This window comes from Quercus lobata, chromosome 5, assembly GCF_001633185.2.
Source record: "Quercus lobata isolate SW786 chromosome 5, ValleyOak3.0 Primary Assembly, whole genome shotgun sequence".
Lineage (NCBI taxonomy): Eukaryota > Viridiplantae > Streptophyta > Magnoliopsida > Fagales > Fagaceae > Quercus > Quercus lobata.
In genome coordinates, this window is record NC_044908.1 from 65,356,714 (window position 1) to 65,428,802 (window position 72,089).

General features: G+C 35.2%; 2 protein-coding genes across 5 annotated transcripts; one reads left to right on the forward strand and one right to left on the reverse strand.

The window, feature by feature from the left end:
* Positions 1–2,315: 2,315 nt before the first annotated feature.
* LOC115989486 (vacuolar protein sorting-associated protein 54, chloroplastic-like) lies at positions 2,316–27,672 on the forward strand. Of its 4 annotated transcripts, none has more exons than XM_031113174.1 (18): positions 2,317–3,389; positions 3,490–3,552; positions 9,255–9,334; positions 10,202–10,319; positions 11,946–12,023; positions 13,834–13,987; positions 14,193–14,281; positions 14,906–15,159; positions 17,869–18,040; positions 18,191–18,274; positions 18,362–18,708; positions 19,043–19,196; positions 20,214–20,295; positions 22,095–22,336; positions 23,958–24,025; positions 24,972–25,052; positions 25,146–25,412; positions 27,337–27,672. In XM_031113174.1, the coding sequence occupies exons 1-17, from the start codon at positions 2,592–2,594 to the stop codon at positions 25,279–25,281; spliced, it is 3,000 nt and encodes a 999-aa protein (XP_030969034.1). In that variant the 5' UTR covers positions 2,317–2,591; the 3' UTR covers positions 25,282–25,412; positions 27,337–27,672. The 4 variants fall into 4 exon arrangements, with proteins under 4 accessions (XP_030969037.1, XP_030969034.1, XP_030969035.1 ...); XM_031113175.1 differs by having other exon boundaries at positions 25,146–25,404; XM_031113176.1 differs by having other exon boundaries at positions 11,949–12,023.
* A 19,236-nt stretch (positions 27,673–46,908) lies between these two features.
* LOC115991789 (alpha-glucosidase-like) lies at positions 46,909–55,626 on the reverse strand. The gene is made up of 5 exons (XM_031115708.1): positions 55,242–55,626; positions 51,725–52,419; positions 49,960–50,190; positions 49,227–49,873; positions 46,909–47,926 (listed from the first exon to the last, which is right to left on the reverse strand). Exons 1-5 carry the CDS (start codon positions 55,520–55,522, stop codon positions 47,048–47,050), a joined length of 2,733 nt encoding a protein of 910 aa, XP_030971568.1. The 5' UTR covers positions 55,523–55,626; the 3' UTR covers positions 46,909–47,047.
* Between the last annotated feature and the right edge of the window lie 16,463 nt (positions 55,627–72,089).

Genomic DNA, 72,089 nt, shown 5'->3' on the forward strand with positions numbered 1-72,089 from the left:
TTGACTCCTTTAAAAGATAAAGGTAGACGAGTTCACTCACCTTGATCATATCCCCGTTAGCGGCCAACCATATTTCCATATAGTTGATCACTATCTTCCATGAATTAGGCATAAGTTGCCCGGGAGCGATACCAAAATAACCTAAAAGCTCCATCACAAGTGGATAGACGGGAAGCCTAAGCCTACAAGTGAAAGCAGCCTCGTAGAAGCATACCTTACCAGGGAAGAAGTGGCAGGCCCGATCCTCATTATTAGGCCGACAAACACGAACCCGCTCAGGAAATTGAAATCTATCTTTGAACCTGGCCACAGTATCAGCGTCCAGCCCGCACGCCTCCTCGAGGGCGTAGAAAGCCCTAACTGAACGAGGGGCAGAGATGACTGTATCACCCTCCACTGGGCCATCGCTAGACGACAACCCAGTTTCAAGTTCACTAGATCTCACCTCTGACATCCTCTTCGTTTCACCCTCAAACCAAGCAAGTGATTGGCCTAATATTGGAGATAGCTCGCCTAAAATCACACTCAACCTACAACCTTAAAAAATAAAGTCCCTAACCAAAGGAAAAAAGTCACCGGAAACACCTAAAGCCGCCCCTAAGCGAGCGAAAAAGAAAGAGATCGAGGGGCAAGCTACCCTAACCTCAGAGGAACTGACCATGAAAAGAGAATAAAATCCTAAAAACCCAAAAATCAAACACAACCACAACAAAGAAAAGGGCAAAAAAAAAAAAATCAGGAATTCGTAATAGATTATGAAGGAAAGGGGAATAGAAGAAGAAGAAAAGAGGAACGTACCTTGAAGAATGAACGATTGAATCAAGAAAAATTCGAAGGATATCGCCGGAGCAGAGTCGGAGTGGTCGCAGGAATAAACAAAAAAAAAAAAAAAAAACTCAGAGCAAATGATTAAAGTGAAGGAGAGGAAAGTTTTGAAACCAAGGCCTAAGAAAACTGAAAAATAGCGGGAAACCCAAGGGTCATGCCATTAACTCCATTAATCAGCACATGCCACGTGGCCACATTGCGTGTAGTGCCGCCACTATGCATTAAATTCGGAGCAAAACCCCAAGAGTCATAGACAGCTCAGGAAAACTTTTCATCTTCTATGGTCCTGATGACACGTCATAAATGACCACAGAACCTGGGGGGGGCAACTGATGGGAATGATGAGATTATGTCTCCTAGACGAAGCCAACACTCATGACGAAGTCGTCTTGAATGACGAAGAAACTAGGTACCACTGACGAGGATAGGGAAATCATTCAATATAGTCAATCGATGACTTGGGCAGTTACAAAACCAGCCATGTAGACCGTTCGAAGCCTATTAAAAGTCCCATTATTAGGCAGGAGGCGTTACTAAGAAAGGCATTAATGGCCACAACGGCTAGCAACCAAAGCCACATATATAAAACCCTCACATTATCAACATAAGGTACAGACATTTTTCACTAAGAAATACCCCTTATTATTTTGCTAATCTGTTTCATTTCACAAAGGGCTTTCCTATTCTAACTTTGGCATCGGAGATGTTGTGGTAGACACCACACCGATGACTATCTTTGAGGATACATTCACACAGGCCAGAGGTTGGTTCCATCTGCCCATTTTGACTGACGAACTCACGCTTCATCAATATTAAATTATTATTTGTAACTTATTGATGATATAAATAGTCTATTTGTAGTAAGAATTTAAAGAATCTTGAAGAGGTAAACCATTTTACTATGATTTCACAATATATAGAAAAAAAAAAAAGTTAACTCGTGAGCAAGCTCAAACTTTTAGATGTGTTAAAAAAAAATTTGAACTTTTAGGGGCAGTCTAGATCCCACGTTTCTGCGTTACATTTTCTGGCCATGCGCGTTTTCCTTTTTTTTTTTTTTTGCTTCAGCCGCACCTTTTGACTAAAGTCAGCAGTGAATAGTGCACTTGTGCACGGTTCATGGATCCCACAAATTACATTTTTTATCAACTTTTTCACTAAAAATGGGTCCCACAATACTATTCATACATTTAAAAATTATTTTATTATAGTATTTTCAGTTTTCATTTTTCAGTTTCAACAAAATAAGTTCTATCCAAACAGACCTTTAATCCTCGGTTAATAGTAAGTATTGACTGGTTTTTTAGACTAGTATAGACTAGTTTAGCATGGGCCGAAAAGTAACTTTGTTTTCAACAAAGTGGATGCTTACTGAAGCCCGATTAGCAAACACGAGTACACGACCCATTACCCATTGGTCCCTCTCTCTCTCTCTCTCTCTCTCCCCTCGCTGTCTTTCGTCTTCATTATTTATTTCCTACCGTACTGTGCAAAATAAAATACCAGATGGATCCACCCATCATCCACTTCCGTCCCAAACGAAACGACCCCTGAAACAAATAAAATAAAAAATTCATCACAATTTCAATTAGATCCACATCTACTCAAACTCAAACTCAAACTCCTAATCCAGATGCTCATCACACACTAAAAAATCGATCGCATTCCTTTAAACAACTTCAAATCTCTCTCTCTCTTTACCTCTCACACTGTAAAATGCTCATTCTAACAAGATCTTGAAGAAGGAGAAGAAGAAGAAGATCATGGAGTCGCAGCCTTCCCGTCAATCGGGAAGGTACACATTCGAAGAAGCAATCTCCAGAGAATCTCCCACCGCGTTAACCAAATCAAATTCCGATGCTGCCGCAGCTGCCAGTAGCCAGAGCTTATCGTCGATCCTCAACAACCCGCACGTCGCCAAATCTGATTGGTGGTGGTATTCTTCTTCGTCCTCGTCTCTCGCTCCTCCCGAATTCGCGCCTCTAATCTCCAAGGCCTCTTCGGAGCTCACCCGATCCGATTTCTCCACCTACTTCAGCTCAATCTCCGATACCTACAACCGGTTCGAGGACATTCGGAACCACTCCACCAAGGATTTGGAGTCCTCGGCTTCGGACTCTCAAGGCCACGGCGGCGAAGCGCTCGTCGCGTGCTTGCGCGAGGTTCCGGCGCTTTACTTCAAGGAGGATTTCGCGTTGGAGGACGGCGCGACGTTCCGGGCGGCGTGTCCGTTCTCGACGGCGGCCGAAAACCTGGTCCTGCAGGAGAAGCTTACGCAGTATTTGGACGTGGTGGAGTTGCACTTGGTGAAGGAGATTTCCTTGCGGTCCAACTCGTTCTTCGAGGCGCAGAGGCAGCTGCAAGACTTGAATGTCGAGATCGTTGAAGGATGCTCGAGGATCCGGGAGTTGAAGGAGACGATTCGGCTTTTGGATGTGGATCTGGTCGATTCGGCTCGACAAGTTCAGCACTTGAATGCTACTAGGACTAACTTGTTGGCTCTTCACCATAAATTCAATCTCATTTTATACGTCAAACAGTCTCTCTCAGCTCTCAAATTGGTACTTAATCTGCCGTTTATGCTTAAGATTATGAATTTGAAGCTCATTTTGTTTGAATTATATGCTATAAGTGATAGATTTTTTTGTGTGTGTTACATAGCTTGTTGCATCTGGAGATTGTGCTGGAGCATTGGACATCACTGATGATTTGCAGAATCTGGTGGTCAGTGGATCCTTTATCTTTCTTTCTATTTTTGGCTAAATTATTATTTCCGTCCCTAAAGTTTGTTTGTATGAAGTTCGTTTTTCATTCCTACAGTTAAGTACGAACCTTTTTCAATAGTATATGGATGAAAAAAGATCTTAAAGATTGAGGAGAGAGTGTAATGTTGTCGCTAGTTTAGGGACGAAACAAAAAAGGACTTTTAGAGTTTAGGGATGAAAATTGAAATTCATGCAAACTTTAGAGACAAAAACAATATTTTAGCCTATTTTTTTTTTCCCTCTCATTTGTCAAAATTTACAATTCTTCTAGCAATGATCCAATGTCTACCTCTTTTTACTTTCTCATTCTCATTGCGAGTTCAATTGATTTTAATATTAGTCATGTTACTCAATAGAATTGTGACTCAGAAATGTAATCTTTTTTACCGTTGACTTTATTTGAGGTTTTTGGCTATTAGCTATATCAATTAATTCTCAAGGGCTTTCTAATGATCCTCATTGTTGAGGATGTAATGATTTTTCTTGTGAATGAGTCCATAAGGTTTTAGATGCTCCTGATATTGAGGCATGTTAGGGAGCAGACTGATTTGAGGGCTGAAAATTTATTATGAGGATGTGATCATTTAGTATAGTACGTCAATTGTTTAGCAGTAGCCTGTGTAGTAACTTTAGAAGCGTAGTCAGTGTATTTGCTAATTGCCAAGGGTTATGTTCCTCCCTGTTGAATTAGGATTATACGTGAATCATTGACAATATCTTTATTTCCTAAATCATGCGTTCTTCTTATTCTGGTTTCCGGATGTGGTAGTGATGGAGGATGGAATCCAAGTTATTTAGAGCTGTCTACTGCATGTCATGTAATGATAGAAATGGGCTATAGGAATTGTTTTGGCCTTAGTCCTTAGGGGTGGAAGAGTGAATTTGGCATTTGTGGTTCAAAAATAGGTGGAAAATCTCTATTTTCTTTGGGCAGCTATGTCACTGAAATTAAATATCTGTATCAAAGGAATATCTGGACTTTATTGGGGGTGATTGGAGTTGTTGAAGTGGGGTTTGAAGTTTGAAATGATTTCTTCACAAGGGCCAGGTGTAGTCTTCATAGGGAAACGACATTGCGGAAATCAATGTGAAAAAGAAGAGGAGTGAGGAAGGAAATAATCTTGGTCTCTTATATTCCTTTAGGCATTAGTCTATAGGGTGATGGTTACATCAGGAAATTGTCCATTGGTTCACTACAGAAAGCTCCATTAAATTGCAAGAGTGGTGGTGGACATCTCCTAAATGTGACTATAGAGAAACTTTGACCCTAAATGTCTTGGCTAATATTCTTCGGTGTAGAGTGGGCAGTTTGCCTATGAAATGTTTGGGGATGCCATTGGGAACTTCGTTTAAGACAACATCTATTTGGAACCCTATTTTGGTGAAGATGGAGAAGAAATTATTAGGGTGGAAGCGTCTCTATTAATCTAAGGGTGGTAGGCTCACATTACTGAAGAGTACTCTCTCAAGCCTCCCAACGTACTTTTTATCTCTGTTTACTATTCCTAAAGCTGTGGCTGCAAGATTGGAAAGTATCCAGATGAATTTTCTTTGGGGGTCTTCAAAGGGGTGTTTCAAATACCTTTTGGTGGCTTGGGAAAAGGTGTGTTCACCCATTGAGGTGGGTGGTTTGGGGATAAGAAATGTGGTGTCTTTTAATTAAGCCTTATTAGGGAAATGGCTGTGGAGGTATGGACATGAAGTTACCCATCTCTAGCGGAGAGTTATCTCCACTAAATATGGAGAGGGTCAAGGGGAGTGGAGTACTAAAGTTTGCAGGAGGGCTCATGGATGTGGCCTGTGGTGAAGTATTTTTAAAGGGTGGGAGAGCTTTTCTAAGCATCTATCTTTTGTAGTGGGTGATGTTACTTGTATCCGCTTTTGACATGATAGGTGGATTGGTGATAACACCCTTAAATTCCTCTATCTTGAGCTCTACGTGTGTTCAGCTAACAAGGTAGCTTGTATTTCTGAGGTTTTGTGGCTTCAGGATGGGGGAAATGTTAGAGTTTGGGATTTGAGATTTTATAGAGATTTTCAAGATTGGGAGCTAGCTGCATCTTATTCTCTTCTTGAGTTTATCCAATCTCATATTCCTCGAGATACAGGGAGTGATACTCTTTGTTGGTGTCTCAAAGGAAATGGTAGGTTTGACACCCAGTCTTTCTACCATGAGATTCAGGATGCTTAGAGTTATTTGTTCCCCTGGAAGCGTGTTTGGAAATATAAGGTTCCTAAGCGAGTGGCTTTCTTTTTGTGGACAGTTGCTCATGGTCAGATTCTTACTTTGGATAATCTTATGCTTATGGTTGTTCTTTGGCAAATCGGTGTTGTTTGTGTCGTTGTAAAGGGGAATCAGTGGACCCCTTATGGATTTTTATGCTTCAGGCCTTCGGCATTCATTGGGTCATGCCAGGCTTGGTGGCAGGATTGTCATTTTGCTGGCATCACTGGCTTGGGAATCATACTTCGAATATTTGAAATTTGATTCTAGGTTGTTTGATGTGGATTGTATGGTTGGAACGGACTTGCCGCTCTTTTGAGGACATTGAGAAGACGTTGGAAGAGTTAAATGTTCTTTGGTGGTGTCTCATCTCCTCTTTACGGATGACACTTTAATTTTTTTTTTTTTTTGATGCTAATCTAGATCAGATTTTGATTCTTCGTATGCAGAATTGGTTCCTGTTGGAGTGGTGCATAATTTTGAGTTATTGTTGAATGTCCTTGGCTGCAAGCAAGGCACCCTTCCAATGAAATATTTGGGTCTTCCTTTGGGTGCTAAGTTCAAGGATAAGACAATATGGAACCCGATATTGGAGAAGATGGAAAGGAGATTAGTGGGATGGAAACGTTTGTACTTATCTAAGGGAGGTAGAGTCACTTTAATTAAAAGCACTCTATCTAATTTACCTACTTATTATCTATCTTTATTCCCTATACCTGCTGTAGCTAATCGAATTGAGAAACTTTAGCGGAATTTCTTATGGGGTGGGCTAGGTGATGAACCTAAATTTCACCTGGTTTGAAGGGCTAATGTTTGTACTCCTTTCTCTTCGGGTGGCTTGGGGATAAGGAAGGTAAGACTTTTTAATGAAGCTTTGCTTGGGAAGTGGCTATGGAGATTTGGGATTGAAAAGGATGCCATTTGGAGGCAAGTTATAGGGGTGAAATATGGATGTGTATTGGGTGGCTGGTATACCAGATCTGTTTTTGGTCCATATGGTGTTGGTTTGTGGAAAAATATTAGTCGGGATGGCCTTCTTTTTCATGTTATATTCTTTATGATATTGGTGACGTGTTAAGGGTGAAGTTTTGGCATGACTGTTGGTGTGGGGAGACATCTCTTGAAGCCAGCTATCCTGAATTGTTTAGATTTTGCTGAGATGAGGAGGCAAGTGTAGCTGAGCTTATGAAGTTCACTAATGGGGTCATTTTTTGGGATGTAAGTTTCTTTAGGGGTTTTGATGCTTGGGAATTAGAGGCTGTGTCGGGCTTCATGGATATCGTATATGGCTCTTCAGTAAGGGGGTTTGGTGAGGATAAGATGTGTTGGAAGCCAAATAAAAATAAGGGGTTCATGGTTAACGATTATTATTTACTTCTGGTGAGCTCTAATGATAGTTGTTTTCCATGGAAAAGTATTTGGAAGTGAAAGACCCCTTCTTGAGTGACTTTCTTTGTTTGGGCTGTTGCTTTAGGGAAATGCTTGACGATTGACAATTTACGAAAAAGGAAGGTTTGGATATTGGATTGGTGTTAAATGTGCAAGTGTAATGGTGAATCAGTGGACCATCTCTTTCTTCACTGTCCAATTGCTATGGATTTGCGGTCTATGGTCTTGGGTTTATTTGGAGTAAGCTGGGTTATACTGCATTCTGTTGTGGGGCTCCTAGTCTGCTGGCAAGGCAGGCTTGGTCGTCATCGAAATGGTCATATATGGTTAATTGTCCCCCATTATTTAATGTGGTGTCTTTGGAGGGAAAATAATAGGTGTTTCGAAGATAATGAGAGATCTATACCAGACCTCAAGTTATTTTTCTTTAAAACTTTATTGGATTGGTTGGTTGCTTTGCAAAACCAATCATTCACCTCTTTCCTTGATTTTCTTGATTCTTGAAATTTTTGTACTTGATTTTTGACCCTTGTACACTCCCTGTGTACTAGGGTGTCCTTTTTTGATATTAATAAAACTTATAACTTATCAAAAAAATGTTCTTTGCCAGTGTAGTCTTTTTGATTGGTCTCATTGTTGGGGTTTTTACTAACTGTTCCTCTCTCTCTGAGTTATGATTTCCCTTAGAATAACTTCCTGATTTTTTTTTTTTGTTTTTGTTTTTGTTTTTGTTTTTTTTGTTTTTTGTTTTTTTTTTGTTTTTTGTTTTTTTTGTTTCCTGTTGTTCATCATGAACAACTTGTATTTTTCCTTACTTTTTTCATTAATAATATTTCTCTGATTACCTGTCAAAAAAAAAAAAAAAAAACATTGGGGGTTCAAAGGATATCCCAATAGTTCCATTACCTCTCGTGGTGCTTGGCACTGGGGTTCGAACCCCACTAGACTCCTTCATTTTCCTGCTACACACACCTTTTGGATTTTTATGCTTTAGGCCTTCGACATTCATTAGGTCATGCTAGGCTTGGTGGCGGGATTGTCATTTTTCTGGCATCAATGGCTTGGGAATCATACTTCGAATATTTGGAATTTGATTCCAGTTTGTTCGATGTGGACTGAGTGGTTGGAACGGACTTGCCGCTCTTTTGAGGGCACTGAGAAGACGTTGGAAGAGTTAAATGTTTTTTGCCGGCGTAGTCTTTTTGATTGGTCTCGTTGTTGGGGTTTTTATTGACTATTCCTCTCTCTCTGAGTTATGATTGGTCTCGTTGCTGGGTTTTTTTTTTTTTTTTCATCATCATGAACAACTTGTATTTTTCCTTACTTTTTTCATTAATAATATTTCTCTGATTACCTATTAAAAAAAAAAAAAACATTGGGGGTTCAAAGGATATCCCACTAGTTCCATTACCTCTTGTGGTGCTTGGCACTAGGGTTTGAACCCCACCAGTCTCCTTCCCCAATTTACCTAGCAAAAACTGCTAACCATGCATTGCATAAAGGGCTGCTAACGCAACTAATTCAAGATTTGTAAAGATACTCAATTATGCCAAATCATCAACATAGTAACATGAATAAAATTTAGACTTGAACATGGAGCCTCAGAATCAAACTTGAAGTATATTTCCAATTTTGTTAGGCCATGCTCTTTCTCAAGCCTTCTTTAATCCACATGAGGTTGAGGGTTAGTTGTGGTTAATATTTGATATTACGTGACTTCTTTCCTTTTATTTACTTTGTTGGCTTATGATGTGGTTGTTCTATATTGGAACATATGGGTATTCAACCAAATAGGATTTTCCCGTTCTTATAGAACCTATCACTAAAATACCGCTAGAGGGGATAGGGCTAAGCGGAGCGAAAAGGAAAAATAGTTCCATTTATCTTTTCACTTGTCCAAGCATTAGGGCTAGTCAATTTGTTGCAAGTATAACTTGCTTTTTAGCTTCTAAGTGTTATTTGCATCTTCACATATAAGCCTAGAAAGTAGGAAAAAATTATCAACTACCATTTTCATTTTTCTTACTGATTTTCTTTATGTTTGATAGGATGGGGATGAGCTTACAGGTTTACACTGTTTTCGTCACCTTCGAGATAATGTAGCAGCTTCAATTGAGTCCATTAACAGGTACATGCTTTTGGAAATGGTGAAATTGGTTGCTACAAGGAAGATGTGCCACTGTTTGCATTACCATGAAATTAAGGCATGTTTTGTGATTTTCAAAAAGAACCAAAAAAGTGTACTTGAGGCACTCTTCATTAATGAGCTTGGCTTTGGCCAAGTGAAGTTCTTAGACCATGGGGCTTTAAGTGCACCTAATTGACAGTTGTATGCTGGTTCATGCAATTATTTTTTTTCTAGAAACTGATATTTTGATTTGTTATTTGTATATCATGTTACCTAAATTCCACCGTTTTGTGCTTGCCATAATTTCATGAAATACATGTCTTTATATATTGCCTTTTACTGGACCTTTGTTGATAGTTTATAATTGTGGTTATGGCCCTTTTCCATTTCTCTATTTTGTGAAATTTTGATTCAACTGATAACATATATTGCTTATTTTCTACCAAAATAAATACTAATCATTTCATTACATAAAAATAAAATGAAGGCTAAACTAAAATTTTGGTCATTCTACATTTGCCACAGTTTCAATTTCGTCCCAACACATTTTATTGTGTTAATTTTGTCCTTCAACTTTTAAAATCAATGTCCCTCAACTATTAAATGTGTCAATTTTGTCCCTACTTTAAAAAAGTAGTCAGTTTTGTCCCGTGATTTTTAAAATCAAGTCAATTCTATCCTTTGAAGTTGACTTGATTGTTTATAAAATTGACTTGATTTTTAAAGTTGAGGATTGGAATTGACACAATTATGTATAAGGATGAAATTGAAATTGCCCCCATTGTTCGAGGACCAAAGGCGTTGTTTGTCCTTAAATGCAACATCGACTTGTAGATCAATAGTAACAAATTAATTTTATTCTTGTAGCATTCTTTCAGCAGAATTTATGCGTGCTGCAATACAAGATTCTGGAAATTCAGATGTAGTAATTTTGTCACAAGTGAAAGCAAGGGCTTCCATTCCAACTAATGGAAAAGATGATGATGTAAGTTTCGTGTGTCACTTTTCTTTCTGCTTTGGTCTGTACTAAATAAAGAAAACGTGTCTTTGTTATTGCATTACTGTAAAGGAATCTTCAGTGTTTAGTGATTAGTAGTGCCCTGGGAAGCATTTCTATTTGTGTGCCCTTTAGGGCACTACCATATCAATGAGCAGTATATCCCTTCTCTATTACTAATATGATTTGAAATGATTTTTTTCTTAAATTATAGTTTCATAAAAAAAAAAAAAAGTGTAATAGTTGCACAGCCATAGTACACAGGAAGTTACAAAGGAAAAGCTAAAAAAAGAAAAAGAAAAAAAATTACAAACAGCTATCTAAAATTCATGTTTATCCAAAAAATAACCAAGTTTGAGGTAGAGAATGAAGAAGCTGAAGTCCATTCATATAACATCTTCAAAAAAAGAACCATTGCACCTTTGAGGGGGAGTAACTTTCCATTGTGGAGCTGAAAAGACCTCTTTTGCCTACTTTGTATGAGTGGATGTCGAATTTGAGTGTGACCTGTCTTTCTCTTCAAATGTATAGTTTTTAGATGTGTGCACTTTCTGTTGACTCATTTTGCTTCTCTATAGTACACTTCCTGTGTACTTGGGATGTGGCTTGTATTTGTTTTTTTCCTTTCTTTTTTAATAAAGTCACTCATTAATGATGAAAAAAATAATATTTTCTAACAATGAACTATGCTAGGGAGTTAACTTAAAGAGTAAGATTCCATCCAAATTTTTCGTTGATTGCTAATCTTCATATGCAAAGACATACTTGGCTATTAATGTTCTATCTTGCTCTACCGGTAGCTGTGGAACTGTCAATCACCCGCATAGTGGTATTTTTTTTTTTGGGGTGAATTTTTAACATCTCCAACTTTACTTATGTTTCTAATGTTTTATGATTGATTCAGCATAACACCATAATTATTTTTAGCAGATCTACAGCTTAGAGCTTACCTTGATTTTTAATGCCCCCTATATGCATGTTTCTGTCTACCATTGCTCTTAATATGCATGCCATGTTTCATGTTAATTTAACTATTACTATTTGAGCCACAAACTCATGTTTTGTGTATAATTTTAAAGTAAAATAACATGAAAATTAAACATTTTATGATGAGATAGCTATCAATCTCTGGTCATCTTGATATTTTGCAAGCATGGTTGGTATAGGAAGATAATGTAATGTAACAGTTGATTTGTTAAAATACTCTTTAAATGAGAAGTTATGGAGTTGTGTAATATTACATATTGTTTTTGATAAGTATGTAATATTTTTATTGGAAAAGACTACTTCATATACATGGAAGCAGATGCAAAGGAGTCTAAGGAATTACAAAAGGATATGTATATAAAGACAGTGATCTAAACATCGGACAGTGTAACACTGCGTGTAACTTAAAACTCACCCTTTATTTATATAATACAAGATGATGTTACTGGTTTGGTTGAGCACCATGTTTTTTGTGTTCGTTTCCTAGTTTTTGTGTGTATCTCCCATGTTTTAGAACTTCCCATGTAATTTTTTTTTATAAGTAATTTTGCTTCGAATATTCATATGTGATTTTCAGGACTTATTTTGGATGCAATCTGTGAACTGATAACTGTGTTGACATATTAGCAGGTTAACTTGGATGAGGAAGAGACCACTAATTTTCGAGATTGCCTTCTTCCAATCATAATTGGATTGCTCAGAACTGTGAGTAATTTATGCAGTTGTCCATTGTGTTTAGACAAATGACTATATTACTAGGCATTTTTGTTGTGTTCTCCATATTATTGATCTGATAATAAATTAAGAGTGTTGAATCAGCTGTGAATGGGTAACATTGATACCTGACTCTCCTGAAGCATGCCTTTTGCTGTAATTAAGTTTTGATAATTCCACGACTCCTGTATCCATATCAATGCTTCCTATATGTTGATGCTGGCTGACTATTAAGGTTTTTATTATTGTTTTATATTCTTTTCTTTACAAGAAGTTTTGTTTTCATTCTTGGATTATAAAGATGCTGTATTAATAATAATTTGTCTCCTCAAAGCTTGTTTTCAAAGATGCTGTATTAATTACCACACACCATAGTCTTAAAGGATGTATATAACATTATTAAAATGTAATTTAGAAATTGATATTTTTTTTTTAAATTTTTTTGCTTTGATATTATTATGTACAGAAGATGGAGAATGTGGATAAGAAAGATTTTCGCAATGTCAAGTGTTTTGGTTAATTATATTTATCCATCCAAAACTAGAACATTTTCATTATGCATCTTAAATCACAAAATTTTGGCATTGCATAGTTTGGGAATCTTTTTCCAGGTACAATAAATTGGGTCGGTGACTGTAGTAGAGGGTATATTTTGGTTTGGTGTATGGTAGTTAGATAAAACTTTAGCATCTTAATGCCCGGAGCTATTCTAATGGTAAATAAACATGCTAAAGTTTCTGATTATAAGGAGGTTGTAAATGATGTAGTGTGATGGAGTCCAATCTTTGTGATGTCAACTCCAGATTAGGAGTTGGAGCCCAGTGCTTATTTTACCTGGATTCAGTAAGCGTAAGTGTTTTGTTTTTTTTTTTTTGGGGGGGGGGGGGTGGAAGGTTAGCCTGTGTAATTTAACTTTACTGTTGTAAAATATTTTCCATTAAAGTAAATATTTTTACTTATAAAAAAAAAATTCCGCTGATTGCAAATTAATCTCATGTTGAGTGTTGATTGTAAAATTTTGTAGTCTAGGGTGCATAATAGAAATGCCTCTAGAGTTGGTTAGCTGCAGTTAACCCTTAATGTTTTCAAAATTTAGAGTTTTGCAGCAATGGGTTGTTTTTCTTTCTCATATTCATTGGATTTTTTGGAATTTTTATATTTTATATGTTAACTTGAATCTCTTTTTTGTATATTCCTTTTTTCTTCTCATATATTAATGTAGCACACTTTTCTAATATAATTTTATTACATATTTTGTTTATCTTATCTATCAAAAAAATTTGCTGCAGTTGTCATATCTAATATGTAAAAGGATTACCAGTTTGAGGCTTTGGTTATTGCAAAACTTGGATAAAAAATTCTAAATGATGTTGCCATTGATGATTGGCAATTTAATTTTGAAAATTTTGATTTGAGCGATTCATGAGACAAAAACCTACTTTTATGTGTTTTATTTGATAAGTAAAATGTAATGTCATATACTTTTATACGTGTTTCAAGCATCTCTGATAAACACAATTATCTGGATTAAATGTAACGTCACATACTCTTATATATGTTTCAAGTAATTTTACATGTAATAAATTGGCTAGTTTATGCTTTTAGCCACTGGTTCTACACACTTTACATGTAATCGTATTATAGTCTGTTATGACTATATTGTTATTTAATACATTTACCTTGATCCATTGAACACAGTTATCTTCAATTTTTTCCTTGGATTTAATATCTACTTTTAAGTGGTTGAGCTAGACTTGGATTAAGTCTGTAAAACATCTCATGGTACACCACTTAATTACAGGCTCAGCTTCCCTCTGTGTTGAGGATATACCGAGACACGCTTACTGCTGATATGAAAAATGCTATTAAGAATGCAGTCGCAGAGCTGCTTCCTGTCCTTCTTGCCAGGTCAGAGTCAGAGTTCTCCCCTGGAGAGCGAACAGTTGATGCAGATGGTGAGAAGTTTATTATGTAATTAGTCCGTGATGTATATCGCCAATGAGGCACTTAATAGAATGATTAGTCAATGATAAACATTTTTTATATGATCAAATCTATGCCCACTCTTCTTTACAGAAACAATAGTTTCTGTTGTGCTTTTGTGCCTGTGTGCCTGTGTGCTGTTTGTTTCAACCTTTTTGCACTTGTATGGTGACTCAGGTGGAGGTGCATCACTTGCAAGCAAGTTGAGGAGCCTGTCATCTGAAAGCTTTGTTCAACTTTTGAGTGCTATTTTCAAGATTGTACGGGTAATGTGCATATGACTACACTTGTAAACTTCATATGCATTTAAGTTGTTAAATTGTTCCTGACCAAAACCAGAAAAAGAAAATTTTTTGAACTGATTTTTTGCTCTAGTTCGCAGACTAGAATCTGACCTTAACCCACAATTTTGCTACCCTCAAGTTTTGTCTGATGGACTGCATGAAGAGGCACTATGGATGGCCTTAAATAAGAGCTTATATTTTATGAATTTGTTTTCCCCCTAATCAAACTCCGTGATTCCTTCATTTGAAACAGTAACTAGAAAGATAGTTCTTTTAATGCCATAATATATTCTTCTTTCTCCATTGTGCAATTGTTAGGTGCTAGTGAGTTAGCATTTAAAGATCCAAAACTGCCATTTATGAATAGGATGCCAGTTTGAAGCCCGATGGGTCTTATGTTCTGATTGTTTTGGTAATATCTTGACAATGACAAATTTGTAATTTCAAAAAAAGAAGAAGAAAGAGGAAAGGATATGTATAAGTTTTTCTTAGGATTCTTCTAATTCTTATTGAAAAGTAGTAGTTTTTGTTTATTTACACATGATCACTGGTAATGATTACAAGCTTCGTGTGATGTAATATGATTCTTTCTTCTAGTGAATGCAGGCACATGTAGTGCGGGCGGCTGAAGTGAAAAAGGCGATTGAGTGGATCATGAAGAACCTTGATGGTCACTACGCTGCTGAATCAGTTGCTACTGCAATTGCACTTGGTGCTGCAGCTGCAGAAACAACTGAGGACCATGATGATCAAGGTGGTTCGCTTCTGCCATTTTCATCTCAGAGAGCTGCCAGGTTTTCTTCATTTCAGGGAAAAGCAAATGATGCCATAAGTCCCTCAAATATGTCAATAAATTTCAGGTGAACTCCTTGTTCCTTGGTTGTTACTGTTTCATAATGTTGCTCAATTTTTCTTAAATACCCATTTTTAAGATTTGAAAGAGGTTGGTGTGGTGGAGTGGGGGTTATGTAGTATGGCAAAACCCCCATATTTGCCCCCAAAAATCATGTGGCACATGTAAATTAAGGAGGTGATGGATAGTATGACTTCAGATAGGATAGAATGGCAAAAATGAATTCACATGGCCGGCATAGTCAGTCTTTGGGGAATTCATAGTGGACCCCAATATTTTGGAACTAATGCTTGATTGTTCTTGAATTCATTTTTATGTTTTTGGGAACTTGGTGTGCTTAGACGTGCTTATTTTATTGTATGAAACAAATTTTTTTACTAAGAAATTTTGTTATTACTTTTTTGTCTGGTCAGACTCACACATTATTGGCCATATGAAAGTATAATAGTATTGGCAATGTGTTGTAGTCATATTAAGTTGCGTTTGATGTTCAAGTGTTTTCTGTCAAGAAAAACTCTTCCTAGCCTAAAAGAAATTAAATTACTTGAAACTAGGGTTGTCCACGGTCGGGTCGGATTGGGTTTGGAGCTGACCCGTACTCGACCCGATTGAGTCGGGTGATTGAGAATTGGACCCATACTAGACCGAACAAACGGGTTGGACCCGGCTGGTTGAGCGGGTCGGAATCGTCTGTTTGGGGGGTCTTGGCTACAAATTTGGCAAAAAAATGAATCAAACAAATTATCAATAAAATGAATCAAACAAATGATCAATAAAATACAAATTAGATAAACAAAATAAAAAAGTGTTAGGTTTTTTAAAGTTTGGGTTTCAGTTTTTTAAGTTAATGTTTCGAGTTTGATAAGTGAAAACTCAAATTTATGAACAAACAAATCAAATCAATAACTCTAAATCTTTGAGTTTTAAGTGAATAAAAACTAAAGAGAGTGAGAGAGAGAGATCCGAAAATTTGAATTTGAATTTGAGTAGTTGTTTTTGATTTTGCATGTAAACTCAAAATAATAGTGCATGACAAGATATGTTTTCAGACTAGTCTCAGTAAGAGTGCAAGACAAGACAACTGTATACAACTTTGTAGAAACTAATGAGAGATGAAAAAAAAAAATTTTAGAAGATAGGTGGTAGATTTTCTATCAAGGAGAGGAAGACATGTGGGGATAAGAATCTTAACCTTATCACTTTGCTAAAAAGTGATGAGGGCTGAATAAAAAAATAAATTTTGAAGATAAGGTGGTAGATTTTCTAACAATGAGAGGAAGACACGTGGGGGAGAGAGAAATTTAAAACAGATTTCACTATATTTTGGTCGGTTTGGTTTATGTGGGTCTCTAATCCTTTAACCTGCCACCTGAACCGAAAATTTGGTTCTCAAAGGAAGATGACATGTATGTGACCGACCAGGCTATTTGGATCTGCCCGCTGGGCTTCGGTTCGGTCGGATTCAGTCGGTTTGGTCGGGTCCTTGGCCCACTAGACAGCCCTACTTGAAACAACCCTTTTTGTGAGGTTTATGGTCAATGACAATGTTGCATGTGGATTTTATTTATTTATTTATTTATATTTTTTAATTTAATATGTTACAAGCCAAACAAAATGCTATAGGAATTACCTATGCAATTTTTTGGGAACTGAGTTGTGTCCTCAATTCCATTATGTGAAGGTATGAGATAGATGGTTGAAGAGGATCACACTCAGTGTGGTCAGTGATGTGCCGGGCACTTGCCTAGTGCGCGGTTGAGGTAAGGGCCCTCTGTGCCTTCATTCAGTTGCTCACTTTTGGAGCATAGGCGAATGCCTGAGTGCCTCAAACAAATTGTAAGCCGCTTGAGGCAAGTGTCTCAATATAGTTCACCCAAAAAACTGGGGCAACTTAAAATTTGGAAAAATTTCAATAATATAATCTTTTCATTTGATAGTTCTCTGTTTGTTTGTTTGTTTATTTATTTTTATTTTATTGAAATAAGCTGTGGTCAAAGTCTATTATAAGATAAATTAATAGAACCTTCTACTAGTTTGAAGATTTTAAACTATGCTTAGTAAGCATTAGATATATTTCACTTGAGTTCATAATTTGTATAATAGCTATATTTAGAGTTTGTGGCCTTGTTTCACTTGGTTAAGCACTTTTTTGGTGCCTCACCCCTCAAGCAATGCAAGGAGTTGGTGCCTTAAGGTTGTCTTTTGCCCTTGACTAGACTGATCACAGTTTATGTGAACCGCTCCAACTATTTATCCATAAAGATCACAACCTGTTGCCTTGGTTTTTTTTTTTTTTTTGCATCCCAATGCATTTTTGCAAGTACATTCCAATGTACTTCTCATTTCGAGCAAGCTAGCTTTTGTTAAGGGTATGAAGTAAACATTGTTGTCACATCATGGTATCACCCACTACCAGGGCAGTTGTGGCAACCAATCTATCCCTTCCAAGTCAAGTTTGTCAGGGCCATCATGGCCCTTTACTTTATCGTTGCAGCATTTGCTTAAATAGAAATTGCAAGATAGGCTTTGATCCAAGTTCCCAAATCTTTCGCGAAACCCTCTCAGAACTTCCAGTTTAAATTGTTTATTATTTATGAATTTATCATCGGTGGCCTATTTATTAACGTTGCAGTTTTCATCTGTTGGATTCCACAACCTTGTACTAAAAACTTTGCTGCATAAATGTAACATTCTTAAAAAATTGGTCATCAAACAGCACTGATGTATTGCGAGAAAACACAGAAGCTGTTGTTGCAGCTTGTGATGCTGCTCACGGAAGATGGGCTAAGCTCCTAGGGGTCCGTGCTCTTCTTCATCCTAGGTTGAGATTGCAGGAGTTTTTATGCATATACAACATCACACAGGAGTTTATAACTGCTACAGAAAAGGTATTCATTTTCATCTTAGTATTTTAAACTTGAAGGATAAAAATTCTGTCTGTATGTATGATGCTATTCCGTTCTCATCTTAGTATTTCAAACTTGAAGGATACAAATTCTGTCTGTATTTATGATGCTATTTTGTTCTAACATAAACAGATTGGTGGAAGGAGGGGATTCAGCATACGGGGAACACTGAACTCTCAGGCCAAAGCCTTTCTTGACTTCCAGCATGACTCTCGAGTTAGTTTCAATAATTTTTTCATTAAATCTTTTCTGAACCTATATATGTATGCTGATACCAGGCTATTTTTTTTGTTGGTTATTTAGATGGCAAAAATAAGGGCGGTGCTTGACCAAGAAACGTGGGTGGAAGTAGATGTTCCTGATGAATTTCAGGCCATCGTCATTTCACTTTGTAGTTCTGAAGCATTGATTTCTGAGAACCTTGATCATGTTCAAAATAATGTGGAAACAAACCATGGTGAAGTGATTGCATTCAATGATGGCTCTCTTGTAGAAGATACTGCACAAGGGAAGCCTACTCCCTTGGCTGAGGCTGCTGATAAAAATAAAGCTTCTTTGGCTCATAGTAACGATAGTAAAATGAAGGAGCATGGAAAATCTACATCTCAAACCCTTTCGTACAAAGGTGTTGGTTATCACATGGTAAACTGGTTAGTTATCTTGTTTTATTTTTATTTTTATTTCTTGTTTATTCTCATCTTTTTCCTTCTTGGCTTTGTAAAAAGCACTCTGGTGCAGTTGATACTTCTAGTTCATGTTAAGCTTTTGGCATCTATTGGTCATTTTATGGAGTTATTCACCTGTACTCTGAGCAAGCTGTTTGCTTTGCTCTGTATTTTATGATACTTCACTTCCTGTGACATTGTTTATTGATTTATTGTATTGAGATTTGAGATTCTCATTGTGTCATATTATTTTCACATATAAACTTATACATTATCAGTGATCTTCCCTTTTTTGTTTTGTTTTGTTTTTTTTTTTCAGTGGCTTAATATTACTGAAGATGTTGTCAGAGTACATTGATATGGGCAACTTTTTGCCATTACGGTCTTCAGAAGTTGTTCAACGAGTTGTCGAAATTCTTAAATTTTTCAATACAAGGACTTGTCAGCTTGTTCTTGGTGCTGGTGCTATGCAGGTACTAATTTTTTTCTCTAATCAGCTGATCTGTATGTTCACAACTATTTTTCATAGAAATTCATGTACAGAAACTCTAAAGGGTTTAGAATACGAAACTGAAAATCTTTCAGTGTACTAGGGTTATGCTCTTTTTGTTTTGGTTAACTTAGAAATTTCACCCTCTAACTTTTCCCAAAATTCAATTCAGTCCTTTAACTTTGACATTTCTTCAATGTAGTCCTTCTATCATTGGTTGTCTAAGTTGTGCTATTAGTCGCCACAAAAACAATGTAGTTTTGTTTTTTCAGGGATTTTTGATACTGAAAATGGTTGAAATCCCTTTCATGCATTTCTTTTTGGTAATTGTGCCTTAAAAAGGCTAAAAATTTATTTTTCTTAAATTTTTGATTCAATAATATTAATTTTTTATTATAAAAAAGACCATAATCCTTTTTTTTTTTTTTTTTTTTCACTGGTTCTTTACTCTCTGTGTGTGTGCACGCGCCCGCTATTCACTTCCTTCCTCAGTATGCATCCTCAGTCACTTCAATGGTACAACATTAGGGTCTCGCTCATCTGTCACCGCCAAGACCCTCACTATCCCCCAATAGGATGGTTTTCTTGTAATTCGTTAGCTGATTTTATGGATCATTTGAGTCTTCAATAATTTTTAGGCAGCTCTCCTTATGAAGCTTCCTTCTTAATAAAACTTTGTAGTGATTTTATTTTTAAAAATTATGAAATTTTTTTGGTGATTTACTTGCATTTATCTGGCATGTAAATGCCAAAAGTCCTAAAACATATACTAAAAAATTTGCCGGTTTTTTTTTTGTAGTCAAAAAGTTTTGATTTTTTAACTTAACCCTTATTGCTTGTTTTAGACCTTTTTTATTTTTTTTTTATTTTTTATTTTTTTATTTTTATAATTGTATAGTTCTTTTTTCTGTTCTTTTTACTTATCATGGTTTCAATGAGAACCACATTTAGAGGGTGGTCATTGTTGTAACTTTTTAATTGAGTTGAAATGATATTGCAGGTGTCTGGTTTGAAGTCTATCACTTCTAAACACTTGGCCCTGGCAAGTCAAGTGATCAGTTTTATATATGCTATTATCCCTGGTAGGTGATACTAAATTAAAATTCTTCTACCTTTGTGAATCTATTGACAAATTGTTTCTATATCAGTGCGCCCTTTTTGAACTCTATGCTGCTTCCTTTCCATTTTTGTTTAATTTTTGTCTAATTTTGTTTTGAAAATGCTTATATAAAAAATGGTTTCTAAATATTCTTGTTCTTTTCATTTGTTTTTTGGGATGGTGCTGAGGGAAAGAGGGAGAAAAAATAACATGACACTTTTCATGGAAACATTGTGGATCTATAGTTTTCATATTTTTTTGCTTAATTGAATCTCTTTATTTTATTTTATTTATTTTTATAAGTAGGCTTATGAATTGAATATTACTATTGGACTAAAAATTATCTAACACAGACAACTTTCAGTATGATTACTTTTAGGTTCTATAAGCCCTCTGAGGTTGTTATATTTCATATTTAACTCTGCATATATCTGTGAATATAACCATTTGTACATAATAAGATATAATTGGCTTTTAGGAGTGATGTGGTTAGAACTTAGGTCTAGTCTAGAAGGGTTTAGGAAGAAATTCCAGCATGAAACATGATTAAGTCAAAGAAAAGGATAATAGGATTGAAGTTAGAACAGTCAAATATCAATTTTTAGACTCAATGAGCTCAAGGAATATTCAATTATGGTATTTCATGAAATAGATAAGAAAAGGCTGCCTACAATAACTCAAATAATGCTATTAATAATAGCCTTTAATAACCCTAGAATGCTAGTCCTTCATCTTATGTTTAACAATTAAAACCTAACTGTCCAATTTCGTTAGAATTCTAGTGTTAATCACTCGACTTTTTAAAATACTAAAGACTAATTATAAATAAATCATAAAATAGAGAAATAAAACACAATGGACTAATGGATTTTTTTTTGTTCATTGGGCTTAAATTCTCATGCATCATGCAGGGATTTGGGAGAGAATGTCTACCCACATGTCGTTTTGGTAAAAGAAGGGTTTTAGTTGTTGGGCCAATGGCACAAGTACCCTCTATGATGCCTGGTGTCTGGGGTTCAAGCACCCCCTCCCAATTTCCTAGAAAAAAAAATCATTTGCTGAAAGAAAAAAAGAAGACATAGAAAGGGCATCAGCATCACATTGTGAACAACTAGGCATACCAATTCATGAGAATGAAATGTGTCCAATTTCTGTGTCTTCTTTGAAGCAATGATATCTTGTGTGTTTCCATATTAATCCTTGGGTATGGTATCACATTAGAGATTCAATTCAAAGAACTGATGACATAGAGATCAAGAAAGCCACCATTAGGTTACATCTTATCTATGTAGTGCTGATAACCCCATCTTTTGGTTCAAATTACTTGGCAAAGATCTTATGAATCCAATAATTTTCATCCTTTCTAGATTGCTGTCATTAACGTCATTAAAAGTTCATCAATGAGACATATAAGCATGTTTACATAAGATATTAGCTTTTGCAAAATGTAATTTGAGTTATATGTCAAGTGAATCAAGATAAAGTTTGATATACTTGGAACAATTTGCTTAGTTTGTTTGGCATTCCTATCTCTTCTTCTTTTTTGTCTTTTAAGAATCATGTGCCCTTTGTTTGTATGCCAAATGTGCCATCTTTGATGATGATGTTTTGATGTATCTTTATAATTTTGCATTGAAATAAGAATATGTTTGTTGTTGGGCCTTTTTTTCTACATGAGTTGGAAATTGAGAAATGTGTAGTTAGTGAAAATTTCATTTTGTGTACACTGTAGTGACAAAATTTTCTTGGGTAATTTATGACCCTTTTTTTGTGTGGACTAAGATATCAGGAGAATTCTTTTTCTGAAAGTACCTGAGACACAAAAAGAATTATTGCTGTCGGAGATTGACCGAGTGGCTCAAGATTTTAAGGTTCACCGAGATGAAATACATACAAAGCTTGTTCAGATAATGAGAGAAAGGTTATTAGTTCATGTGCGTGGCTTGCCCCAAATTGTTGAGGGCTGGAATAGACCTGAAGATGCTGATGCACAGCCCAGTCAGTTTGCTCGTTCCCTTACCAAGGTAACTTTCTCTATTGGGAATTGATCATGGACAATAGTTATTACTTGACCTTGAGCATTAGCATTTCCAACTCTGTTATTTACAGTTTGAAAAAATACTGCTTACTTTCTATTAGCTGTAGAGGAATTGAAAAAAGAAATATGTATGAAGTTTTGAAGAAAACAAATTTTTTTTAGCAATATGGTCATGTTCTTTTTGGCTATACACATTTACACATACCCAAGATACTAAAGTTACTTGTTTTTACCACTTCATCATTCCTAACATGAAAGTATGAGATGACAATTTAATTAGTGTGGAAGCAGTGCTATGTATTTGACAGTTACCATTGTTGTCAACACCTGTCAACGGTTGGTCTATGAAAAGAGGGGGACAAAAGATAGAGAAGTTACCTTTAATCTCAGGAAGTGTGCATAGGGTTAAGTAAATTACCCTTACACATAATTAGTATTTATACTAAATGCTTTAGTGCACTGTAACAAATTTACCCCTAACATGTTAATACTAACAACACTCCCCCTCAACCTAGCAAATATATAACATATAATCCCTGCTCGTTACATAGCAAATCAAATTTAGTTCTACATAAGGGTTTGCAAAACATATTCGGAAGTGAGCTCCTATTGAAACATATAGGGTAGCCATTACTCTGCTTCTACCTTTTCCTGAACAAGATGTCAATCCAGCTCTAAATGCCTAGTCCTGTCATGAAATAAAGGAATCGAAGCAATATGGGTTGTTTCCTGATTGTTACTATACATAGTCAAGGGTATACTTGTAAAGGTTTTGCAGTCAAGAATGGAATCTCCAGTCTAGGAAGAAGGTGCAGTGGTAGGCAGTTGTCTATGATGGAATACCTATAAAGTTTTGCGGGAGTGGTAACAAAATGAGGGCTATCAAGATTAGAACAAGAAGAGATTGATAGCAATAAAGGAAGACATGGAAGGGCACTATCACTCCCAAAGGACAAGGAGGAATAATATGATGTGGTTTCAAGGAAGGTGACATGGTCACTAACAAACCTGCATGGAAGTGTTGGGGAATAACACTTATATCCAATCTGTGTATGCAAGTACCCAGTTAATACATTTAAGAGAGGGAGGGTCTAGTTTATGGAATGTCGTGTTGGCGTATCCAGGCTCATAGGAGTATGGTATTTAGAGTCAGAATTTTGCACCCAGCTCCTATAAATAGAGTATGTGCTAATTGTAGCTGTTTTGAATCCTGTGAAAATATATTGCAAATTAGGCAGCCCAGTTTTATTGGTCTCTAAAGGATGGATGCAATTGTGTTATCCAGTTGTGGATCCAACCCACAACCAAATTGCTTAATTGGGAAGTGTTGAATCAAAATCCTTTTGCTGAGTTGCGTTTTTTAGCCCATCTAGATTTCTACCTTAGAGGGTTTCACTTCTGTGAAACAATGTACCAAATATCTGAGCTTCCCTAAAGCATTTAGCTTGAAACAATGTACCAAATACCTGAGAGGGTTGGTTTCAATATATATTTGAGCAGTACCCCTCCTTTTTATTTTGAATCCCTGTGGTTTTCATGAAGTATTTAGCTTGATCTAAATTTTAGTGAAATGATTGGCTCTGATTATCTCTTCTTATCATTTCCAGGAAATTGGATTCCTTCAACGCGTTTTATCTCGGATTTTACATGATGTAGATGTTCAAGAAATTTTCAGGTAAGGCTCATCTATAGTATGCATTCAATTTATGAAATCTCAGTAAAATGATTGGAATGATTGGCCAATTATTTTCTTGGAAATGCATTTATTACACAGAAAATAAGTGTTTGAATATATTATTGAAATGATCATTAAATGACAATGTTAGGATTTCTGCTCTCTCTCTTTTTCCCTTTTTTTTTTTTTTTGCTGTGATGGATTGTTACCAAGAATAATTAAAAGGAAATCACTTGCAGTTCAATGGACTGTTTTTTTTTTTTGATAAGTTCAATGGACTGTTAGATTGCTTGTCAAATTCTCTTAACTTTCAAATTATATATTTCAAATCATTGTGCCATGTTTGGAATGAAATAGGATTTTAAAAAAAAAAAAAAAAAAATTCATACTATAAGAATCTTCAGAGATGTTCAACGAAGGAGGGATTAAACGTGTTTACTAAATGCCCTGTATTTTGCTCAGAAATTTGGACACCATCTTAGGTAGAGCTAATAGAAAAGATGTCCTGCTTTTTAACTATCCCTTATCTCCTTTTTTAGGATAAGATTTTAGTTATCCCATATGCTTTACTTAAAAAATGAAACTTCCAAAACTATGTATTTATGAGAATAAATATTGTCTTTGAGAATGACTCCGTATCCACATAAGGTGGGATCTTAGATTACTGTCATTCAAAGCTTTAATCTGATTCTCATGAAACATAGGAATATTTTGCCTTCGGGAATGTGATTCTTGGAATATCAAGTTTAAATGGGGAACCAAATGAGGGAAGCTGACACAATTCCCTGGAAGGCATGGGAATGTTGTCAGGATTATGCGATCCATAGGGCCCCTTAGGGAAACATAATTGGTTGTTAAATCTTTGTGACGAAGACAAAGAGAAAAAAGATTACTTTGCTCAAATTGAAAAATAATTCCTGCTACTTATGTTTTATTTTATATTCAGGCAAGTGGTTATTATTGTTCATTCACAAGTTTCAGAAGCATTTTCACGCTTAGAGATCAGCACTCCACAAGCAAAGGATAGGTACTACTTTTTAGGTTTTATGTGGACATTGAATACGATTCTGTTTATGTTTTTCCATGAGATATAAATAGTTTTTCCTATCTTATGCACCAGGCTGTATCGAGATGTTAAGCACATTCTTGGATGTATCCGATCATTGCCTTCTGATGATTTGAGTAGATCTAGTACTCCAAACTGGGGGCAATTAGATGAATTCTTGGAGCAAAGATTCGGGACCAAAGCTGGTTAATAGATTTTATTGTAAAGTAGGAAATTGATTACTTCTCTGGTGAAGGCTACCAGATTTCAGTGAAGCTTTTGAGGATGTCGGAACCAATTATACGACTTCGTGTTTGCCTTGTACAATTTTGAGGTAATAAGGTGAGGAACACGTTTATACTTTTTAGATTTTCAAACAATGTCTCTGTTGCAGGCATTCTTTTTTTTCATGGCTATAAATGTGTAATGGAAAGAAAATAAAGTATACAGAAAAAAGAAATTTATGGTCCGTTTGGATTGAGGGGGAGGGAGGGGGAGTAGAGTAGAGTAAAATTGACCCAAAATTAGCCTATTTTCAGCCAACTCTATTCTACTCTCCCTCCCTCCCCCCTCAATCCAAATAGGCCATTAAAGTTTGGATCTTGCAAGTTTTGTTGTACTTTATGAGTGTTTATTCTTGCAAATTGTTCATAGAAAGCTAAAAATCTTGAATTTTATGTGGATTTTTGTTTAAAATGTGTAGTGCATGAGAGAAAATATTTTAGTCATATATTGACCTTAAGCACTAATTAGTTTGTGAGTTTATTCCTTGTAAGCTTGAAAGGATTAGATAAAATTTGTATGATAGATTGTCCTCCCCCCCCTCCCCTCTCTCTATAAACCAAATATGTTTAACAGTATTAATAACATGTCACTCACCAGCTCTACTTAAATAGATGTTTCAGTGCCTGTTGATTATGTTCTTCTGTTGATTATGGTAGTTAAGAGCTTCATGTTTCTAACACAACTATGATTTGAAAACGTGTTCTGAATTTGCTCTAAAAAATTGATAATTAGATGCTGCATTAGGTGACTTCTGTATGCAAATATTGCAACCATAATGGTACATTAAATTATGAAGGTTGTAAATTGAAACTCTAATTTCATTACAGTAAAATATATAACATTATGTTATGGCTTAAAAAATATACTTTTTTCTTTATAAAAGTAGTTTAGTTATAATCATTTATTGTAATTGTTTTAATTTGATATCTAATATGGGTAGAATTATCTTAATCCTAAACATGCAATGCATGTTTCTAGTCAAATTTGCGTTTGAGGACTGATTCTCATGTATTATTACTATATATTTTTTCTACTCAAAGAGCAACCTTTACATAAATCACATTATTTTGTAAAATTCTTTTATTGAAAAGATTGCATATACATCTTTCTATGTATCAATAATAGGCAAAGAGTTTGCCAAACCAAGTTAATTTGTACATTGTCTTGCTTGCCTTCTATTGTTTTGCATGAATTTCACAACATTTTCTTTTGTTCAAATGTTTCCATGATGTCAAACATTACTTGAATCATGAGATTTTTCAGTCAATTGATAATTGTTGTAGTAAGAATATCCACCCAACATTGAAATAAAATTAACCACTCATGCCTTTTGTTGTGGTTATCAATTAGCGCAGCATGGAGGGCAGACCTCATTTATGTATTAACTCTACCAAGATGATCTTGAATTCAAGATAGTGGGTAAAGTCGTGGGTTCATGGCCTGCTAGTTGATTGCTTGAAGCATAATTTCTTATATTAGAGTCAAATTAAAAGGGAACAGTGTTTACTAGTTATTATTGCACGTCTAAAAGATGATGGAGAGACCTTTGGGTCTCTTTTGCTGCTATGGGGTGGTAGTTATGGAATTTTGTTCCATGGTTGTCTTTGATTTGGGGGGCTTGGTTTGTCTAAAAAGGCTTTTGTGCTTCACATGGACTTTGTAAGGGAAGGAATGGCCACAAATTTGAGAATATCTGAGTACTTGGTCATAATTTTTGCAACTCTTAGTTCTGCAAGGTTTTCTTTTTGCTTTTTGGTGTTGTATCTCTGTACTTGGTCATTGTGTTCCTTCGTACTATGTAGTTATGTTTATTTCACTAACAAGAATGATGAAACATGAAGGAATGTGAAGGAAACTCAATTTGGCTTGTTTGTTTGGTTGTACACTTGAAAGTAATTGATCTTGCAATGGCTGTGCTACGACTTATATTCTTGGCCAACATCGTAAGAAAATTTGTTTACTGATTAAGAGTTTTTTCCAGGTTTCAATTGCTTTAAGGTAGATGTATAAAACAGTCACATTCAAATGTTGCGGCAAGAAGGGACTTGTAAGCAGAATTTTTGTACCAGTCACACTTGATATACAGTTTGTAATGATAGCACCATGATGTTTTGTTCCCCTGATTGTAGTTTTGGGTTTAGATGGAACATATTGATTTGTTTGAGTTAGTGAACAAGATATTGGCGTTGCCTCTTTTCTGTTCCAGGGGTTGAGTTATATCTTTGTAACTTTACGTGCTTAGCTTACAAATGCGTTCTCAAATCTTTGATTAGATTTTTCCCTTCTCCCATTTAATACATCTATATGTTATCTAGTCTGTAAATATTGTCGTTCACACTAATTAGTAAATTGAACTGTAAGGTGGTTGAGCAACCGCAATTGGGAGTGAATTGGGCCGAGGCAGCCCTGCTCAAGTCATGGGGGAGAAAGGAACTGGCTTTGGGTGATATTCATGGGTATATGAATGAAATGCTTTAATTTTTGAGAGTTTCTTGTTGCTTGTCTTAGGGCTTTTCTGCTACTTGTCTGCACGTATTGGAAATAATCAACTGTGCAAGAAAATGTGTGCAATGCTTCAACCCATTCCCCCAAAAGAATCCCCCCTAGAGAGTGAGCTGGATCATTTTAAATAGGTCCATGATTCAGATTTATATTTCCACAAAACTCAAATAGATGTGTTCTGATATTTTTCTATTTCTAGAAATTGCATATAAAAATATATAACTGATAACTTTGCAAAAAATGTTAGACTTGTAATTCAAACATAGATACCATTACCATCTATTGCAGGCAGACAAGACCTCTCTGGTAGTTGTGAAGGGTTCAAAATGTTAGTTTAGTGAACTCTACGTCAATAAAAGAAATCATCAGTAACGTTCACAGTATTAATTCATGCATTGCACATGCATAATAATTGTGAAAAAGAAGAATTTTTTTTTTTTTTACTGTAGATGCTGTGTGAGATATTATCACTGCTAATTTTCCTTTTGTTTTGATTTTTTTAATGGAAGTAATATCTGACAATTCTCGATTTAATTTCTAAAACCAATCCATGTAGGATTCCAATTTTAGGAATTTAGGTGTATGCATGCTTGTAATGCTGGTTTTTTTAATTGCCTCGAACATGTTTTAAACCAAACTTTCTTCAAGAAAGATAAAAGAGGCTCATTATTTGGTTCTATAACCATTTTGACCAAATGCTCAGTGTTAACGTAAACAACATAGATAATAAAATTTACCAAACGCTCAACAGATTGTTCAATTAATAATAAAATTTACTAAACGCACAATAGATTGCTCAATTAACACGTGGAAGTTATTGTAATGGTGAATTTTCCCAACGAACGCATTTTCAAGTAGTTAAGATAATCAAGTGTTCTTTAGAGTTTGTCTAGCTATTTCAGAAGTTTCAGCTCCAAAAAATTGGGATAATCATGTGCGGCTGATACTTATTCTCTTTGAAGCTTCTTTATAATTGACCACCGAAGGGTGGCAGCCTGATGGTAGGAGAGGTAGAAGACCCTTGAATCATCACCCTTGCGAGTTTGAGGGTTATGGTTTGAGTCATGACACTTCAGTTTAAAATGCTGTGCCCACGTGGATAGCCCCAAGCAACTTTGGTGGTCCCACGCCATAGAATTCGGGTTTAAGTGGATCAGGACAAAGATATTGTGTCATATAAGCCCTTTTTCTTTTCATAAAAAAAGAAGTTTCTTTATAATTGAGTTTCCATAGAGTTTCCAACACTTATGAAAGTCATTTTATCAATATATGATCAACTTTTGGCTTAAAAGCAAAATATCAATTCAAAACTTGTGAACTAGCCGATACTTCGTATATAGTTTACTGATTCCCCTACTATTCCACCATAAAATCTCCCTAAACTCCATTTCCCACCCTATCCATCCCATCTCCACTTCCTCTCTGTCATCCATGCAAACGTTTCCACTGCTATATTTCTGCCATTGTTGACAACCACCAAGACTTGGAATGCAGTCTTTCAAGCTGCTTGTGTAGTCATGGCCTTTCCTTGCATGGCCAAAATATCTCCTTCCCGAACATGCTCAACGTTTATGTTGGTTGTGCATCAAGCTTTATAGTCTGTCCTAAAACAATACTCAACGAATGGGGTGGTTGAAGAGGTCAAAACCAGTTTCTTGCTGAGAAATACCCATCAACTGAAACTCGTATATAATATATATATATTGTTAAACTCGGCCACCAACATCTATGAGAACCTTCCATTGCGCAACCTTAAGAAATTGGTAAATCCTATTGATAGGAACGGAGATGGAATTAAATAAAAGACTTCCTTTGGGTGGAAGACAAACCACGGTACACCAGCAAGACCAAGCCTAATGCCATCAACAATCTCCTAGATAAGATAATTAGATAACTATTGAAATGTTCAAATATCAAATAAAAATAAGATAAGAAGATAACTATATATATATATATATATATATATATATATATATTTAATGTTCACGTGAAGACAACAAAGTGCATGCCTATTAGTTCCTTTTGTTGGCTTCTTTCTTATTGGCTTCTTTTGTCTCTAAAGGACACCAATAATGAGGCCTTGTTCCTACACTTATAGGCCTATTGCTGATCTCTACGGAGGATTCCCATAATCTTGTGGATTCCTCACAAGATTGGGTCAAAAAAGAAGAGAAATTCTATTTTACTATTCAGTCACTATTCACCTGTCACTATTCACCTGTCACTGTTCATCCGTCACTATTCATGACACTATTCACTCCGAATTTTGCCTATTTAAGGGGAGTTGTCCCTTATGTTTTGGAGGTTTTTTAAGTCAAGTTTGGCTTTAGAAGTCAAGTTTGGCTTTGGAAGTGAAGTTTGAGTTTTGATTTCTCTTCCCTTAGAACTAGCCTTCTTAGAGAGAGAACCCACCTTGCTTCTACTACTACTACTACCTTGTTCACCTTTGTTCACTACAAGCCTTGTAATCCTACAAATCTTGTAACTAGGACTAGTTCAAGCTTTGTAATTGTTAACCTGTAACTGTTGAGATCTTGTAAGTGTTTATCCTACTTTCAATAAGAAGTATTTTTAGTTCTATGTTCATTACTTTACTTGTTGCTACTGCCACATTGGACGGATTACCGCCATACCGGACGGTTCTAAATTGCTTTCATTTATTTTGAACTATTGTTTTTATTTACTTTGAATTATTTTGATATATACTGCTTGGCTGGTTCTACCGCCTTATTATTGTTCTTACATTCAAGCTATTTACTTTCAAGTTTCATCTATTATTTTCATTACAATATTACTGTGCTTCCATCTCATCCTCTTCATACCATAAAGGGGGAAGGGGACGCACTGCTGAAGAGAAGGAGACGGAAGCACAGTAATATTGTAGTGAAAATAATAGATGAAACTTGAAAGTAAATAACTTGAATGTACGAACAATAATAAGGCGGTAGAATCAGCCAAGCAGTATATATCAAAATAATTCAAAGTAAATAAAAACAATAGTTCAAAATAAATGAAAGCAATTTGGAACCGTCCAGTATGGCGGTAATCCGTCCAAGGTAGCGGTAGCAACAAATAAAGTAGTGAACATAGAACTGAAAATACTTCTTATTGAAAGTAGGATAAACACTTACAGTAGTAGTAGTGAATACAAGATCTCAACAGTTACAGGTTAATATTTACAAAGCTTGAACTAGTCCTAGTTACAAGATTTGTAGGATTACAAGGCTTGTAGTGAACAAAGGTGAACAAGGTAATAATAGTAGTAGAAGCAAGGTGGGTTCTCTCTCTAAGAAGGCTAGTTCTAAGGGAAGAGAAATCAGAACTCAAACTTGACTTAAAACACCTCCAAAACATAAGGGACAACCCCCCTTAAATAGGCAAAATTCGGAGTGAACAGTGTCATGAATAGTGACGGACGAATAGTGAATAGTGACTGAATAGTAAAATAAAATTTCTCTTCTTTTTTGACCCAATCTTGTGAGGAATCCACAAGATTATGAGAATCCTCCGTAGAGATCAGCAATAGGCCTATAAGTGTAGGAACAAGGCCTCATTATTGGTGTCCTTTAGAGACAAAAGAAGCCAATAAGAAAGAAGCCAACAAAAGGAACTAATAGGCATGCACTTTATTGTCTTCACATGAACATTAATCTTTGGGATCCTTTAGAAGCATCAACCATCTTCTAGCAGTAGTAAATATTGGAGCATTGGCCATTGTGCAGGCTAGACAAATAAGAGAATCAAAATCTTCCACAAAATCCAAAGTATTATGAATCAGTTCCGGATTTTCCGCAACATATTTGTGAAGGACAATAGAATATTTTGGCTGTTGTGCAAGCCAGACAAATAAAGTAACACCAGTCTTGAAACAGTAGTGACTTCATCAATCAGTAGAGGGAGTATCGGAGGGATAACCATCAAAAGGATCAAAAGGACCTTGTGGAGAATCACATACATGCTCATGGTAAATAGCATACTTATTACAGAACCCGCAATATAAAATTGGCTCAAACTTTGGGGTTTTCCTTGGGATGAGAAGACTTTCTAGATTAGGATGATCTTTTGTTTGTAGGTTAACAAAGGCATCAGTGTAGGGTTTGGGACCAAAAACAGCAATTCTATCTGTGCTTCCTATGAAATGATAATTTTTCCATAGATTATGAGCAACTTCACGAATTTGATTATTAAAATAATTTCTCCAGCATTTTGCAAGACCAAAAGGATCTTTAAAGGATAATTGAGAATTTCCCTTGAACCATGGCCCTTGGTGAGTATAACCATTAATGAGAATGAGATGCTTTGAGGGGTTAACATTCATCCAGTTATTTCTTTCCCATTTTGGCAGAGTGCTCCAGCATCTAATAGTAACAAAAGGTCTAGTGGAAGAGTTTTCAAACCCTTTAATAGCATTCTGAATGATCTGTGGAAGTTGACTGGCCTGTTTATGACTTGTTAACTTTACGAACCTAACAAAGCCATATTCAAACATTTGGGAAAGCCAACTAGAATTAGGATCATCATCATCACTATCATCTGAATCTTCATCAGTGAAATATGAACCATCATCAAAATTAATAAGGAGACCAGGAAATTGATGTTTCTTTTCATATACTCTGAGACTGCTCCCAAAGTGATCTTCCCATTCAAGCTGAATAAAGACATTATCACCTTCGTCTAATTCATTAGGGTCAGGAATAGTGGCAGTAACAAGTTTTCTGAAATACTTGGACCATAGGTCAAAAGACCTAAACATAGCCTTGCTATCCAGAATACGAGATTGTAAATCTGAAGGCAAGTTGGCAAAAGCACTTCTTAACATGGATTGGATCTTAAGACTCAATCTAGCATAATTAGTGCCCATTATAGTCTCTTTATCCATTGAATGGATTTCCTCTTTGCCAAAGAGTTGACTAGTGTAGGCTTTAAGACGGCTCACAAGAGCCTCATTTTTTGAAACAAGGTTATTTTCTGGAACAAAGTCAATATTTGAAGCAAGGTCATTTTCTGGAATAAGGTTACCATAATGGCTCATATAAATCTCATTTTGAGCAGTAAGGTTAACGAGGTGGATTTCAAGGGCTCTAAGGGTTTTCTGAAAAACATTACTGTGGTTTTTGGTAAAAGCAAAACTTCATGTAAAGCAATTAATATATCACCATTGGAGTATGTCACATCTGCCGGGACATCTCCTTGAAGGGATGTTGATCCATTGGGTTTTACACCAGAAGATGCGCCTTCATGCATTTTAAAAGGTTGTCCTGCTGGGAACCCTTTGTTTTGAGAATAGTTCTGTGCGGGAGCTTTTCCCTTGTTTTTCTTTTCCATAATAATCCACTTACTAGTGGTATAGATGTGAATATTATTATTATCCCACTTATTAGTGGTATTTATCCACGCATCATTGTCCGATTCCTGCAAAGAATCATTGATAATGTTAGGATAATGGATAGTATTTAACATTTTGGTATTGTGAAAATTACCTTCAAAATCATCAGAGAAATATTGGTAAGAATTCATCACTATTTCTTGAACAAGTTCATTCATGGGAGAATCTTTCTTATAAGACAGATTATTAATATCAATTTCAAACTTTGAAGCAAATTTGAATTTTACTTTCTGTCCAAATGGATCAGTAGTAATTCCATCATGTTCAACAAGAAAGGGATACAAAGCATTAATAAATGGCAGACCAAGAATCACTTTATCAGTCATATTTTTGACAAGAACAGAAGGAATCTTGAAACAAACATTATCATGGCACATATGAGCATTATTCAATTCATACTTAATTTTCATTTGAGAACCATTAGCAGAAACCAATCTTTCAGTAGATTTCTCGAAATATTTTGAAGGGATTAATCCTTCTTGGATACAGTTCATGTCTGCACCAGAATCAATCATAGCATTGACAGTGAAATGATAATCAGGAGAAACAACAATTTTAACTTTTGTAAACCATTTTGGAGGAAGTAATTTATTAACAAAAGCAAGTTGGGGATTAGTAAAAGTATCAGGAATACCTTTATCAGAAAGAAGAGCCTGTTGATTGGATTCATCTCCATCACTGTGCTCATTTTGTTCATTACTGGATTTATTAAGATCTTTATCAAGTTTTAACATTGTCAATTCTTGTTTGAGATTATTGTTATCACTTTTCATACTTTTAAATTCATGTTTTAATTCATTTATCTCTTGTTTAACAATATGAATTTCATTTTGGAGATCATTAACAGTTAATTCTTTAGATTTCTTTTTATTAAATCTTTCCAAAGTTTCTTCAAAACTTATGGTTGATTTTGGTTTTTTACTAATTTCATCTCTTATCAAATTTTTCTTAAACCTATCCAAATATTCTTTCTGGAGTTCAGGGTTTTGAATTTGATTTATTAGTTGAATTATTAATTTTTCATCTTCTTCAGTCTTGGTGAGAGTATTAACAGTATTAACAACATTGCAACAAGAATCTCTACAACTAATTTTAATATTAGGAGAATCAGAAGAATCATCAGCAGATTGATAACAAGAATCAGATGAAGAAGAAAAATCATCTTCCAAAGAATCAAACGAGTTGTTTGATTCAAGGATTCTAAATAATTTTTCTTGCTCTTTATCATCAATATTTAGCATGTTAAATTTGTTTTTTAACTTACCAGGTTTTTCTTTACAGTCTTTGCTAAAGTGTCCAGGTTTACCACAGTTAAAACATTTACCTTTACTTGATCTCTGTTTAACATGTTTTTTCTTCTTACCATAGAAATCATTAGGTTTAACAAAGTTATTTTTGTATTTTTTATGGCTTTTATCATGTTTTTTACCCTTTTGCCTAGAAGGAGCAATAGGAGGCAAACCATATTGTTCACAGAAATTTCCCATTTCATATTTAGCTTTTCTTTTATTTTTTAATTGATGTTTTAGCAATTTTTCATCATTACACATATTGATACCAAGTTTTTTAATAGTATTGAAAATATCACCATAGGTTAAATTATCATAATCAATAGAATCATTTTTACCCATCAATTTTTGTTTTACCTTATGAGCAAAGATAGGAGGCAGACCGTCAATAAACTTTTCTTTCCAATAAGGCTTATGGCAATCTTTCCGGAGCATCACTCTGGAAGTAAAAACATCTTGATACCATCTGTAATCGGACATAGTTGGACAACTCAAATTATTCAAATAACCAGAAACACGTGATGAAATATTGGATGGGGTACCAACAAAATGTTTGAGAATAGTATAAATCAAGGTATTAACACCATCAGGAATACCACGACCAATACTTTCATCAAAAATAGGCAAACCTTCATCATTCTTTTTAACAGCATGTTTAATAGACTCTTTGGATTCTTTAGTGATGTATGAATCCCACCATCCACGAAGAGTACCAGAAAAACCAGTAGCAAGTAAATTAACAATTTCAGGTTGATCAAGATCATGGTTATTTTGATAAGCAATACCAACCATAGACATGTGACTCATTTTATTAATAATTTCATATTCAGACAAACCATCAATATTCCATTCATAGAGCTTATCAGCAGAAACAGAAAACTGTGTTTGAAAAGATCTGGAGAAAATGGGTAATTATCCATAAAAATCTAACTATTTAGTTAGTTGGCCCGGTTTGGAAACATATTGGAATTCTAGCAACTCAAGCTTCAAAGGCTCGATTTTGGGCCTGTAAATCGAGTCTTTGAGGTTCGATTTGCATGTTCTACTTAGGTCTGAGTTGGCATTATTTCCACGTGGGATCTACTTGTAAATCGAGTCTTAGAGACTCGATTTACATTTACAGTAAAAAAAAAAAAGATTTGGCCTTTACACCTCCTCACCTCAACCACAAAACCACAGCAACAACAGCAATCCGAACAAAGAAAACCACCAAGAGAAAAAAGAGAAATTAAAAAAAAAAACCCAGAAACAGTCGCCTGCGACCCAGGTCGCGCGCGACCCCAGGCCACGCTAGCCCCAGGCCGCGCAAGCCCCAGGCCGCGCCAGCCCCAGGCCGCGCTGGTGAGGTGAGCTTTCTCTAGATTCTTTCTCTCTTTTCTCTGATCTGGGTTCTTCTCTCTTTGTTTCTGGTTTTTTTTTTTTTTTTTCTTCCTTCTCTGGGTTCTTCTCTCACCAGCGCGGCCTGGGGTTGCGCCCAGAAACAGGTTGCCTGCGACCCAAGCCGCAGGCGACCCAGGTCGCAGGCGACCAAGGTCGCGCGCGACCCAGGCCGCGCGAGCCCAGGACGCGCGAGCCCAGGTCGCAGGCGACCCAGGCCGCGCGAGCCCAGGTCGCAGGCGACCCAGGCCGCGCGAGCCCAGGTCGCAGGCGACCCAGGCCGCGCGAGCCCAGGTGGGGTTGCGCGGCCTGGGTTGCAGGCGACCTGTTTCTGGGTTTTTTTTTTTTTTTTTTTAACTTCTCTTTCTTCTGTTGGTGATTTTGTTAGGATTGCTGTTGTTGCTGTGGTTTTGTGGTCGTTGAGGTGAGAAGGTGTAAAGGCAAGATCTTTTTTTTTTTTTACTGTAAATGTAAATCGAGTCTCTAAGACTCGATTTACAAGTAGATCTCACGTGGAAATAATGCCAACTCAGACCCGAGTAGAACATGCAAATCGAGCCTCAAAGACTCGATTTACAGGCCCAAAATCGAGCCTTTGAAGCTCGAGTTGCTAGAATTCCAATATGTTTCCAAACGGGGCCAACTAACTAAATAGTTAGATTTTTATGGGTAATTACCCATTTTCGCCAAAAGATCTCTCTTCAAACTGCATATCAGGAGGAGTAGGTTTTGAATACCAGTTTTTAGTAAATGACATGGGTTTGGAGTTCCCAACAAATCTTTAATTTCTGGGAAATCATCATCAAAGATTCTTTTTGCAGAAGCAGAAGAAACAGTATCAGAATCTGTATTTTCTTCAGAAACAATATCTTTTTTGGAAATAGTTCGAGCAGTTGGAGTACTTGTGGAAGTACCCTCAGTTTTAACCTTTAAGTTAGAAAGCATTTTGTCAACAATTTCAAGAGTCTTGGACTGAGAAGTTTTAAACATAACTTTTTCTCTTTTGACTGGGTAAATCAATCAAAGGTTTCTCAGTTTTAATAGGAACAGATTTTTCAGAAACAGATTTTTCAACAATTTTTTCTTCAATACGGACAAGCTGTTGACCAATAATATGCAAAGATTGATTAGTAAAATTGTTTTGTTCAATAAGACTAACAATGGGAGTTTGATCATCAGCAATTTTGAAAGGAGAGGCATTCACTTCCTCTTTTGTCACTTCATCTTTCTTAGTAGTTATCAAAATTGAATCAAGAGGAGGATGACTAGACCTAATAATGGTTTTATCTATCTTAACAAAATTTGATTTCTTTATCACATTTAAATGTTGTTTTGAAACCTCATCTTTTGAAACATAATGGTTTTCAAGAAAATAAAAAAAAAATATGTTTTTTCAATTGATTCATCATTTCCAACCATTTTCTTTTGACACGGTCTTTTTCAGACTGAGCAAAATTATTTTGGAAATATTTTCTCTTGGTTCTGTTTGTTGCAAGCATAAACTCATTGTACAAAGAATCCCAATCAATTTCAAAATCATCATTTAAAACAGCCAAAACTCTTAATTGATTTTGGTAAACAGGAGGATTTTCAATAGGAGAATCAAAATCAGATGGAGTAACAGAAACGGTGTCTTTCTCATCTTCATTAGCAGTTTTACTAAATGGAGTGGAAGTTTCAGGTTTAGTAGAATAGTAAACAGAACTAATTTGAGATTTATCACTTGAAATACCTTTTAGCTTTAAATCAGAGGATGTTTCCAAATTCTTTTTCAAAAATTCATTGATCTCTCGATCTCTTTTTGAAATACTTTCAGATCCAGCAAAGGAATGTCTTCCTTCGTTGATCCTCAAAGGTGGATTTTTTTGAAAACTTATTTTAATAGTACCATCAAGATATTGTTGAATATGAGTAAGATCAAGTTCATCAAAAATGGGTTTAGCAGGAGGGGTTTCTTGTTCTAACAACCAATCATTAGGAAGTTTAACATCTTGCCATTGAATCATTTTTGGAACTTGAATTTTAGCATCAGGAGTTGAACATTGAATTAACATGGTTTTACCTGAAGGTTCTCTAGGAATCATAGCACAAGGATTCATTTGAGTACCCATTAGTTTATAATAAATGCGGTAGATCAAAGCAAAAGGCTTACTACCTTCTTCCATGTGATAACCAGATGAAGCAATATTCAATGTCAATGCTTTAACAATATTAGGATCATCCAAAGCAAGAGTAAGATCTATATATATATATATATATATATATATATTATAGAAGAAGATAACTAGATAACTGGGACTACTCAAATAAAGATAAGATAACAGGTAGAAATGAGAAGAAGAAACAACAAAGACTTCTAAAGATTGGGCAATAGTTTATGTTCAGCAAGAAACTCTTGAGACATTCTAGAGCTCATACCAATTTATATAGCATATAATGTAAGCTTTAGAGAATGCCTGAAAATAGTTTTATAGATTTTGGATAAACATTTGTATTTGTTATTTTATTTTATGTTTTTATTTTTTTATTTGTTATAAAGTAATGATTATCACATACTCGTTATTACATACACTCTCAAAACCCAATTTCAAAGAAAGTGTGTGCAATAATGAGTGTGATACAAGATTTAACTTTATGGTTTAACCTCAAGCCCCAAGGCATTAAAAAAACAACAACAACAACAACAACAACAAGGCAGTAGATTTTTCCAAGTGAAGAGAATATTTGCTAATTTTTCTCTTTACCTCAAAAAGAAAAAAGATAATCTAACTATCTAAAAAAAAAAAAATTTGTGAGTTTTATTACCAAAAGAGTACTAAGTTATAAGAAGTAGAGTGCTACACTAAATTACTCTTTTGGAATTTAACTTGTATGATTTTACCTCCTTCTCACTCTGTGATACAGTGTTTTGCATGCAAAAACTGTGGAGTAACGAAGAGACTGGAGGACATGAATGGTGATGATGTGTTTCAGAAGATGAAGCAGATGTTCAAGGACATGTCTAAGGTATTTACGGTTGTAAAGCAGCTGTGAAATTTATTGTCTTTGAATCCTAGGTTGTGAATTTCATTGGTTTTTACAATCTGGGCATACTTGGTTTTGTGGAAAGTGGCTCAAATTCAGACGAAGGAGATCCTGTTCAAACAGTCTGTTCGATTCAATGATCTTACTATGTCTTACGTTTACTTCATTAAATGGTGAATTGTTTTACACTTTTAGCGGAGTTATTTTGTGTTAGGGTAAAATGCAAAACTGGTCTTTTAAATTTCTTCAGATTTCATTTAAGTCCTCTAACTTTGTTTTTGTTCATTTAAGTTCTCTATCTTTCAAGTTTATTCAATTAAGGCTTTATTTTTATCAACTTTTGTTATATGTTAGGGTTAATTTTTCAATTTTATAAATTTTTCTTCAAATTTTTTAAATTAAAAAAATTCAATTAATGATTGAAAAATATTTTCCAGATTTTTTTTTCAAAAATTTTAACAAAAGTTATCAGAAATGCCTTAATTGAATAAATCTGCAACTTAGAGGATTGAAATGAACGAAAGTAAAGTTAGAGAAATGAAGTAAAATTTAAAGAAAGTTGGTTTAACCTTTGTGTTATTGTACAATGACTCAAAAGAGGCCATAGTAATAGTATTTGGAAAGGTTAAAAAGCTCTTCTTAAAGTAGTGTTTTTTCAGGGGTGGAGTTAGGGGGCCGTGGCTCCCTAGCTTTTTGAAAACTTAATTTGCAGTGCTATCAAACAGGTAGATTACATGGAAATTATATTAAAAAAAAAAAAAAAGAAAAAAGAAAAAAGAAGCTGATTGGGCTCCCTAGAATTTTGAGGAAAACATAATTTGTTAAGTCACTATTACAATTTACTTTGCTCTCGTTTAAATATTAAATTTCCCTAAGAAAACCTCCAAAAAAAAAAAAAGAATAAAATAAAATCTAAAAAATAGAATAAAATAAAATCCATTTTTTGATACAAAGACCCAAAAAATAATAGCATCTATTGGCATCAATAGCTTCTCCAATATATATATATATATATATATATATATATATTTGTGGGATAAAATTGATAAGACTCTATCCGATTCAATGGAAAAGAGAAATAGTTCAACAATTGAGAGAAGGAAGGCAAGGATGAAGAGAATAGTAGAGAGACAAAAGTGGTGTATATTCTTATCTAAATGCCCTGTACAATATCTTCCTTTCCCATATAAGCACTCCATCCCTAACTAACTAACTAACTACCTGACACCCTGGCCTAACCAACTGATAGCCAACAATAACAGTCCAGCTCAACTTAACTAACTACTACTGCTTAACTGAGCACACACACACACGCATCCTCTTGCATGCTCACACGCACCCACTTGGACACCTATAGATGCCCACATTACCCCCAAGCCTATCAACAATACAGCACAGCCCCCCCAACCCCCCCTCAAATCAAAGCACCTTGCCCATAAGGTGAGCAAATTGATGCTGCAAGGCATAGAGAGACTCCCAAGTAGCATGTTCTTGATCCTGCCCTTGCATTTGAACCAAGACTTCAGTAATTAACCTTGTTCGAAGTTGTTTAGTTCTGGTTTGTAGTGTAGCAATAGGTTCAAGATGCAAAGAGCCATCAGAATCAACAGGAGGTAGAGTGGGAATAGGAATGATTTAGGTCCCCAAATGCTCCTTAAGGCAAGAAACATGGAAGATTGGATGGAGGAGACTATTTGAGGGCAAGGCCAACTTGTAAGCAACAAGCCCTAGCTTCTGCAAAACTTGAAATGGACCATAGTATCTAGGGGAGAACTTGTTGAAACCTTTGGACCTCAAGGTAAGTTGTCTATAAGGCTGGAGCCTCAAATAAACCCATTTCCCAACATCAAAGGACTTATCAAGACATCCTACTCCAAATCCTTTGAAAGGCAAAGGGATTATGATGAGAATGCAAATTGTCATATTTTTCGCCCTTAATGTTTAGTCTTTATAATTATATGGTGCCTAAATGTACTCATTATTCTTATATTTTGATTTAGAATGCAAATGGAGGCATTAAGTGCAAAATGTAGCTAATTAGGCGATTTTGGATAGTTTCGACATCGCTTTGTAATCTGGGCTTTACTCTCTCATCAGAGCTCTGATTGAGATGATTCAAGATGCTATGGAACACCAAGAAAAAGCTCTACAACTTTCATGTTTTGAGTTTTGAGAGATACTGGCTGCATCAAAGTTGAAATCGGGCTTAAATTTGCTGCACCTGCACTGCTAATGTTCTGGAATGTTCCTTTGCCAAAAATTCTAATACCTAATGCGGTTTATTTTCAGAAGCTTCCAAATTTGATGCACGAAAATTCCAGCTGAAAAACACCACTTTCCTAGTTATATTAAGACTTTTTTTTGATTTTAATATTTTTCTTAATTAGTCAAATTTGGATATTATTATTTAGAATATTTTAAAGAGATTTTGTAAGCTTGGGAAAGGGGGAATTATTGTGTAAAAGGGGGAATTAATTATTTAGATTGGACAAACACACCTCTCTCTCCCCTCTTCTCTAATTTTCTCCTTCGAGTTTTCATCATGGCCCAACTTGGCTAAACTTTGATACTTGGTTGAAGGAAACAAAAGTCTCGGAATCAATAAAACTGTAAGATCTAATTTGTTTTTATTGTTCAATTTATACTTTGAGTATCAAATGTTCTTCTATGCCTATTTTCATGATTGTCTCGTTTAATTACTAGGAGACCTACTAATTTGTTATTCATTGCAATCTACTGCTAGGTTAGATATCAAATCTGTAATTGTTTGATATCTCTAATTTGTGAAGCAACCAAGATTTAATGATTTGCTGCGTCAGAAATTATTAGATCTTAGGAAGAACGCTCGACTAAATTAAATGCAACCGCTTGTGCTTGTATTGTTTAGCTTCATCGATCTCTCTAATTCTTAAGGCTGCTGCTAGATTAAACCTTTAGTGCTTGTCTTGGGTTGTTTAGTAGTTAGGGTTAATTAGATCGTTTGTTTTCTAATTAATTGCGATTAAGGAGAGATATGAAAATAGTTCTAACGGTGAATATTCAAAGTGTGAATTGATATATACTTGCATCGATGATCAGTTATAATATTCTGATAGTGGATGTTGACTTAGACCAAGGTTTGTTCTTTTGATTGATTTCGATATTTGAATTTGAATTGTTTCTTAGTTGTTTTTCTTAAAATTGTTTTCGTTATACTCAAACCCCCTGCCCCCTCCTTGTTCTTGTAGCATAAAACTAGGCTAGACACTCTTTGTGGGAATGATCCTTTCTCACACCATTATATGTATTTTTAGGAGTGTAAGTTTTATTTTTGGTTTGCCTGCGCCAGCACACTAGATTACAACTAAAATACATATTGATGTGACACTAGAAATATAGCTCATATTTTACTAGTAAATAAAAAGAAACCGAAATTGGGACTATTAGTCCAACAGATATGACTCAAAAAAAATTTTAAGAGAAAAATTGTGATATATGACATTTACATGGCAAGGAAACACACCTAGTGGTTTAGAGGAATTATTCTTCCTAATCGGTTTGAACATAAACTGTCTTTTTGTTATTGTTTTTGTTTATAGCATATGTTTTTTCTCTTTATAATTGAATATGTTTGTATTGTTATTTACATAATTAAAAAGTAAATAAATTTTTGTAATATATCCGAGAAAGACATCATACACATCCACTATTGGTGTACTTAAATGTTTTTTATTTTTATTATTATTTTTATTTTCTAATGTATAAACTTTTTCGTATAAATAGCCAAATAATTTTTTTTGAACTGATAGTCTAATAAATTCCACCTTACATGTTTTTGTACGTAGTTATGAAATATATAAGGATTATGAATATATGTATTGAATTAATATATTTCAATATAATATAAATAAACATTATAAACATAAACATAAACATTAGCAAGAACATTAATGTTTTTAATGGCATTTTGAACTTCAAAAAAGAATTAGTGGTCTTTTGGCAAAAATTTTACCATAGTTTCTTGGCATTTTTTCCTATTCTATTCAAGATCTTATTTATGACTTGAGGGAGAAGCTATGGGATTGTTTTGTCTCTTAGTTCACACATTTGGTTGACTTATTGCTTGAAGTAAAAGGAGAGCATTACACTTTGACTAATAATCTAATCATACAACTAACTAACTAAATTGAGGTAAAGTTTAAGCACATATGTTCAATTTAAGATTCAACATGCAATTTAAGATTTTTTTTTTTTTTTTGAAATTATTGTTTGAATATTACAGTATGATTGAGAATTTGAGAGGAGAGGGGGTGTCTTGTAAATTTTAACTCTATTGTTGAATTCGTTTTTGAGCATATGAATATATGTCCTTAATTCTGGAATTAATAACCTTCAATGCAATTAACTATCAAAGATGGTTGCACGTGATAGAAAGGCAGTAAATGCATTGTTCCTGTCCTTAACAGTACGTTATAACATTGCATGCTTTGAAGACTACTTAGCATTGAAAAATGCTAATGCCATATTTAGGTCCTTTTTAGCATTTTATGGTTCAAAATGTGCTGCATCAAAGGATGCTAAACACAGGAATTGTAAAAAATTATACAATTGTGCTACAGTACAATTCTATCTTTAGAATTGTACTATAGCACAATTGTAAAAAAAAAAATATATTTTAATCAACCCATAATTTCTCTCTCCTCCCATAAATTCTGTAATCTTCTCTCTCTTCATTCTCTCTTTCTCATCTGCTCATCTGCTCTTCAAGCACCGGTCACCGCTCCGTTCTCTTCATTCTCTCAAGCACCGGTCACCGCTCCGTTCTCTTCATTCTCTCTTTCTCATCGGCTCATCTGCTCTTCAAGCACCGGTCACCGCTCATCTGCTCTTTCCTCTTTCAAACCCAAACATCATCCATCTCTTTCTCATCTGCTTTTTTTTTTTTGGCTATGACCGGGGCTTAAAAGAAGTGGTGGGTATGGCTGAGGTGAGTTGTGGGTCACGGAGATCGGAGTGGGTCATGGCGTGGGTCATGGAGATCGGAGATCGGAGTGGGTTTTTGGCTGTGACCGGTGTTTTTGGTTGTGGTTTTTGGTTGTTTTTGGCGTGGGTCAGGTGTTTTTGGTTGTGGTTTTTGGTTGTTATTGTGGTTTTTGTGCTTAAAGGGGTTGTGGGTCGTGGTTGGGTCCGGGGTTTGGGTCTTGGTTGGGTCGTGGGTGGGTTGTGGGTCCGGTGTTTGGGTCGTGGGTGTGGTGGTTGTGGTTTTTGGCTGTGACCGGTGTTTTTGGGGCTGGTTTTTGGTTGTTTTTGGCTTGGGTCTGGTGTTTTTGGTTGTGGTTTTTTGAATGGGTTTGCTCCGGTGGGTTTTAAATCGGCGGTGTGGTTTCTGATCGGTGCCTTGGGTGGTGGGTGTGGTGGCCGTTATTGGCTCTGGTTTGATGGATTGTATGTGTGGCTTTGTTGATGGGTCTGTGTGTGTGGGGTTCTGTGAGATGAACCAATGCTAGAGGTTGAGGGAGGCTGAGGAAAAAAAAAAAAAAAAAACGGTTGGAAAGCCTAGGAAAGTGGAACTGAAAAAAAATATTGGTTAAAAAGAAATAATAAAAAAAGATTAAAGAATAATATTTTAATAAGAATAGAGTTTTAGGATGTAGGAGGTATTGTAAAATGGGATGGTATAAGTAATAAAGTGGCTTTTTGGGATGGTATAGTAGTATAGCATAGCATTTCTCAATGCTAGTGCTCTTAGCTTTCATGCTTCTATTTATTCAGGGATTATTCTACTAATCCATTTTAATCACTCAGTCACATTCAATTAATGTTGCGGCAAAGAAAATTCTTTTAAGCAAAACTTTTGTACATGTTATTATTTGTTTTCTTAGTATGCAATGGTAACTTTTAAGCTTTCTATTTTTTATATTGTGTTTTTTTTTTCTTTTTTCCTTTTAATTGATACTAAAGTCTAAAACCATGAATAATTAGTTCTGAATTGAGGAAATGTTTTATGGTAAACTTTTATATTTATTATAATATATATATACATACACACACACACACACACATACATATATATATATATATATATTTATTTATAAATATAAAAAATAGCGGTAAACTCGAAACGGTACATCGGTATTGACGGGTATCCAAAATATATCGTACCGCTGGCCAAACCGGTACAGCCTCCGGTACGGTATTGACTCCCTTGGTTTGCCTCTTTCAAGGTTTGAATTATATCTTTGTAATTCTATCTGCTTGTCTTATAAATGCTTTCTCAAATCGTAAATTGCCATTCGCATTATAAGTAAATTGAACTGGTAAAAATTTTAGAGGCACATAAAAATTCACTGAAAATTTTTACCAAATGCCTTTTGCTGTTTGTATTGTGGTGGGACACAAGTGAATTGAATGATAAACGAAGTGATTTTTTTTTTTTTTTTTTTTTTTTTTTTGTGTGCGCGCTTTTTCGGTGCCTCTAGGCTATAGGAAGGTCGAAAAAACAAAGTGAGCTTGATCATTTTTGGACATGTACATGATTCATTTTATTTATGCAATATATATATATATATATATATGTGTGTGTGTGTGTGTGTGTGTGGGGGGGGGGGGCAGTTAGTCACTAAAATTATTAAAGTCAAGTTAATTGGGCCTGTGGCCCATCCGAGGACGTAAAGCTGTTCGAGGAAGCCCATATCAGGTTGTGGGGGTAACCAAACGAAAAGAAGGGTAAATATCTCGAAAGGTGAGTTCAGTATTCGTCCGAGGACAAAATCCTTCTCGGCAGTATGAGTCCGAGGACGAGTAGAATGCCACCTTGTTACAAACGTACTTCAGAGCTACGTCACCACTAGAAGTGGGATAAAGGACCAAGGGCAAGAAAGAGAAGGCCAACAAATATCTATAACAACAGCTGCCTCCGCATTAATTACCTCTCAACCAACTCTCTGGTCGCATTGATGTGGAGGTGATGCCTGAATAGTGATGAAGCAGCCTTACAGCTGCTAGTAGGAGGTTCCAGAAGGTGTTAGATGGGACAGAAAGAAATCTCCTGAACCCAACTTACACGTGTGTGGTGAAGATGATATGAAGAGGGCAATATATAACATGAAAGAAAGCATTGAAGAAGAAGATCGGAACATAAAAAAAGGAAACAGAGAACACTCAGGAAAAAAGCTTAGAAACCAAAGAACTGCACTTGTTTCAAAGAAAAACTAATTGTTATATTGGTGCTAATTTATCTATAAACGTGAGGTTGAATCGTTTTTCTTTTAAAAGTTAACCTAGTTCTTGAACACCCACGCTCTACAAATTTTATTATTTGGGCTTTTAACGTACGAACCCAATACCAGTTTGGGATATTTACAAATTGAGTCCTTACAATATATATATATATATATATATATATATAAATATATATCAATTGGATGTCTTGTGATTTTCATTTATTTTTTTGAAATTACATATAAGAATATAGTTGATAAAAAAATTTCAAACAATTTGTAAAGAATTTTTTGATATCCTTTTAATTGACAAGAAAAGGCAAAACAACAGAAAAATATAAAATTATTTTCCTATATATAATGTGTTAATTAATATTTATCAATATCAATGATCTATGATTTTTAATAAATTAAAATTAAAAATAGATAATATCAACCCAAGCTTCTCTTTTCTTATTCTTAAATAACTACATTAAAATTGACCAAAGTGGATTGACGTAAATCGAAATGGATTGAAATACTATGTTGATGAAGCTCAACAACCAAAAAGAGTATAACAACAATAAATACTACATTTCAAATTTTAGATATTATATAGATACATAACTAAGTAGATATTGAAACTCAATTAGCTATGAGTTCTTGTAATTGTAGTATTGATTGGTAACTGGCATATGAAATAACTAAATTATTTTCCTTGTGTATGAACATCTATTTATTAGAAAAATAATAATTTTATCAGTGCTAATTGTGAGTGAGATTCATTAATAAGATAATGGCATCACTGGAACAGATTATTTAATTATTACTTAGAAATTTATTAAAATAGCGATTTTTTTCCAGCAATAATATTTCAAACAGTTATGACAGTTGAGTGCAACTGATACTCATTCTCTTACGAGTTGACTCACTATTTCAGAAGTTTAGCTCCAACTTGAACTCCTTTCCTATAAGAAGTGACAATTTTGAGACCTCTACAGTTAGAAATCCCAAGCCGTCGAAGCTTTTCTTTATAACTGAGTTTCCATTTAAGTTTGTTCCATTTATAGTTTCTAGTTCATATCTCTTCAATCTCTTATCCTCCTTTAATCCTATGAAAATCACTTTATCTATGATCCACTTTTGGCTTAATGCAAAACCTCCATTCACAACTTGTGATTTGACTGATACTTTATTCCCTACTATTCCACCATAAAATCTCACTAAACTCCATTTCCCATCCGCTCCTCCCATCTCCACTTCCTCACCATCATCCAAGAAAACTTCTCCACTGCTATTTCCACTATTGCTGACAACCACCAAGAGTTGGAATGCAGTCTTCCGAGCTGCTTGTGTTGTCATGGCCTCTCCTTGCATAGCCAGAATATTACCTTCCCGAACATGCACGTTTATATGATTGAGTGGTGCATCAAGCTTGATATACTTTCCTGATTTAACACTCAGTGAATGGGAGTAGTTAAAGAGGTCAAACCAGTTTCCTGCAGGGAAGTATGCATCAACTGAAACAGCTCCTGACTTCAATACTGGTGAGACCATTACGGCTTTACCAATCAGGAATTGTGTACTGATTTCGTAAGTGTTGATATCTTGAGGGAAAGAGAAAAAAAGGGGTCGTGCAATGGGGGTTCCGCTTTGGTGTGCTTCATACATTAATGTGTAAAAGTAGGGGAGAAGCCGATAGCGAAGCCCAAGCACCTTCCTAGCTATTGCAGCAACTGAATCCCAAAGGTAGAGTTCTTGACGAATAGTATTCTTCTCAGAGTGATCTCTTGTGAAGGGATAAAAGGCCCCTAGCTGCATTTGGACAAAATACAGACATTAGGTGCATAAATATATTCAATCAAATAATAAGCATGACATTTTCTTTATTCCCTATTAATGGCACCAAGACTTCTTTGCCTTATCACTTTCTCTCTCATAGCATTTGCAAAGATAATTCAATATACTTCAACAAAATGACATTAAAAAACCAGAAAGATAAACATACAGAGAGAGAGAGAGAGAGAGATTACCGCCAATGTTATACAAACTTTGGAAGCATCACTTCTTATAAAATAACAAACAAACAATAAAATTGAAACAGCTATAATACATTTTGATTTCTCATCAATATTAAACAAACAATCAATTTGGTCCCTAACTCCCTATAGTTAATTTAAATCATATTATCATTAAAGCTTTGGATTATTGTCAATATAGTCCTTTAGCCTAACTCTATTCACTAAATGCCATTAAGTGTCACATGAATACAAAAGAAATCAAAATCATATCAATTTGGTGAAAATGTTATAAGCAAAAAAGGGTAAATAAAATTGTAATATTGTGAGAAAAAATCACGTTAATTTTTTGTTTTTCAAGAGAGCAGAGGAATTCCTCTTCTTCATCATCATCCTCATCTGCTTCATAGGGAAGTTCATTGGGATCCCCAGATTCGAGCAACATGAGTATGAAAAGATCACTACCCACCAACAGTAACCTTTAGATCAATAAATATTGCATGACCATAATGAAAAGATCCATAGCTAGTATTCAGAGTTTCTTCATCCCAATTGAGTATGAATAGAAGAGGCTCCATAGCAAGTCCAACACCCTCACCACTCATGTCAAGGCCTACTTTGACCACAGCAAAAGAACAGCACCAACCCCTTCCTCCTCCACTATGTCTGTTGTGCAAGTGCCCTCTAACCCTTCTTCACTACCTTTGTTAATGACAGGTGAATGTTGAGACTTGTGCACTTGATATGGGTGTATATAGATCATATGACACTTAATGGCACTTAATTAACAGAGCTGAACGGCAGGACTAGATCGACAACAATTTAAATTTGTAGGGATCAAAATCACTCAAATTAGAACTATATGGTTCAAAGAGCAACAAGTCTAAAGTTAGTGGGAACAAAATATATTTTACTTAATAAAGAAAGCAGAAGCTGGGGGGGGTGGGGGGGAAATGCTTCACAAAATCGGATCATACACTCCCTTTATCTACTACAAGTCTACAAAACAGTAAAATATCATATCAAAAGCTAAATAAAGCTTGAGAGAAAAAAAAGTACAATATCAACTAATCATTTTGACATCTATCAATTTTTACCTGAATCCAACGCCCACAAAGTTCTTCAGTTGTATCTCCTATAAAACCACATACATCTGCTCCAACCATTGGGATGCCAAAAAGTCCAAAATTCAAAATTCCTGGAATTGAATATGCCAAATCATTCCATGTAGCAGCGTTGTCTCCAGTCCAGTGTGCCGTGTACTTGCCAGAGGTCACAAAAGTTGACCTGGCAAGTATAAATGGCCTTTTACCAGTCACATTGATTAAGGCTGCATTAGTGGATTTGGACTCTAGGAGTCCGTATAGGTTGTGGGCATTGTACTCCGTAATGTTACCCCAGTGTAAGGATGTTGCAGGGACAGTTCTATTATTAATGGGCCGCGAAACTCCAGCATTGTTAATTTTGTAGGGAGGGTCATCAAAAGTAGAATTTGGAGTAGGAGGAGAAGTTATAAAGCTAGAAATCTCATTCATGTCAAGCCAAAGACCATCGAAGGGAAGAATATCTTGAAATCTTTTTATCTCACCACCCCAAAATACTTCACTAGCTGGGTTTAAAAAATCAGGGAAGTAGACTAGGCCAGGCCAAACTTGACCCAAGTAAGGGACACCATCACGTTTTATGAACACATCAGCTTGCATTCCCCTTATGTAGGTTCCATCTGTCTTATTCACACTGATACCTGTAAAATAACACATTTTTACATTAAATAAGAGAGTGAGAATAGTTACAGCTGAAGAAAACAATTGCATGTCAAGTAACGCATACCAGGATCCAAGATGAGCACATATTTCTGTCCATTTTGATGAAGAGTATCAACAAATTTTTGCATTTTGTCCAATGGGAAGTTGATAGGATCAAGGGTAAAATCCTTGTAGCCATCCATGTAATCAATATCTGTCCACATAACTTCAAGAGGTATGCCAGCTTTTGCATAGCCAGCAACCACGCCTTCAAGGTCAGCCACATTCTTATAACCCCATCGACACTGATGAAATCCTTTACATAAAGTTAACAATAACCACTTGGGTTAGCATTTCTTATAAAGTATGTCACGATAAAAACATAGCAGGTCAGATCCTAATTTGGAGCGAGTCACTCCAAGTGACGATTATATTGGCATACAATTGAAGCCTGAATATAATGGAATGTCTTAAAAGTATCTTTAGAAAAGAACAACTCATTACAGCAATTAATTTTTTCAATTGGTCCATCAAAAAGTCTTCTTTCAAATTCACATTACATCTTCTAATGTCACACTTTTCTTTTTCTTTATAAGCACTCTGTAACCCACTATGTTTTTCCAATAGAATTACATATGGCGTCTTTCTATAAAGGTGACTATTACTGGTAGTATTCATTAAACTTCAATTTGGTCAGGATTTGTATTGCCCTATGTGATGGACCAACATATATTTTCTTGTTCTAGAAATTCTTCTTCATTCTAAGGAAGTAGTAGATCTAATTTCAGGATGAAGTGTCGCACTTGTCAGTTTTGACCATGCCTTTCAAAATCAATTTTACGATAACTGAAAAGAAAAAATCCTAAAAGAAGTCAAAGGGCAATATATAACAACATGAAAATGAGATTTGTGAACCCCTTGATGCTAATTTGAAAGTTAACTTTAATTACCTAGATCTAGATGGTGATGTTATGATAGGTGTCATTCATCTAATTTTTACAGTCACAAAACAAGATGTTCAAGTGAACCACTACCTAACTTCGGAATTGACATTGGGAATTATAATAATGCAATATCTAAGAAAGCAATGTAAAAATTGAGAATAGAAATAGAGTCACATCTGGATCCTTATCATATGATATGGATTAATAATATAATATTAAATGTTGATAAGCTGTGCCTTCACATTTGAAAGAAGCAAGCTTAAAGAAACACTTAGGCACGATGTACTGTCTCTTAAGCTTTGTCACTTTTATTTTTTGGGTCACACATGGATATGGGATCATGATGCACACCTTTCCAGGCATGCTACTCCTTTGTTGATCGCAAAAAGAAGTTCATTCTCACATTTGAAGTGTGTGAAACGACATTCTTATTTTAGCTCTTAACTCGATGGAATTGAGTTCTTTTGGAGTCAGAAGTGATGGCATTATAGGTTGCATGTATAATTCACCAATATTTAGAAATAAAATATAATGTTAAAGAAAGTATTACGTATGACATGATATATGAAGGTGATGTTGTAATTTCATAATTCCAATCATGAGAATCACAAATTAATATGTTTATGCATTCATTCTTAAAACAATTTATTAGATTTGAGTCATTTGACCATACATCAATATTAAGAAGAATGTTGACTATTACAATCCAATCTACTCATTTGAAACTAAATTGATAAGATTTTAACAACTCTATTGCGGAGTTATCTAATAAGAACTTCAGTTGTGAAGTCTAAGTTTGTAAATGTTAACTAGTAAATTTTGCAACATCTTCAGCATTTTTCTATTCACAATATATGAAAACTGAAAAGGCAAACAAGAGAAGAGTAGAGAGAAGAGAGAAGTTACCGAAGGACCAATAAGGCATAGGCGTAGGGCGGCCGATGAGTTTCGTATACTGATCCATCACCATCTCCGGCAATGGCCCAGCAAACAAGTACAAGTCAATAACCCCACCGATCACCTTATACGTAATCCTATCACCACTGTATATCACATCCATCCCATTACTATTCAGCAGCAAAACACCATGACTTTGAATGGCCGGTGATGATGATCTAGCGTCCATGTAAAAAGGGTGCGACCCATAAAGATTGACATCGAGATTAGCACTGGCGATATCGGCGTTCCACAAAGTGAGCGTCTGAGTGTCATCAGGAACAAGCTTGAAGGACCGCTTGGTTTGCTCGCCAAGGCCATAGAGTGAGGACTTGGATTTGGGGAGCGAGGAAGAGAGCTCGATGTACTGGTTTTTGAAGATGAAGGGAGTGGAGGCGGTGTCGAAGATCGTGTCGTTTGTGGATTTGCGGGAGATGGAGAAGGTGAAGGGAGAGGTGGTGTGGAGAGTGAGGGTGAGGTCGGAGTTGGGGTCGGAGAGGAAGTAGGAGGTGGTGGAATGGGAATGGGGTGGAGATGACGGAGTTTCGGGGAGAGAGTGGTGCAGTGGGGAGTGGGTTTGGCGCGGGATGATGTCTTGTGGGATCTCCCATCTGCGGTGGTCGGAGTCTGTTATTTGAATTCTCAGCCGATCCTTGGTTTCAAAGCTGTGGACAGTCAGCTACCGATCAGCCAAATTATTGTGTTAAATTATCAGGCTGTGCAAAAAACAGACTGACGCGACCCAATTTGTGCCGATCCATTAAGTGAGGTGTGTGCTACACCCGTCCACTTATATTTTTGAAATTTGATCACATGTCAAATAATAGATACACTTTACGGGACATTAAGTTAAAATCGATCGTAAACGTAATTTTAGTTATAATTATAAAACAATTTTATAATTATAATTGAAATTATGTTTTGATTAGCAAAACATTATTTTAATTGGATTGTGTATGACAATATACAACTTAGTATGCAAACAATAATTAGCGAATAATTTTTTTCAAAAGCTTACAATTTTAATTACATAAAACTACTTTTAACTTACAATTTTTTTTTGGTCCATAAAGGTTCAACCATTGAAAAATAATTTATTGTCAAATGACCGAACTGGCTGATTGAACCGGGAACTGGACGCTAATCTAGTCCTGTTGTCATTAATAACCAAAAATGAAGGAAAAAACAACTTTAACTGAAAACCGCTGATTCGATCACTAAAATCGAGAATTGTTCTGGTTGGACTGATTTTGGAAAGGTTAGGCAGGGTTCTTGTGCACAAGACAAAACAAAGCATAAAAGTAGAACACTAAATACACCATGGAACCGTTTTTCCCAAAACAAAACGCAAGATTTTATTTTATTTTTTCATGGAACAAAATGCAAGACTTGATCTATGTAATGGAAGAGCCAATGTATGCACCAGCAACACTATTTTATATATTCTAGTCTCATTTGAGTTTATAAGTACGTGAAGTTTTTCCTTGAAGGCTTGAATTTTAACTTTTGCCTCGCACACTTTACAAATACTTATACGTGTAGAATGACTATTACATCAAGAGTGTGTGGTTTAACAATACTTCTTTAACTGATTTGGCTTTTGTGAGTTTCGTAGATAGGTGGAAGATGCTCTAATAAATGGTGAAAATGTAATCTGGCAGCAGCGGCAGTGGCACTAAAGTGTGGCTTTTGTTTTTTGTTTTGTTTTTTTTTTTAATGAACAAAAGTGTGGTTTTTAAAGTCATAAATCAAACCCTTGCAATATCAGATGATATAATCCTCACCGTTGAATCATTAAATGATACACCTGTCAATATATCTCCTTATTTAAAATATTCTTAGACGCGTGATGCACTAGTAGATGCCAATAATAAAGTAATAATATTAGTTGTCTTCCTTCCCAAAAAAAAAAAAAAAAAAAAGTTGCACATGCTACAATATTCTGTGATAAGATAATCTAATAGTGCAGGAGAATTATCATTATATGTAAATTACTTTTAATATTTAAATAATGTTTAATAGACAAGTTGTGCGTAAAACTATCAGCATTATTAAAATTATGAAAACTTGTTAACTTTTTCAAAGTTAAATATACACATAACTTTTTTTGAGAATGATAAATATACACATAACTAATAGGCAACACTTTATATTTTTATAATTTAAAAATTATTAATTAAAGTTTGTAGTATAAGTGTATAACTTTAGCATTTTTCATAATTCAAACATTTATTTTTTAAGCGGTTGAACCGTTGAAATTCAACAATCACATCAGTTTATAAGTTACAAGTAGTATAGTTTGTAATATTTTTAGCATTTCATGAATACTATAAATTTTATTATATAGAGCTTACAAATTGATGTGTCATTAGTTAGAAACAAAAAATTCAATCATACATTTATTTGGTGGGCTTGGTGTTTAAATTCTATCAATTGTATTCATTGACATATCAATTTGTAAGCTTTATGTACTAAAATTTGTGGTAGTTTCCAAAATTTTCTTTTAAATATAGGGTTTAATTGATCAAAATAATAAATTATGTGTAGAATTGACTTATAAGACCATAAGTGGAGTATACTATATTTCTCAAGTTGTATACCTAACTTTTTAGTCAAAAATGAAATGCTATACCTAACTTTTTAGTAAAAAATGAGATGCCATACCTAACTTTTTAGTCAAAAATGAGTCAAAAATGAGATGCTATTGCCTTTCAATTATTAAATATTAGATAAAATCACCGAACACTTTTAGCGCAATAGTTAATCTACTCTCCAATAGGAAACTTCACACACATAATCTAAGATAATTTTTTTTTTAAAATTATAAATATTAGATGTCATCATTTATGATATAGATACCTCATCCTCCACTATTTACTTGAGTGTTTTCATCAGCTGGTTATTTGACTATTTATTGCATGTGACTATCACTCAAGTCTTTAGAGCACTAACATTTGAGGATGCAAAAAAATGCCTATTTTGCATATTCAAATACCACTTTATTTATTTTATTAACTCATTTTACAATTTACCTTACAAATATTTTTTTTTTCCTTTACCATCTATGAACAGTAAGGTTGCATATAGCATATATATAAAAAATGCCTATTTTGCATATTCAAATACCACTTTATTTATTTTATTAACTCATTTTACAATTTAACTTACAAATATATATTTTTTTCCTTTACCATCTATGAACAGTAAGGTTATATATATATATATATATATATGCTATATGCAACCTTACTGTAGTAATTGGGGAGTATTTACACCCCAATGCTACGGCTCTTAGTGAGGCGGCTCTGAAAATAAGAGTACAGAATTTTCGTGGAGGAGAATTATCGTTATTCAGTTTCACATGCTTACGTGGCTCCACAGCATTGGTAACTCCCAAAAAAGTTAACAGTGATAATATGAATATAAATATGATGAGCAGATTCTTGGAGATAATGCACAGAGAGCAATAGCATATAAGCAAGCATACCTGGCAATGAAGTTGAGATTCTGAATGTCAGGCCCAAAAATGGAGGAGCTGTTAATGAGGCCAAGATATGCGGTCAACGATTTGCCGGAGGGATCAATAAACACGGATCGAATTTTGTATCCATGCCCAACTGGGACTGCATCTTTTTCTTCTAATCTGCCGTTTGAGCGGGGCAAGTAACAAACCAAGATACAGAAGAAGAAGAAGAAAAGTAGATTGTGGTTTTGTTGATGATGATGTTGAGGATAAGATAAAGCTATTGCTTTATTTTTTTTCTTCATTGTTCCTATTTTCTGTAATGAGAGAAATGATTCACTTGGGTCCTGGAGCCTTTTGCAATTTGTAGTTTTATACTGGTGTACTCATGTACCAGACCTTTTAAGCTAAGCTGACAAACAAGTTGTTGCTTTTTTATATTGATTAACAGTGAAATTGTATAAAAAAAAATTAACAGTGAAATACCATGATAATGATATCAATAATTCTATAAACAATTTAAAGTATAAATAAATATTATAAATTTTAAAAAGGATATTAAAAAAATTTAAATTATAAATAAATAAAATAAATTTATAAAAATTAAAAAAAGTTATAAAAAATAATTATAACATTAGTAAATATAGAATTTTATTTCATGAATGGTTTTGATGAATACAACTGGATTTTACAATTTTTAATATTTATTCCAACCAAATAAAACATTTTCATAAAACAAAACAATAACATAAATTTATAAAACTAATGATATATAAGTTAAAAAGTCTTTTTCCATTGCCATTTTTTCTCTCTTTGTCATTTCATTTATTAATTTTTTATGAAAAATTTTGGTACCGTTGGATTTGTTGATTGGTTGGGAGGGGGGAGAGAAAACTGGTGGGGTCCAAATATTTTCTTTCTAGATCAACCAAATTATAATCTCTCTAAAATGGAGAAAAAATAGGAGAGAAAACTTGTGTGCATATAAAAATACTATTTGGTGTTTGCTTCTTGGTGCTTTTTTGTTCATTCTTCCTTTTTTTGGGTAAATTTCACTAGCATATCCTAAGGTTTGGGCAAATACCAACCAAGTTTAAGGCATTTCAAAATTGATCAATTTGGTCCTCAAAAACAATTTAATCCCAAACCACATTACCGTCTATTAATTTCTCTCTCTTCTCACTGTGACTCTTTCCTCCTGTGTTGTTCCCCTTCTTTTCTCTCTTTAGTCATCCCAATCTCTCTAACTTGAGCAACTATGGCCACAACTAACTAACAACCCAATTTTCCCCGTAGCAAACCCACCACCACATCACAACCCACCACCACCCCCATTGCAAATCCACTCTAGATTGAAACCCACCACCACCGACCATAAACCCTAGCCAAACCCATAGCAACAGAACCCAAATCCTCTAACAAAACCCAAATCCAAAAAACCCATAACAAACCAACCCATAACATCGGAACCCAGAACCACTTCATTGCAAATCTACCCCAAATTGGAACCCACCACCACCGCTGGACATAAAACCCAGATAAAAAACTCAAAAACCCACAATAAACCCACCACTGTCGTTACCTGAAAGCACAACACTGTTGTTGCCTAAGAGAAGAAAGAGACAATGAAAGGGTGAGTCATAAAGAAGGATCGGCCAGGAGAGAGAGGGATGAGAGAATAGGGAGGCCTGAGAGAAATAGAGAGTGTGGGAACAAAGAGTGTAGGGAAAGGGAGAGAAAATAGACGTTTGAGAAAGAAAAGGAAAACTATCTTTTGGAGGGTAACAGGGATAGGGATTAAATTGTCTTTAGGGACCAAATTGGTCAATTTTGAAATGTGTTTGACCTAATTGGTATGCACCCAAACCTTAGGGTATGTTAGTGGAATCTACCCTTTTTTTTTCGCTCCACCTGCATTCTTTATTCACTTTCGACTTCTTTCCTTTTTCTTTTAGTTATTATTATTATTTTTAGTCAGCTTCTGCTTTCCTTTCTACGAATCTCTCTCTCTCTCTCTCTCTTCTAATAACTTCTAACTCTTTGTCATTTATTTATTTTTTACTCACTTCCAACTTCTGCTTTGTCAGGACATATGTGGAACATGTTATGAACATATGTCATTTAGAATTGGCTTATCCTTTGACAAAACGCATTTTACTTGTATTTGGGTAGGTTTAGGATGTGTTTAATACTTCAAAGAACAAGAGCTCAAGTCCAAGTTTTGAAGCCATGAAAATCTGTCTAAAAATCAAGTGAAGAAGTGTTATTCATTAAAACTCGACAGATATCTCGACAGATGTATTTATCGAGATTTAAAATGTGAAGCTTGACAAATAACTCGATAGCTATATCTATCGAGAATTACGAAAATCAGTTTTTTAGATCTATTTTCACGCATATCCAAGCTATGTGTGTAGGTTTTCTTTTCTCACAACCTAGACATATATAAGGATTATTTTAAGGGCTGTCTCACTTTATGTAAAGGTTTCATGCATACATATTGTGACCGGAGACAATTTGCTCTAATTCATTTTTCTCTTGAAGAATCTGCTGCATTTGTACACTGTATGGTTTTGTGACCAAGGAGCTTCTTATTAATCTTCATCGTGTGGATGAACTGAAGAACTTTACAGCCAACATCCTTCTCAAGTTGGTGTGTTAGTCACGTACTTGGATCCGTGCATCAATTGATTAGTCACGTATTGGGACTCGTGCATTGAAAGGAGAGACTGTCACTATATTACAAGTCCAATTGTGTATTGAGGTAAGGGTTCAATTGTAGGTTGGTATAAGGTATTAGGATTCCTTTACTTGTAACCGCTTGTTTTGATAATAGTAGATTCTCAGGAGTGGTGACCTTAAATTCACCTGGTGGGGTTTTGCCTCGGAGGTTTTCTCCATTCGTAAACAAATCACCGTGTCAAATTTATTTTCTGTTGCATTTAGTTTTTTGGTGATTTGTTTGTGCTACCACGTGTATTGCATGTTAATTGACTTAATTAATTCACTTGGTTAATTTACCTAAGGGGTCAATACATTCTTGACCTATCAAGTGGTATCAAAGTAGACACACTCTGATTATGGTTAATCTTTACTGTGTGATCCATTGACCCTTGTTTGGCATGGATAGAGGACAATCTTTAATTATACCTTCTTTATTTGATAGCACTAACTATGCATACTGGAAAGTACGCATGAGAGCTTTCTTGCAGTCTTTAGATGAAAAAGTGTGGCAAGCTGTGGAGATTGGTTGGACTAGACCAAAAGAAGCGCCAACTGATTGGGATGATGCAAAGATCAAAGAGTCTAACTTCAACAGCAGAGCATTGAATGCCCTATTCAGTGCAGTCACAAATGAGGAGTTTAAGAAGATATCTTCCACTGAAATTGCAATGGAAGTATGGACCATCCTCCAGACAACCTATGAAGGAACCAAGGCTGTTAAGGATTCAAAGTTTTAGAGGCTTACCTCAAACTTTGAAGAGATTAAGATGGAGGAGGATGAGTCGTTCAATGAGTTCTATGCCAAACTCAAGGACATAGTAAACTCTGCCTTTAATCTTAGGGAAACCATTCTCGAACCCAAGATTGTTAGAAAGGTGCTCAGATCTCTACCTAAGAGATTTCATGTCAAGATCACCCCCATTGAGGAATCAAAGGACATTAACAAAATTTATTTGACAAAATTGGTTAGCAACTTGCAGACCTATGAATTGGGTCAGTGACAAGGATGAGTCTTCGAATGATGGAGATTTTAAAATGAAATTCTACATCACAAGACAGTTCAAAAATTTCATGAAGAATGCCAATGCGAAAGGATTTGACAAGGACCAAAAGCAATCTAGCTCTTCACAGTTCAAGAGCCAAGATAACGGGAAGAAGGATGCTAGGGATGGCGGTCAGTACATTGTTCCCTCCAGACCAAAGTGCTTCAGATGTCAAGGCTTTGGACACATGAAACAAGAGTGTCCAACTTACCTCAAGACCATTGGGAAAAGCAAGGCCCTTACTACTACCTTGAGTGACACCAAGACTGAGGATGATTCAGATAATGATGACGAGGGAATCTTGAATGCCTTCACTGCCACTGTGAATCCTACTGAAGGGATTGTTGAAGAGGTGAATGAAGAAGAGGACTTGGTGGAGTTTAAGTTTGAAAAGATGGATGAACAGGATGACATCCATACAGCCTATGCAAAATTGTACAAGGTCTTTGAAAAGGATGAGAAATTGTATAGGCTTTCCACCAACAAACAAAGTGATGTGGAACTTGACCGAGAAAAGCTTTCCACTAAGGTTGATGAAGCTAATTAGACTATTGGAACACTATAGTTTGAGAACAATTTCTTGGCTAAGAGGACCAAGAAGCTTGAAGCGGAGCTGTTTCAAGTCAGAGTTTAGTTGGAGAGAACTTTGAGTGCAAAGCTTGATGAGATGCTCAGCTTTCAGAAATTTGCTTCTGATCGAATATGTTTGGGATATGATTTCTCTTCTTCTAATATTGCTTCTACTAGTACTACAGTGTTTATTTCACTTGCTAATAATATTGATTCTAAGAACAATGATGTGAAAACCGTTTTAGCTAGTGAGAATGGATAAGAGTAAATCTATCTTAGGAGCACCCCCTAAACCGTAGGACTAAGAAGGGTAATAACCAAAAGTCTAAGTAGAAGAAGCAACATCTCTGTCATCACTATGGAGTTACTAGACATACTCGACTAAATTGCTACAAGTGTTTAGCCACTCAACAAAGCAACAGTATGATCTCATCTGGAAACTAGAATCAGTTTCCATCCTCTTTTGCTCTTCTTGGAGATATTCTTAAGGCCCTCATGTTCCTTTCAAACTTGAATGGTTTCAATTCTTCTCCCTCACCGCCGGATCAAGGGTTCACTAAATGAAAAGGTTCCTCCAAGGTGTGAAAGGAAAAAGGCTCTAAGTGATTTAGTCACTTTTTCTCTCTCCCTCTTTTTTTATCTGTGCATTACTTGTGTGTTTTGCTGTTTTGTTCTTTAGTCAGTCTAGTTTTATTCTATGCTTTGTTTTAACATCTTTTTGTTTATTTGTTTTCAGTTTTGCTTTATTTTGCTTTTCATTAAAAAAAAATGAAAAATCAGAAAAATACAAAAAATAGTGTGTTTTGTGTACATTGGTACTTGTGTACCTTGGATTGCCATTGAAATAAAGTTTTCTAAACTTTGTATCTTTTGTAGGTTAGATGAGCATTTCTATGCACAACTAAGCAAGTGAGCTTTGTGGCTCGTGTTTGTGATGAGTAAGATTAAGTAATCTCTTATAATTAACACTCGTATCGCTATTTTTGATTGGAATGACTAGAAAATCCTAAGAGAAAGGCATAAATAACCATCTCACCACTATTGCCCGCCAATCATGAAATGACATTTGTATGCTCCGGCATAGCAAAAGTGCAATGTCAATGACATCTGTATGCTTCAGCATAGCAAAAGTGCAATGTCAAAAACTTAATATAATTGAGTATTTTCTTCTCTCTCTTATATGCCTATGCATGATATGCTAAAAAAAAAAAAAATTATATGCAAAGAAAAATCAAAAGCAAAAAGAATCAAAGTGCTTTTAAATATGGTTGCAAGCGTGTTTCTAGGAGATGTGGGAGTTAAAAGATGTACCTCGAAAGTCCCCATCAAGCAGTTATGATTGTGTGTGAGTTAAATTGATTTTCTCATATCTCAAATCGTCATAACATGTAGACACTTATACAATCTTGCGATATTTTCACACAAAATACGCAAAATTCTTTGCTACTTTTGATACATGTGCAGGTACAATGTGATTTGGCCATCACAAGGAATACATGTGTTAATATATATTCACTAAACTGTCTTGACTTGTTTTTGAAATATAAATTGGTTAGACTTGTTTAATGTGTATGTGTGTATGTGTGTGTGTCTGTGTGTGTGTTTTGGATCTAAATGCTTGACATTTTTCTTGTTGAGAGATGATTTTGAAAGTTTAAAATGTTATTTGGATCTTTGGTTAAGTAGCTTGCTTGATTGCATTCATTTCTGTGTTTTTCTCTTCTATTAAAACTGTTTTTGCCAAGCTCGATAGCTTCTCGACAGATTTCGACAGATAGCTATCTATCGAGACCCTTGGACTGCTTTTCTTGACAAATCTTATTGCATTTTCTATTCATTGAAACTTTCTGGAATTTGTCTCTATAGCTTCTCGATCCATCGAGAAAGTTTCTGTCTGCTCGATAGCTGCTCAATCCATCGAGGTTTCTTTGCCGTCGACAGATTCTTGACAACACCTTGACAGATTTATCTATTGAGAATTAGTGCTCGACAGATCCTCGATCCATCGAGTTGCGACTTCTTTAAATAGATTCAGCGCTATTTCTATTTTCATTTTCTCATATCTTTCTTGACAAAAAAGCTATCCAACTTCTCCCAAACTGTCACGACCCAAATCCATGGAACATGAATTTAGATGCATGACTAACTTGCTGATCTTACATAACTCAATAAACATGATTAATTTAAACATAATTCAAAACTCCAAATAAACAATGCTATTGATAAATCTCTTACAATAACTAAAATCCAAAAATTTAGAATAATCTCCAAAATATTGTGAAATCTAAAGCGGAATAAAAAAATAACTAATTATCTTTTCAGACTTCAAGTGTTATTGACTTCGCCTAAACTCCCACGCTCTACCTTGCACCTTATGAAGCAATCCAAAGGTTCTGTTCCCTAACTAAACTTTAATATGAAAATTGTAATTGATGGGGTGAGCCACACATCCAGTAAGTAATTATACAGAATACACAACGAAATAGAGTCAAGCAAAGCACGAGTATTTTGATTTTTCACAAACTCATTCAATGATATCAAAATAATTATTCCAAAACATATAATGAATCACTTAATACATATGTAATCGCATCTTAAAGTCATTTGAAATCATATACATACAATTGACTAGAGCACAGTGTCCCATATACACATCACATATTCTCACATACAATCCTGTGGGCAGATACCAACATCTAACCCTTGCTGGTGAGGGATCATCACATATTCTCACATACAATCTTGTGAGCGGATTTACACATATATCTGATATATCTGATCAATTAAAAAAAACACTTATTTTGAGTCACATATCACAAAGCAAAGTTTATACAAAATATAATAATTTACTTGATATTAACAATTTATTTTCAAATACAGAGGCATATCAAAGATCACAATATCGAATAGAACATAAATCAAAGGATGCTTGACTCTCTTGGGGAACGAATAGAGACTGAGGAGTTTATGTAAATATATTACAATTCTTGAGTAAATCTGAAAATTAAATTTGCTGAAAGAAACATTTTAAATACCATTTGGAGAATAAGAATATGACCTTGAAATCACTTGGTTTTAACAAATTTAAAGAAGAAGAACCTTTTTAGAAAACTTATATTGAAACTCAATTATTTACGGAAAATAGTTTAGTTTAGAAATCACCTTTTAAATGAGATTTGGACATTCGAAACTTATTTAAAATTCGAAGTATCTCTTTAAAATATTATTTAATAGTCGAAATTTCTCTTTCAATGATACAAAAATACTTTTGACAAACTTTAGAAAATATAATTTTGAAATATAAAACTTTTGAAAACTTTTAACTTCTAAGAACCTAATGGACAAAACTTGTGCATATTATGCATAATTACTTACAACACTTGAATCACTCTGAAAGTCTAGCTGAAATACCCTCCAAATAGTCTCAAAATACTCTTAGATAGGACCTAGATTCAATCATGAAAATTGCTTAATATCCTTCACAAAATATTAATTTTATTGACCTATACAAATTGACTCACTAAAATTATACGTGCTGAACTAAATGATAACACTATTGCAAAACATCTCTACCCAAGAATATGTTTCCTTGAATTATCAAAACTCAGAGCCAGCAGCCAATACTTTAGGATTTAATATATGTCCTAAACAAAAGTAAAACCTAAAACTTGAATTTAGATTTTAGACTCTATAACTGAAACTTTGTTCTAAAATACACATTATGGGCAAACCTAGGATTTAATATATAACCCCAATGAAGACCGTGGGCCAAAACTAATATGACTTGTTCATGGACTTAATATCATTGGCCCTAATGTATTAAATATCTAAGCATTATTTTGAGATAAAAATGGAATTTGGGTAAAAGAATAAGTCTGCCATTAACCTTTGAAAGAATTGTAAACGTGTTGATCTCTAATGGTTCATTGTAGTCAAAGTCTAGGCAAAGACTACCAAGGCCATTACTTTATCCATCTATAATGATTTATTGTAGTCAAAGTCTAGGCAAAGACTACCAAGGCCATCACTTTATCCATCAGAGAAACTTGAACTTTGACAAAATGTGAGCAATCTAATGTGAACACTTTGCCAAATCCTCTTATTGGATATGATGACCCGCAATATTATAATCATGATCCCGATGAAGATGTTGATGAAGAATGGTTCCAAGGAAGAGATGGATGGGACTAGATATCTTTAACTAACTAAAAAAAAAAAAAAAACCCAACAGCTCCCAACAGTACCATATCTTCTCCTTGCCAGAGAGATACTTCAATAAGATCACCAATGCAGATATGCCCCCACCTCACTTGACACCTGTTCGCCAGCCCAGCACTCCAGATCTCTATGATTGTTCTTATCCCATGGCAAGCTTATCCGGAGGAAGATGAAGATCCAACCAGGCCACTATGTTCTGGACACTTGTAAATCCATAAGGACAGCCCCTACTTGTCCTGATATGAATATTGTACATTATCTGCAAGCTCTAAGGTCTATAAATAGGACTCTTGTAATTCTGAAGAGGCAAGAGAGAGTAAAGAAAAAGAAAAGAAAGCTCTTGTTGTAAAATGTATTCCAGTGTTTCTTATGTCTAATGTGAAAAAGTTGTTAAATCTAATAATATCCTTCAGTTTGTTGTATCTAGTGTTGTGCTCTATTCCACATTTCCATATTTTCTTTTATATGTTCCTAGTAATCTACCTCATTAACCAGTTTCCATAATCTTCTTACACCCTCTATTTCAGTCATCCCTCTGTTTCCCTTCCCCTATGATAGTTGGTATCAGAGCTTATTCAAGGAAAAAGAAAAAATCTTCCAACGTGTTGCACTGGAAGTGAAATTCTAGAGACTACAGGGATTCCCTTTCTTCTAATGAAAACGTAGAAGTCATATGTCATGCCTTTGTTGATGGGTACACAGCGGCAATCTAACCGTAAAATATGAGTAGAATTTTAGGACCAAAATCAAACTTCTAAACAATCTAACATCACAACTGATTCCAAGATAACCTTATAAACTTTTAATTCTTTGTTTCTAATGGTGAGAAATCATACCTTGAAAAATCTGATTGCCTCTTCAATTGTATGTGCTCTAACTCCAAGGAAAACCTCTTAGCCTCTTTGATAAAACCCTTCCTATGAAAACCCTAATTTATCTTTTCCTCCAACTTATATTTTAACACATCAGAGATGTGGACTTGGTGAGATAGTGGGCTGGAGTTTAAAATCCGCTTTAGCTTATCTCTTTAGTCTCCAAGAAGCCCATAAAGCATCTTCATCTTTTATTTATTTATTTATTATTTTAATTGCTGCACCAAATTGTATGTACTAAAACTTTAATTTTCTCACCTATTTGTAGCAACACAAAATTGTCTACTCCTATCTTGCTATGCACACACATACAGTACCTCAACTCTATATTAAAATTGACAAGGTATAGTGATAATCATAAAATCAAAATTGGGGTATTACACAAACACTATTTTCTCACTCTTTTCATTTTCCCCACTTGATTCTCGGCCTAAACCTTGGTTTTTACCTTTGGTATGATCTCTTTCTCCCTCTTTCTTCATGCATTTCATACATTTAGACCTAGGTTTTGGGTTTTTGAAATTTTTTTGGGGTTTTTCAAAATTGATGAGTTATTTGTGAAATTTTTGGGTTGGGTCTTGTTTAAATGATCCTATATGCTCATGCATTGTATCACATTTTCATTTTCACAATATTTCATGCATTTTAGATGTGTGTTTTATATGTTGGAACCTTGTGTGCTGGTTGGTTTGGATTGGGTTGAGCCCTTGATGTTATTTTTGTTGCACGTCACATGATCATGCATTTTTCATGCCTACGCACCATTCTTTTGATTCTTTTTGGTATTTTTGTTGATTGGTTCTTTTTTGCTTGTCTCTCTCTTTCTCGGATAGTCTACGCATGGCACCCAAGCGTAAATCCACTCCGTCCTAGAACCCTTTCGTCCCAGAACCCTTTTTGTTCCGGGGCATCTTCTTTTTCTAACTCTACTCCTCTTCACATCCAATCCTGTGATGAGAAGGCCCATCAGGACTTCTCAGAGAACTTCTTCAGACGTGGCATTCATTCGAAATGCCACATTATCCTTTTGGACTTTTCCAATACTGATCTACCCACTGTCATCAACAGTCGAGGTTCCTAAATATGGTGATGAAATTTGTTTTACATCCTTTATCTCACTATAATTCTATTACTGAGCCTTATGCTCGCTTTTTGTTATCCCTCATTGAGGGGCTTACCATTGACTTTCCCTCTCATTTTATACTCTCCCTTATAGATGTCTATAAGGATATGACGACCCATGATAAGCTTATCTTCCATTCTGCTATCATGAGGATCCTTTGCCATGCTTCTATCTCATATCTTGAGTCTACTTATTTCACCATCATGGGTGCCATTAGCGGCGCGTTCGTTAGACAGAGCGAGGCCCAACTTCGACAGGAGTAGCCATGGACTGAGAAGACGACTCCTCCAGCCTCTTCCGCTCCATCCACCTCCGCTCCTTCTTCTTCCATGGGTGGTGTGACTCTCAAGGCCATCATGGCTTAGCTTGGGTGCATGGATGCTCACCTTAACACTCTCAGTGATGAGTTGTGTCAAGTGAACACCCGTGTTGGTCGTATCGCACGACGACAGGTTGTCATAGATGGTTTTATCGCTTCTCCATCTCCATCTCCACAGGCTTCAGAGGATGAGGGCGATGATAATGGCTCTGGTGATGATGATGATGAGGATGCTAGCTCTTCCAGTGACGAGGAGATGACTACTTCTCAATGACTTGCCCTTTGTCATTTGTGACAAAAAGGGGAAGTAGTTTTGGGTATGAGAGTAGTCACATACTTAGGGGGAGTGTTAGCATAGGATATTTTTGTTAGGGTGAGTATTTATTTTTTGAGGGATGTAGTGAGGACTTTTGTATCTTTTTTATTTTATTTTATTTTATTTTATCTTTTAGTTACATTGTTCTTGTAAATTGGTCTTGTGACCACCTAGTGATAGTAAACCTTGTATTCATTATTGATATAAATATATATATATATATATATATATATATATATATAAATATTTGCTGAGGTTGTTATCTCATTTTCACATATCTCTCCATGTGTTGTTTCTTTTCTGTCTTTATACACATGCTTCTTATTATGTATGCAATCTTTTATTTCTGTTTCACACTAAAATGCTATGATGAATTTTGTTTAAAGTGTTTCAGAAATACAGGTTGTCAAAATCTTCCATGCCATGAACTCTCTTCTTGCAAAGTTTTTCAAGAGTTTGTGTTAGGGTAGATTTTATTGTATTCAACAAGTGAGTATGAGTTGAGTCATTTATGACTTTTATCATATTTCATTTGTTTGTTGTGGTTTTGTTACGGATTGCCAAAGGGGGAGATTGTTAGGACATATGTGGAACATATTATGAACATATGTCATTTAGAATTGGCTTATCCTTTGAAAAAATGCACTTTACTTGTATTTGGGTAGATCTAAGATGCGTTTAATATTTCAAGGAACAAGAGTTCAAGTCCAAGTATTAAAGCCATGCAAATTTGTCCAAGAATCAAGTGAAGAAGTGTTGTTCATCAAAGCTCAATAGATATCTCAACAGATGTATGTATTGAGATTTAAAATGTGAAGCTCGACAGATAGCTCGACAGCTGTATCTATCGAGAATTACGAAAATCAGTTTTTCAGATCTATTTTTCACGCATATCCAAGCTACGTGTTTAGGTTTTCTTTTCTCACAACCCTAGACATATATATCTAGATTATTTTAAGGACTATCTCACTTGATGCAAAGGTTTCATGCTTGCATATTGTGACTGGAGAAAATTTGCCCTAGTTCATCTTTCTCTTGAAGAAGTTGCTGCGTTTGTACGTCGTAAGGTTTTGTGACCATGGAGCTTCTTATTGATCTTCATCGCGTGGATGAACTGAAGAACTTTGCAGCCAACATCCTTCTCAAGTTGGTGTGTTAGTCACATGCTTGGATCTGTGCATCAATTAGTTAGCCACGTACTGGGACTCATGAATTGAAAGGAGAGACTGTCACTACATTACAAGTCCAATTGTGTATTGGGGTGAAGGTTCAACTGTAGGTTGGTATAAGGTACTGGGACTCCTTTACTTGTAACTACTTGTTTTAATAATAGTGGATTATAGGGAGTGATGACCTTAAATTCACTCGATGGGGTGCCTCAGAGGTTTTCCCCATTCGTAAACAAATCACTGTGTCAAATTTATTTTCTGCTGCATTTAGTTATTTGGTGATTTGTTTGTGCTACCACGTGTAGTGCATGTTAATTGACTTAATTAATTCACTTGGCTATTTAATTGGTTAATTTACCCAAGGGGTCAATACATTCTTGGCCTATGATCCTCCCTTTGCTTCTATCTTTTGCTTTTGTTTTTCTTTTTTAATATGGATGCCTCTTTTTTTTTTTTTTTAATTGAAGAATATTTTTAATTTTTTGGGATAGGTTGTATTTAATTTTTATTTGATAGTCATACTTATTTTTTTATTCTTCTTCATTGAATTGTTTTATTTATTGACATTGTAATTTTTTTGTTTATCCAGAAATTTTATAATAAAGTGTGTGTAGAACGACTAAATTTCTTAGTTTGAAATAAATCAAACAAGTAAAATAGTTTCACAAATGCGAATTTGTGTTGATGAATGTATGATATAATTCTCTATGATTACAAAAGAGTGATCCTCTGATTCGATCTACTTGAAAGACTTGTTGATTAGAATTGTAATAATGTGATTTTGACTTAAACACCAAATATCCTTCAATTTGGTTGAAGGATGAATTGAAGACCCTTGAAACAGAATTTCAATGAATCTCTGGCTATGAGCTTGTTAGAAATTTTTTGTTCTTCGTGTTCTTGGTGCGTTATTCATCTTTGAAAGTTTTGTGTGGAAGTTCTTTGGTGCTTTAGAGGTTTGAATCTGTAGAGCTTCATTGATTTGTGGTTTGTTGAGGTTTCTGGAGGCTTTCGAGCTTGATTCCAGTGAACTTTGAGATCTAGGAAGATGATTTGGATGATTTCTCTTTGAATGTTCTTCGTATTCGAAGGTTGAAGTTTTTGAAGTTCTTGGAGGCCTCATGGCTTGATTCTAGCAGAGCGTCTATACTTCTAAATTTTCTTTGATGCTGCTTGTCGCATGGATGCCTTGGTGTGTAGAAATAACTTAGGAAGGCTTTTATTTATAGGAGTTTATGGGTGGGTGAGCGACATGTGGCGAAACTTGGTTGGTGACATGTGTCACAATTTGATTGGAGGAGCTTTAAGACTTTTTCTCCAAGACAGTTTGATTTGGCCGAAATGTTTTGATTTTCAAGGTGACACATTGATGCACTCGATTGGACTACCTATATCATCGCTTACACGCACTGGGCTGCTTATGTCATTGCTTACACGCGCTAATGTGTGATTGGTTTTCGCATGCATTTTATGCCCCTATTTCAATGACACTTGGCAAATTTTTTTGGTTTTTTGAGTAGTGATAGCAAAACCTAGTAGCGGTAAGTGACGCTTTATAATTAGCCGTATTTTGTGGACTTGGTAGTATGATGTGTCAGCTTGTGATAGGCCAGGAATTTGCCCTCTCTATAGTGTGTATTTATTTTATATACATTAAAAAAAAATGTTAGCTCAAAAAAAAAAAACATGTAATAGGGATATAAGTTTAAATATATACAAACTCGATTTTCTATTCTCCCATTTTTCTTCTCAACCAAATAAAAAAGTTTTCCATCCTTCTACTTTTATACTCCCAACGAAACTCAAATGGAAAAAACTAAAATCTTTTCTATATATCCTCCCAACCAAAAAGGATAAACCATCTATACTCGCCCCCCAACCACCCCCCGCCTTTTTTCTTTTTCTTTTTTTCTTTTTTTTTCTATAAGTGGTAAGTCTAAAGGCATCCAAATTTTCTCATATAAAATCATGTACACACTATCTTTTCTATGTGTTTTAGTGGATGCAAGCACCATAATGCATGATCAGTTGTAGTCACATTCATCTTAAACATAGGCTTGAGAGTATGCTATCAGTCAAGTGGGTAGGGACGGACCCTGGAGTTTGATTGAGTGGGGGCTTGAGTATTAAAAAAGAAAAAGAAAAAACCCACTTAACATCAACTTTTTAAAATTTTGCATAAGAATTTTTGGAAAGTGGGATATCAATATTTAATGAAATTGAAATATCAACAATTTTTGGAATTGAGACCAAGATTTTTAATTCCACTTCGGATTGACTATTGCAATTAAATATTTTGGTATCTGCGCGTACTAATGCAGCTGAAGAAAATAATTGCATGTCAAGTAAAACATACCAGGATCCAAGATGAGCACATATTTCTAACCATTTTGGTGAAGACTGAAGAGTATCAACAATTTTCGCATTTGGACCAACGGGAAGTTGATTTTGATCAAGAGTAAAGTCCTTATAGCCATTCATGTAATCTATATGTGTCCACATTACTTCAAGAGGAATTCCAGCTTTTGCATAGCCAGCAACCACGCCTTCAAAGGTCAGCCACGTTCTTGTAACCATATCAACACTGATGCAATCCTTTATATAAAGTTAACAATAACCACTTGGGTTAGCATTTCTTATAAAGTTTGTCATGATAAAAAATATTGCAGGTCAAATATTAATTTGGAGTGAAGATTATGTTGGCATACAATTGAAGCCTGAATATATGTTGACAATACAGTCATAAATCTTCGTTAAAAATTCGCATAACATCTCCTACTGTCACCTTTTTTTTCTTCTTCATAAGTAACCTGTAACCCACTATGGCGTCTTTCTATAAAGGTCACTATTACTGATAGTATTCATTAAACTTCATTTAGGTCAGGATTTGTATTGCCCTAAGTGATGGCCCAACATATTGCTTGCTCTATTAGTAGATCTAATCTTAATAAGAATGAAGTGTCATACTATTGTCATAGTTTTCACCATGGCTTTCAAAATCAATTACTATAATTGAAAAGGAAAATCCTAAAAGAATTCAAAGGCAATTAAAGAGTAAAGAGTTAGAACAACTAGAAATTGAAATTCTTAAACCCTATCAGAAGGATCTTTAAGTGAGCCAAGGACTTGAATTGGAGCTGATCAAAGAACCTAAGCTGGAGCTTCTGCAGAAAACAGAGCACTGGAACAATTATTTCTACATAAACGGCGGTAGCTTAGCTCGTATCTTTGTAATAATACTTGTAGTTTAGGCTTTGTAATAGTTAGTTAGTTGTAATTATTGGCACCTGTCTTTCGCTGATTAGGATAGTTCATAACAGATTTTGGGGGGAAGATCCGTATAGTTTGGAGTTTTTTTTTTTTTTTTTTTTTTTGAGAGTCAAAACTGTGTATTATTATTACGATACTGGAAAATCAGAAATAACAACATAACTAATGTCTGCTGGAACATGCTCCATCCAGACCAATAAAGGAAAAGAAACAATTGCTCTCTTGGCTAAAGCATGAGCTACACAATTGCCCTGCCGCCTAGTGTGAGAGAAAGAAAAAGTTCTTAACGAACCTAAAATAGACATCGTGTCTTTGATAATTTCACCCATAGACGAATGTGCTCCATCTGCTGTCCTCAACGCCCTCCAAACCACCTCCGAATCACCTTCAAATTCAGAAGCTGTTAATCCCACTTCCACTACAAACCTTGCTGCCCTTCTTGCAGCTAGCGCTTCCAGAACCTCCACAGAACCCGGGTAAGGAATTTTCTCAGCTAAAGCCGCAATAACCAGCCCCTGAAAGTCTCTAATTATGACTCCTATCCCTGCTTCCTCCGATTCGGCAAAGACCGCACCATCAAAATTAGTTTTATACGTTCCATCCACTGGGGGCCGCCATTTTATGCTTCCTTTTTGTTGCTGCACTTTTGAAATCTGGAGCTTGGACTGAAAGTCCGATAAGTAACCTTTAGCTGCGTCAAAAATTTTTTCAGTTGGCAAGCCTCTCTCATTCAATCTCAGCTTGTTTCTTTGGTTCCAAATGAACCAAGCCACCACCCCAAACAGCTCTAAACTGTTTTCCCTTCGTCTCACCACGTTAATCAACTCTTGCATATCCTGTAGAAGTGGATACTCTGTTCGGACCCAGCTGAAACAGGGGGCCCAAATGTTAGTAAGTTTCTCGCAACTCCAAATAGCATGAAATGTTGTTTCCTGGTCCAAGAGACAAGCACTGCACGTTGCTCCTTCCAGAACTTTTCTTTTCTTCAGATTAACCTTTGTGGGTAGAGCCTTAGAACAAACTTTCCAAAGAAAGCATTTGATTTTATTTGGAACGCGGAGCTTCCAAATACTCTTCCAGAAGGCCGACTGATGTGATGAGTCCGAACTTGATGCAGCACCAGAATTTGCTTCCTGACATAACATCTGGTACCCTGCCCTCACCGTATAATCCCCATTCTGACTATCTGGCCAGATTAAGCGGTCTCTCTGATCCGTCCAGCACAATGGTATCGCTTTGATTCGGCTT

What these genes read in the sequence shown, in the direction of transcription:
- LOC115989486 (XM_031113174.1), top strand. Translation starts at nt 2,592, where the DNA reads ATGGAGTCGCAGCCTTCCCGTCAATCGGGAAGGTACACATTCGAAGAA. An exon ending in CTCTCTCAGCTCTCAAATTG is followed by an intron (nt 3,390 to 3,489) that starts GTACTTAATCTG and finishes TGTGTTACATAG; the next exon opens with CTTGTTGCATCTGGAGATTG. An exon ending in TATATATGCTATTATCCCTG is followed by an intron (nt 20,296 to 22,094) that starts GTAGGTGATACT and finishes GTGTGGACTAAG; the next exon opens with ATATCAGGAGAATTCTTTTT.
- LOC115991789 (XM_031115708.1), bottom strand. Translation starts at nt 55,522, where the DNA reads ATGAAGAAAAAAAATAAAGCAATAGCTTTATCTTATCCTCAACATCAT. An exon ending in AATCTCAACTTCATTGCCAG is followed by an intron (nt 52,420 to 55,241) that starts GTATGCTTGCTT and finishes GACTGTCCACAG; the next exon opens with CTTTGAAACCAAGGATCGGC. An exon ending in TTTGTGGGCGTTGGATTCAG is followed by an intron (nt 47,927 to 49,226) that starts GTAAAAATTGAT and finishes GTCCAAATGCAG; the next exon opens with CTAGGGGCCTTTTATCCCTT.